This window comes from Cricetulus griseus, chromosome 7 (genome assembly GCF_003668045.3).
Source record: "Cricetulus griseus strain 17A/GY chromosome 7, alternate assembly CriGri-PICRH-1.0, whole genome shotgun sequence".
Classification (NCBI taxonomy): Eukaryota; Metazoa; Chordata; class Mammalia; order Rodentia; family Cricetidae; genus Cricetulus; species Cricetulus griseus.
Window position 1 is genome coordinate 121777270 of NC_048600.1, and position 70584 is coordinate 121847853.

General features: G+C 49.1%; 1 protein-coding gene across 2 annotated transcripts; it reads left to right on the top strand.

The window, feature by feature from the left end:
* The first annotated feature begins 8094 nt into the window (after nt 1-8094).
* Nucleotides 8095-37443, top strand: Axin2 (axin 2). Of its 2 annotated transcripts, none has more exons than XM_027425832.2 (11): nt 8095-8262; nt 10858-11797; nt 19112-19252; nt 26345-26447; nt 28777-28917; nt 29071-29579; nt 29824-30018; nt 30269-30499; nt 31194-31289; nt 32703-32870; nt 35950-37443. In XM_027425832.2, the coding sequence occupies exons 2-11, from the start codon at nt 10983-10985 to the stop codon at nt 36074-36076; spliced, it is 2526 nt and encodes an 841-aa protein (XP_027281633.1). In that variant the 5' UTR covers nt 8095-8262; nt 10858-10982; the 3' UTR covers nt 36077-37443. The 2 variants fall into 2 exon arrangements, with proteins under 2 accessions (XP_027281633.1, XP_027281632.1); XM_027425831.2 differs by lacking the exon at nt 8095-8262 and adding an exon at nt 8458-8894.
* Nucleotides 37444-70584: the final 33141 nt, after the last annotated feature.

The following is a 70584-nucleotide window of genomic DNA, read 5'->3' on the forward strand; positions in this document are numbered from 1 at the left end:
GGTGGGGGGTAGGCAGGAAGCCTGCTTTTGTTAGGATGGAAAGGGGCAAGACTCTAGGGGTAGGGAGTGTCACCTCAGTGAAAGATGAGCCCAGTTTGGGTGAAGCAGGTGCACGACCTACACCAAGTGGGTGGCCGCCAGAGAAAGCGGAAATGGACGAAAGACCTCCAACATCCCACCCAGTTCACACTCCCTCCCACCTTGGGTGGTGGAGGAGGCTTTACTGTGGAGCATCTTCTTCAGTCTTGACCTCTAGAAGCGGTCCAGCACCTGGGGGTGTCCCCAGGGTGCCCTCCAAGTATGCACCACCTGGACACCAGCCTGCCCCTCCCCCACGTCCCGGGCAGGCAGCTGTCTGACACTTGGGCCTCTCACCTCTAAGCCTCAGGAAAGTCCTGTAGACTCCGATCCCGCCCACAGGGAGGAAGCCTTCTCACCACATGCGCACTGCCCCCTGTGACTGTGTTTTCTGGCTCACAGACCCTGATCATCTTCAGAGTTGTTAACTAAACGGAGGAATCCGAGTTTTACCAAGCTAGGCAGAGTTAGCACACTGAGCACATCAATTTCGAAGTCTGCAGAGAGAGAGTCAGCCCTGGGGACAAGGAGCCAGAACCCCCAGCTAAGCTTCGTTCCTGGCCTCACCTTGCTCCAAGGTCAGGCTCCAGAACTCATTTCCTGAAAAGCTGGGCACACTTGTTTATGCCACCTAATTTGCCCCAACCTCCTTTTAATGTTGGGATGACTCGTTGAGCAGGATTTTATAGTTTCAATAATTAGTCTATCTTTTTTTTTAATGCCCTAAAGTTATCTGTAAAAGTATTTTTCGAGGAAGTACAGTACAGGCTGAGCTCAGAGCACACCTTTGATTTTGTTTGTGAAGCTAATGGTTTTATTTTTTTTTAATTTTTTTTTTCCTGCAAAACCCATTATCTTCAACCCCAATGATCGCGGGACAATTTCTCCGTTCAGAGGACAAGGTCTCAGGGAACTTTCTCCTCTAAAAATTCATCGAGGGTTCCTCAGGGTCTCTGGGCCACTCCCCACTCCATTGGTATTTGGCAGTCGGAAGTGCCTTCCCTAAGACCATCATTCCAAGAGCTCGCTACCCCCCAACTCCGGCCGCTGGTTTTAACACTGCATTTAAATCAGAGCTAGTCTCCTTCGCATCTTTTATTCGGGCCCAGGAGCCCTCCAGTGAGAAGAGCAGTTTCCCTCCTTTAAATACGTCAAGATAGCTGACCCACCTTCTGAAACAGTGAATTCTACCTCTTCATTGAGTGTGGTTGAGGGAGCAACTTGGGCAAAGGTGGGGCTTGAATGTGATCCCGCCCACCTCTGTAATCAGTGCCATCTCATAATGACTCGCTTTTCTTCTCATAATCTCTTTGGAGAGTTTTGATATATTTTTATAAAGGTCCAGAAGCCTTTGAAGAGGTTCAGACGCGCTCTAATTGTCGCCAGGTCACGCTGCACCCCCCAAGTACTCTTATCTAATAAAGTACAAGAAAGGTTCACGCCCCCAGTGTGCCTTGCAACCTGGTTCTTAGCTTTTGCAAGATGAGCTGACAGGGCAAAAGTGTTATCTGAGAGATCTGAGTTTGCCGCTCCCCTCCCTGAGGGATGGGTCTTAATCTGTGGCTACAGAATCTGGGCTTGGCCTGCATGCTCAGGGTTTCCTGTGACATTGCAGGTAAACCAGCCCCGGGGCCTCGGGGCCTTCACAAGGTTTAGCTGGGGACTAGCTTCCAGATCCCTCACTCGGTTGGTGTGAAGGTTATTTCATAATCCCAGTGAAAATATTGCAGACAGAAGTTACAGTTTTGAGCACAGTGAGTGTTGCTTTTAATCCCAGCACTTGGGAGACAGCCTCTGGTGAATTTCTGTGAGTTCAAGGCCAGTCTGGTCTCCAGAGTTCTAAGCCAGCCAAGTCTGTACAGTGAGACTGTAAAAAAAAAAAAAAAAAAAAAAAAAAGAAGTCATCATCACAATGTTTTAAAACCTAATGTCAGAAGGGACATCCTATCATCTCTTTTACATTCTATTAATCAGAAGACTGCCAATAAATCCCACCTGATGGCAGAGTTTTAGGATGTGGGGTCAATAGCAAAGGGAGAATTAACAGATTGTCTGAAGGAGAAAAACTAGCCAAGACCTGGACCAGGCTTGAAAGGTAGACAGCGGGGAATGGTGAGGCCATTGCCTTCCAGAAAGATGTCTAGCTCCAGTGGGGGACACAGTGGCACAGTGGCTTTGGGTTTGTTGTTTTTTGTTTGTTATGCTGCCACACTGGGTTATGCAGTGTTAAGTATTGAGTGCCGGTCTCCTGAGTGCTAGGCAAGCAGTATACTAACTAAACTACCCACAGAGACCAGCTCTGGTTTTTTTGTTTGTTTGTTTTTGTTTTTGTTTTTTCAAGACAGGGTTTCTCTGTATTGCTTTAGAGGTTGTCCAGGAACTCGATCTACTGTAGACCAGGCTGGCCTGGAACTCACAGAGATCAGCCTGCCTCTGCCTCCCAAGTGTTGGGATTAAAGGCGTGCACCACCAACGTCCAGCCCACAGCAACTCTTCTAAAGGAAAAACATTTAAATGGGGCTGGCTTGCAGTTTCATTGGTTTAGTCCATCATTGTCATGGCGGGAAGCATGACATCGTGCTGGTAGACATGGCTCTGGAGGACCTGAGAGGTCTACATCTTGATGGGCAGGCAGCAGAAGGAGACTGTACCACACTGGGCACAGCTTGAGCACATAAGACCTCAAAGCCGGCCCCACAGTGACACATTTCCTCTAGCAAAGGCTATACCTCTTAATAGTGCCGCTCCCTATGGGACAAGCATTTAAACAATGAGTTTATAGGGGCTATACCTATTCAAACCACCACATATCCCAACCTCTGTCTTGAGCCTGCTGTGCAAGCCCTGCTGTTAGTGGGTCCCCACTAAGTCTCCCATCCATGATATGGGAGGATCAGGGCTGGGTATCAAGACCTCTAAGGAACTAACATAGCTCTGATGTGGACATGGTGAACCTTGGCAAATCTCTTTACCTTCTCTGTGTGTAATTTGCTTCATCTTTTTTAAGTGAAGGGTAGATCCTCAGTTGTTCTTCATCTTTTTTGAGGCAGGGTTTCTCAGTGAACCTGGAGATCACTAACTGGGCTAGAGTTGACTGGCAAGAATGTTGCTAGTTTTACAGGTGCACTGCCATGGCCAGCCCTTCTGTTCTTTTAAAGTACATGGTGTGTGTGTGTGTGTGTGTGTGTGTGTGTGTGTGTGTGTGTGTGTACATGCTAAGGCACAAGTGTGGAGGACAATTTGTGCAGGATCTCAAGTGGGTACTGAGCATAAAACTCAGGTTGTCAGGCTTCATGACCTTTACCAACTGAGCTGGGTCACCCACCCACATCAGGCTTTTAATGGGTGGTACTAGGTCCTCAAGCTTGTGTGACAACCATGTTTCCAAGCAAAACTCCTCAGCAAATCTCTTCAGCTCTATTTTTGTTGTTGTTATTTTTCTCAGTACTGGATAGGATAGTCTTTGAAAGATGGCAGAAAGGCAAAAACTTCTATTTTAGGTTACTTGTCCATCTGTCTCTGTGACCAGATACCTTTATTTATTTTGGCTCAATGTTGAGAGGAATGAAGTCTCTCCCTAGCAGGGAGGGAATCGCACCAAGTGGCTGGTTACACTGTATCCACAGTCAGGAAATAGAGGCTGATGGCTGTTATTACTCTGCAACCCGTCTCCTTTTATCCTCTTTATTCAGTCTGGGATTCCGGTTCATAGGAGGGTACCACCCACATTCAGGGTGGGTCTTTCCTTTTTAGTGAACGCCTCTGGAAACACCCTCACAGACTCACCCAAAGGTGTGTCTCCTAGGTGACTCTAAATCTAGTTAAGTTGACTATGATGATTAACCATCACAGCCCACTTTGGCTCTTCTTCTACCAGACTTCCTGTGGCCAGCTTCCTGGAGTCACTATTAAACTCCTAATTGGAGAATGACTTTGTTCAGAGGGTGGGTGGTGTGAGGCTTTAAATAAAAAATGTCCCCAAGTGTTTTTGAACACCGATTCCCCAGCTGGTTTCCCATTTTGTGAGGCTATGGCATCTTTGAGAGTGGGGCCTAGCTGGTGGAAGTAGGTCACTGCTAACAGTCCTTTGAAAGTCACACTTGGCTCTTGGATCTTAGCTCTTTCTACTTCCTGGCCTAATGTGGTGTGAACAACACCCACACACTCCCACCACCACACCCAGTGCAACTCCCTCAACTTGGTGACCTGAAATCCTCTGAAACTGTGAGCCAAGATAAATCTTTTATCTCTCAAATTGCTTTTGTCATACATTGCATCACAGAGACACAAAAGAAACCAATATGAGAGTCTCTTCCTAAAGCAGGACAAGTCTGTTGAAAGAACAGGGTAACTGCAAGAATAACCATTAATGGGGCTGGAGAGATGGCTCAGTGGTTAAGAGCTGCTCTTGCAGAGGACCTGAGTTTAGATTCCCAGCACCCACATGGTAGCTCACAACCATTGTGGAACTCCAGTTGCAGGGGAATCTGATGCACACTCACTTTTGGCCTCTGCTGGCACCAGAAATGCATGCAGTCAAACTACACTTATGAATAATATAAAAATAAAATTTTTTAAAAAAGATTTGAATACATACTATGTGTCAACCTTGTGTATGTAGTATGTGCTATTGCTTGCATTCACTATACCCTTCCCATAGAACATCATCTATCTCTTGATGAACAAACAAATGACACCCAGGGTGGTCAGGTGACCTACAGTCTCCTAAATAGTTAGCTGGTCTCCCTCTTCTCCCTCTCGACAAAGAAATGTTGTATAACATGGCATTTTTACCCCAAGAAGGAAAAGTCAGGGTTCCTGAACCTTAGAGACACATCCTGGGTCTCAGCAACTCTGAAGTCCCAGCTGGTGCAACTTCCCCTCCGAAATGGTTTTTGTGGAAGGCTCTAAGATCTAGCTGGATGCCTCCCAAGCCTTTTGTCTTGTTTTCTGGTATTCTAGGATTTTGGCCCAGGAACGAATTCCAGAAAAAGACCCCTCTCTGCTTTATTAAACTTGTCTACACTTAGACAAAGTACACCTTAGGGTTTTACTTTAAAGGCAAGCGGGTGAATGAGCATGTGCAGAAACCCATCACCTTGCTTTCCAGTTTCCAGGCAACCATGCAGGATTACAACAAGTCACATGATAATGCTGCTGCCAGAGAGAAGAGGAAAATGGCAAAATGCTATCTTGAGAAAGGGGTTGGGAATAAACGAAGGCTTTTGGATGCTCCTCTAATAGCATTATCAACAAGTAGTCAAAGAGCCAGTACCAGGGAGGGCTTCCGGCTTCTCAGCACTTGCCCAGCCTCCTGCTGGATGTCAAGTTTTCTTCTGTACATGAAGTTAGGGGAGGAAGGGGACAGGGCAGGGGTGAGACAGTAGAGATGGTGAGTCGTTGGCCTGAGATGACCCTAACACCTGCTGTGGAAGCCCAGCTCCCAGAGGAGTTGTTACTAAGAAGATCCAAACCACAAGGGACTCCCCAGGCTGCACTTCCGCTGCACCAACACTGGGATAATGCAGGAGCAGGAGAACTCCCCGGTTTAAAGGCAGCCTGTGATGATTGTGGGTGGCTGAGGGGCAGTGAGGGGTCAGTGGGGACAACTTGAGGAAAACCACCCATGAAGGCCTGGTTTCCACTTCCTTTTGGAAAGCCTCCTCTTTTCTGAACCTTGTTTTGATTTGGGGTGGCTTGATTTTTCTATGTCCCTTCCCCCATCCCCACAGTGTGTGTGTGTGTGTGTGTGTGTGTGTGTGTGTGTGTGTGTGTGTGTGTGTTACGTGAACATCCATGGCTGTTTGCATTGTAGCTGCTTTTATGGTATTTTTTTGCTTCTCTCTACACTACTCTTTCAGTAGCAACATCTCTGTGGCCTAAGGACCCCCCTGGGAAGCACAGTTTTGTTGGGGTTGATTAAGGAGGAGGTGTGCCTAGAGGTGGGTCCAGGGTTCCATAGACCATCTCAGAGCCAGATGCTGAGAGCAGCCAGGAGTCATCGACTCTCCAGGATTCTGGAAGGCAGAGACTCTACAGCCACCCAGTTTCCTCATGCCTAGTAGCTATCTCAATATGCAGATGCATCATGGGAACATGCTTTCTCTGGTCTTTCTGGGAAGGACCACATTTCACAGTCTGTACTGCTGGCTTGACCAGGTTGGCTCCTGGTTGCAAGGACCATGGACACAGAGGGCCTCATTCCTAGGCTATTGAGTTTAGAGGCTTGAGCTGTGAGGGTTCTCTTGTCCCTTGCCACAGCTCCAGTTCCTTCTCCAGTAGAACATGCCTGACATGCCTCTTTCCCTTTAGACCTGTTTCAAAGTTCCAAAAAGCCGCATGATTGTCCTTCATTCATTTTTAAGTTAAACAAGAAAGAGCAAAAACAGCAGTATAAAAGTCCAGGACTCTGCCTTTCACTTCTTTCCTCTTTTGGGATTACTTTTCTGTGGGTTTTGCTGTTGTCATTGTTATTGTTGTTTTGGGACAGTCTTAGGTAGCCTAGGCTGACTTCAAATTTATTATGTTGGTCTTGGAATTCTCATTCTATTGGTTCTATCTTTGGGGTAACAGTCACTTGTCATCAACTCTGGTTTGTATGGTAGGGGGAGGGGGTGTAAGTGGGGGGGGTGGAACCCAGGACTTTTAGAGCTGTGTGCATTCAAGGTAAGAACTATACCAGGCTACATCCTCAACTCCATTTCCCCCTACAAGAATGAAAAGTAGTGGGGCCTTGGTGGCGCAGGCCTTTAATCCCAGCATTCAGGAGGCAGAGGCAGAGGCAGACGGATCTCTGTGAGTTCAAGGCCAGCCTGGTCTCCAGAGGGAGTGCCAGGATAGACTCCAAAGCTACACAGAGAAACCCTGTCTCGAAAAACCAAAAAAAAAAAAAAAAAAAAAAAAAAAGGAAAAGTTTATTAGCTCATCCATGAGGAAACATTCTGCAATAGATAAATAAATAAATGCTCTGGGCTTATCACATTTTTTTTTTTTTTTTGGAGACAGGGTTTCTCTGTGTAGCTTTGGAGGGCTTATCTCATTTTTAAAAAGTGTTGTGCCTTACAAACGTTTTGGGGAGAAGATGGGAAGGAATTCAAAGATGACAATGGGGTGAATTTCTATACTTTAATACTGCGTGTGTGTGTGTGTGTGTGTGTGTGTGTGTGTGTGTGTGTGTGTGTGATATTCCATGGCTGTTCAATATGTAACTTATGGGATGGTGGCAGGCTTTTGGAAGAGCGTGGTGGGTACGAATTTGTTGAGAGAAGTCCATGTGTGTACAAGGAAGGTTCTGACTGCCACTCAAGTTTGCAAATTGGGGAACTGACTGCAGGTAGGTCTGTGGAGACAACTTCACACCCCCACCTTCACACAAACACGATTGCAAATAGTCCACAAACTATTCCTATATTAATTCAAACAGATACTGGAGCACAAGTGCGTGCACACACACACACACATACACTCACACACACACACACACACACACACACACACACACACACACACACACGTGCCATGTCTTGCAGGTCCCAGTCAGAGTATGTCCGAAGACACTTGGCCAGCGGATCCTAGAGCTATAGCTCCTTCCAGAAGCCCCCACTCCCCCCAATCCAAATTCCCAGGGAAACTTGAATAAAGGTAGGAAAGTATTTGATGATGTTGTGGAGGGGGAGGGGTGACGACACTCTCTGCTTGCTTGCAGTTCTTGAGATGGCCAGAGAGCTACAAGGAACTGGCATTCCATAGCCCGAGAGCAGGGGGAGGAGGCAGGAGCAAAGAGGCCGGAGAACTTGAAAGATGAAATCAGAACTCAGGCCAAGAAAGCCCCGGGGCCGCCGGGAGCCGGCAGGGGACGACCAAGGACTGAGGAAGGGTTAACGCGGGAGCCGAGTGTGCGACGGGGGCCGGGCCGGGGCGGGGCAGAGCGGGCTCACGCTGTCCCTTTAAGGCGGGCGGCGCGGGCCGGCCCAGCGCCGCTGTGATTGGCGCGGCGGGATCACTGGCTCCCTGAGCCCGGCCCGGGGGAGTCGGCTGGAGCCGGCTGTGCTTTGATAAGGTCCTGGCAACTCAGTAACGGCCCGAGAACCGGGAAATAAAAATAAGCCCCCGATCGCGATGGATTCCGGGGCCACCCGGAGGCCGAGGCGACCGCCTCCCCAACGGAGAGCTCTGCTGTAAAAGGTGGGGTCGGAGGCTCTGTCCCGGAGCAACCGCTTCCAAGAAAGCTCGGCGCGGCCGGGGGCTGCTGGCAGCGGGGTACGGGGCTACGGGAGGGGGCGGGAGGGTGCAAGTGGAGGAAAGCAGAGGGGTGCAGGCTGCATGGCCCCCAGAGGGGCGCAGGAGCGCGCTGGGCTGGCCCGGGTGCGGCTCGCGTACCTCCCTTCCAGGACCGTGCGCTCGGCTCGCGCCTTTGAAGTGCACAGTTAAATCCACAGCGCAGTTTTTGTTGGAAGCGCCTGGAGGACATTTGGTGCGCCTAGTGACTGCTGGAAACAGGACCTGGGTTGAAAGCCGGCCGGGCGGGGGCCGGAGGGGCCGCGGCGGGGGCGGAGGCCCACTCGGATCTTTTGCATAAAAGGGGCAGCGGGGCGCACGCTCCCCTCCCCGGCGGCGCGGAGCTTGCTCTCGCCTCGGGATCGTTGTTTTCTGCGCACCCCCTCCTCCGCCTCCGCGAGATTCCCCATGTTCCCCATGCCCGGGCGGGCCCGGGGGGGGCCCGGGGCTGCCTCTGCGAGTCCAGCGGGGGACCCGGGCCGGGGACCTGCCCGCGGCGCCTGCGAGGTCTCGACGAGGAGTGCGCCAGCGGATCAATGGTGAGTGCGGAGGCCGCGGCGGTCCGGCGGCCCGCGCGCTTTGATGTGCGGGGCGGCGCTTTGAAGTTGGCAGGCCGGCTATTTCGGGGCGCGCTCCGGGCCGGCGCGGAGGGGAAGCTGCGGGCTCGGCGCCCAGCGCTCCGGGGGGTTTGGCCGGGCGGCCCTGCGCGCGCGATGCTCCGGAGTCCCCTCCCCAGAGCGGGGCCCGGGGTGTCAGGGGGCCAGTCCGGGAAGACTTCTCCAAGTGGTGTCGGGGTCGGAGGCGGAGACGGGCAGCTCGCCCTCGGGGGTCGAGTCGCCGCGGGTGTGGATGAGTCGGGGTGTGCGTGTGCACGCGAGTGCCTTCGGAAGGTGGGATGAAAGGGTGGTGGCGCCCCCCGGTTGCCCTCCCCACCCCTCCCCCGCCCCTTCCCACTTCTCAACCCTCTAGTCTCCCCCTCCCAACCGCGGGTCCGCGCCTAGGTGCCCGGAGCGCTGGCGGTGGCTCAGTCTGAGCGCCGGACCGGCGGGAGTCCGGGGCACTCGCGTCCCCCGCGTTCCTCCTCGCCGCCCCTTTTGCGGAGAGGCCGAGACTCCGCGCGTCGCCATTTCTGGACTAGGCGGCTGCTTTCCGTGCCTTTCTGCGGGAACCTCTGAGAGGCTTGACGCCTGGGAGTGACCCCCTTCCCGAGCTCCTGGTGGACTGCGCACCGGGACTCTGGAGGCGTTCCTTTGCAGTTGGGCCGGGGAGGGACGGGACCGGAGGGGCTCAGAGGAGATGAGAGCCCGGCCTTGGCGGCCTTCATCTTCCAGGTAACGGCGTCGCACCACCTCCTCGGGGCCCGGGTGTGCGGCATTACCCGCGGCCCCGCCACTTCGCGGGCTTGTGCTCAGCCTGGCGGCTGGAGGTCCAGGACTGGGGCGAGGTGCATCCATCCAGACCCGGGGTCTCGAGCAGCTGGCCTGGCGTTCCTCTCGGTCCCCCCGGCCCGCCCCTGCCCTCCTTAGTTTGATCCTTCCCTGGCTAGGGAGAGCAGCTTGTTTATTGGTTAGATAAGACTTCTTTTCTTTTGGAGAAAGAATGACTTGGGATCAGTGGAGTTTGGGATTCTTGGCACAGGCTGTAGTAGCGTGAGACGCCTTCTGATCCGGTTTTGTTGGGTTCGCGGCTCCAAGAGGTGGATTGGGGGGGCCGGGGGCGGCGGGTCTCGGGGTTTCTCTTCTCTCTTTCAAAGTTTGAAGATCAAAGCCTCTTACATAGTGAACTGGTTTCTGCTTTGGGAAAGCGAAGACAAGAGGTGTAGACTGAGCCGCGTTCTTGGTGGAGAGTCTTGAGTGTAGGCAATATTTTCATCAGGGACCTGGGGATGCATGCTGAATTCAGGGGACCCTGAGCCCCTTCCGGCCGATGCTGGCCGGGCTTTTTTCGGGCGAGGATCTTCTGTAAGAAGTGGGACCAGGGAGCGCAGAAGGAGGGGGTGGAGGGTGTGTGTGGGGGAATGGGAACCAGATGCCGGGGAAGGGCATTTTGAGAGGTTGAGTTATCTGTGCAGAACTGAGTGGGGAAGTTTACAGAAATTGGTTTCACCTGCACTCATCCGCGCGGCTGGCTGGCTGGCTGGCGTGCGAATTCTGGTTGTCGTGGGAGGGGGTCCGGTTGGGCTACCCTGAATGTCCCTGGGACCCGCAGGTGTGGGGAAGGTCTTACACCTCCGGTGTCCCCCCCCCCTCTGCCTCACCTTCTCCCTCCGAATCTTCACCCCTCCCCAGAAAAAAAAAGTGTGTGGGGAGCTCAGATTTCGTCTTTGAAAAAGCTGCGTCGGATACTTGAGATGAGCACTTCGCGGATAGCTGGGTTGCTTGATTTGAATTTGAGGAGTTGAAAAGCCTGTTTACTTTCTTGCTTTGATGTTGGGTAGATCTGGTTTTGATTAGATCAATACCCTTTTCTCTCTCCCACCTCCCCCCCTCCTTTTCTTTCCAGAGGAGGCTCAGATGAGCCCCTGCTGACTTGAGAGAGACCAAGCCGATTGCTGAGAGGAACTGGAAGAAAAAGGAGGAGGAAAAAAACAAAACAAATCCAAACTCAGTTAGACGCTCTCTCTCACCATGAGTAGCGCTGTGTTAGTGACTCTCCTTCCAGATCCCAGCAGCAGCTTCCGCGAGGATGCTCCGAGGCCCCCGGTTCCGGGGGAAGAAGGGGAGACCCCACCGTGTCAGCCCAGTGTGGGCAAGGGCCAGTCCACCAAACCTATGCCTGTCTCCTCCAATGCTAGGCGGAATGAAGATGGGCTGGGGGAGCCCGAGGGGCGGGCCTCCCCTGATTCCCCTCTGACCAGGTGGACCAAGTCTTTGCACTCCTTATTGGGCGACCAGGATGGTGCTTACCTCTTCCGGACTTTCCTGGAGAGGGAGAAATGTGTGGATACCCTGGACTTCTGGTTTGCCTGTAATGGATTCAGGCAGATGAACTTGAAGGATACCAAAACTCTGCGAGTAGCCAAAGCAATCTATAAGAGGTACATTGAAAACAACAGCATTGTCTCCAAGCAGCTGAAACCGGCCACCAAGACCTACATCCGAGATGGCATCAAGAAGCAACAGATCGACTCCATCATGTTTGACCAGGCGCAAACTGAGGTCCAAGCAGTGATGGAGGAAAATGCCTACCAGATGTTTTTGACTTCGGACATATACCTCGAATATGTGAGGAGTGGGGGAGAAAACACAGCTTACATGAGTACTGGGGGATTGGGGAGCCTAAAGGTCCTGTGTGGCTACCTCCCCACCTTGAATGAAGAAGAGGAGTGGACTTGCGCCGATCTGAAGTGCAAACTTTCACCCACTGTGGTTGGCTTGTCCAGTAAAACTCTGAGGGCCACAGCAAGTGTGAGATCCACGGAAACGGTTGAAAATGGATTCAGGTAAGGCTTTGGCTGAGGTCAAGAGGTGGGGGTGGGGTGGGGTGGGGTGGGGCAGGACTTGGAGGATGAGTTAGCCTTGCAAATGTTTTCAGTTAAGGTAGGTGGGCGGATAGGCTTCGGAAGCTGATGAAGGTTGGTTGAGAGCTAGGACTTCTTCTGGCTAGTAGAAACCCTTTGATCTTGTGTTTTGTGGGGGGGGGGTGGAATGTACTCACAGCTGAATACTTGCAGCCTTCCAATGCTAACTTCAAACAGTGGCAAGCAGTATTTATTAATGTGGTTACTTATTATCCTGGGCTGCTGGGAGGGAGAGAGAGGAAAGGAGAAAAAGAACACGAATGTAGTAGCTTTTGATGCCCCTGAGTCACCAGACCCACTAAGCACCCATTTGGGGAGGGGTCATTTAACCACTAATCATCAAAGGAGAGTTAACTGTGGCTGGGGGCGGGGCAGTTGGCTTGTGGAGACACAGGAAATAACATGTGCATCCTCGAATGGGGTAGGTGGGATCTTTTGAACTTTTATATCAAGATAAGAGCTGGCGATTGGCTTAGCAACCGAGTTTGTGGTTCTCTTTGTAGAATTAGGTAGACTTACTAACTAACTAACTAACTAACTAACTAACGGGGAAAGCCCTGTGGCTTCCTCATATGAAGGAACCTTCCCTTTAGAGTCCACTGGGCTATTCACTCAGCTTAAAGATGCTTTGAGCCCCAGGGTCAGACCTCAGTTGATGGCTTGTTGTTTAGTGCTGATGGAGAAGTGTGGGAGGACCAGGCCCTCCGGAGCACTTTCTCTTTTTAAAGCTTCAAAGACAGACAGTCCATTATAGATTGGCCAAGTCTCAAGATTCTTGGCCTTTGCAGGCAACTTCGAACCTCCTGTTAGAATGAGTTTTTCTGTCCCTTCGCCTCTCCAGAGAGTCCCAAAGAGAATGCACTCTTAATTCTAGGCTGTTGCTTGTGACGTGCAGGGCAGGAGGTGGGGTAACATTGGATTGCTGTCTGCATGTATGGCTTTTTTCTGTCCCCGTGCGTTTCTCTGTGTCAGGGACTCAGAATGTGTTCTACACATGGTTTCTGGAGATCTCGCTATCTTTGTGGGGCGTGGTCTCCAGTGTCCCGCAGTAGCGGGAGGGGGCATGTCCCTGATTGCTGCCCTGGTGCCTCTTGGGTTTCCATAGCTAGGTCTGCGTCCTGCGTGATGTAGGTTTTAACTGCTACTAAGTAGGGGAAGGGCCTGCTCTCCGGTCACCAGAGGGCGCTCTTGCAGCTTTGGGAGTGAACTTAACACTTCAGTTCTCTGGTCTACACCTAAAGGGAACTGGCTTGGTTTTTGCAGGCCAAGTGTAGGATCTCAGGAGGGAGTTGTTGCGGTGCCCCTGAGCTTGTAGAGAGCCAAGCTGTTTGCATGAAGCTGTTGGGGCCGCTGGAGGGGTGCATCCAGGCACCTGCATCTGTTGCCCTGCTCCATTGGAGGGGCGTGTAGGTAAACCTTGCTACTGGCCTTCTTACCCTCCAGCATTGGCAGCCAGTGAGGAGACTCCTTACGGCCTGCGGTAAGGCTGCTTCTCCAGTGGCCTTCTGACAGAGGATCTTCTGTGTCTTCAGTGTCAGCCCCAGAGTGTCACCTTTGTAAATAGCACAGTGTGGTTTTGGATGCTGGCTGTAAGAAAGCACCCTCCAGGCAAGGCTCTGCCCTGGCTTCTCCTTGTGGGTGGGCAGCCTAGGCGAAGCTTTGGCTCACCTCTTCCCAGAGGCGTCATTTCGGATCTAACCAGTGTTCAGTTTGCAAAGCACTTGAGATCTGGGGGCACCGTGGAAGTCACTAAAGCATGCAGCACAGCCCTTCAGGGACCTCCTGAGTGTCCACACTGCAGCAAGTGTGTTCTCTCCCACCGTCAAGTCCGAATGAAACATGGACTCCATGAAGCCCATGTGTCTCAACGAGGGCATCCTAAAATATAGTCTAAGACACATCCAGATGGCCTTACTTCTTTTTAGCTTGTGTGTCTCCTGGTCTGTGTACGGTATCTCTGAAAGGCGAGTTCCAGCCCTAGCCCTTAGCATTGGTTGGTTCGAAACTTTTCAAAACTTCATGTTGCCATCTGTGGGATAGGTGGGCACCGTCTCTCCTGCCTTATGTCCCGAGGTTGTGCTTAGGATCAAAATAAACATGAAAGCCTTTTGTAAAGGGAAACATTTTGAAAAGATGTTAAGTGTTATAATTAGTGTAATTACCGATAATAATTGGGTCTCTGAAAAGGGCAGCAAAGTTAACACATAGCCCTTTTAAATAGCAACTCTGGGGGTTTAGCCCGTTGTTCAGTGTAATGTTTTAGAGGTGTTCTCCTTCCCAGGCCTCTCTACTTTTGCTACTCTTGGAACTTTTTCCAGTGTGCCTTGGAGTTGAGTCTCCCTCACTTCCTCATCTGCTAGCCACTCACCCTGCTGTGGGATGAGCCGAGGAAGTGACCCAGGAGAGTGAATGAAACAGCTTGAACCTGCAGAGGGCCTGTCTGCCTCAGCTGCCCAGAGTCTTCTTGGCCACCGGGTGCCCAAGGCCCTGGCTAGCCTTGCAAGCCCCGTGTTTATGTGGGCACTCAGAGGAACCTAGTTTTTAACGACTTGTTTGTAGCCTTACCGATTTGGTGTCGGGTTTAATATAAATAGTTGAGGCGGAAGAGCAGAAATTACCCTTGGAGGGGAAGGGCTCTGGTTTGTGCCTGGTTGAGTGGGATGCTTGGGCTTTTGATGGTCTCTATAAATAACTAGGGGTATAAGTGACCTGGTGGTGGGAGCAGCGTGTGTCCTAACCCCTCACACAAACAACCCCCACCCCAACCGCTGCCCAGTATGGGGTGTGTTAAGTGTGGAGCCAGGGGCTGTGATCTCAGGTGCTAGGCCCACACTTATTTTAAGAAGGAGGAGGCAGTGTTGGCATACAAAAAGATCCCTCCCTGTGTGTAACTCTTTCTGCCCTGACTCTGGGCAGGGGGTTCATCTGCCTCCCCTTAGTCCCTCTGCTCTTGCCTGACTTAAAATCCCAGGAGCCCAGCAGATGGCCCTGTGCTGGCTGCAAGTGTTTCCTGTTCTCTGAAAGAACTCGCTGATGAGGCCCATTTTTTTCGAGAAGCCGTTGGAATCAAGTTTGGCTTCAATTATCAAAGAAAATGATGCCATAGGAAAGATATGCTGAGAGCATTGGTCAGTAATTAGAGGACAAAACGCCAGTGAACCCATCTGGCTCAGTCAGCCACACTTGTCAAACTTCCCCTGGTTACAGAAGACACTGACCCCTCACTGCCCGCCCAGCCCTTGATCTTGCCTCCCAAAATGCTAGTCGAAGAGGGTGTTGACCTTACGGTAAAATGTCAAAGGCTCACGGAAGGCCCTAGGTCAGCTTCAAAATGGGTTCCTTTTGTTGAACTGTTGGGAGAAGTCCTTGGATGGATTCTCTTGGCTCTCCACAGCTGGGGTGGAGCAGAGGTGGCCCCAACATCTCCTAGAGATAAAGAGGTAGACACTTCCCTTCCCTCAAGGACCCAGGAGGCTCGGTTACCTCTCAACTAAAAGCCCTATGCCTGCTCAGTGGCAGAGTGGCCCGTGGGTACACACCTCGCACTCACACTGAACGTACCACACTCCCCAGGAGTACAGCCCTCCTGAAGAAGTTATCATCTGGGTTCAATTAAGGTAGCATGTTCCCAGTACTCCCCCTCCCCCCGTTTTAAGTTATCACAAAAAGACAGCTCTGATCCATTTTCTTAAAATTACGTGGCACTTTGGAGAAAGTTCTAAGCACGTAAAAACTAATTTCTGTGTCTCCCTACCACCCTGTCCCTGCCTTGTTATGGTTGTAGGAAAATTCAAGCGGTTTATTGCAGTCAGCTGATTTTAAGAGTAGTGTATTCCATTTCTAATTAGTGATCACACAGCAGCCTTCTATTTTGGAAGTGAAGGGAGGTAAGTTTATTTTGGGAGCCATGTGCAAAAGGAGTGTGAATGTGTATGTGCACACACACACACACACACACACACGGTTTTACTTAGGTATCCTTTTTTGTTGCAGTGGTGAGGAAGGAATTTCTATTGAGTCATTTTCTCCCTGTGGAGGCTGAAGTCTAAGTCTTAGATCTTAGACATAGCTCATGTGTTAATACCAACAAGATAGCAAGGCCGAGGGGAGGGAAGGTGTTTGGATGCTATTTAAGGCCTGCTTTGGCTGTTTTGATCTTGTGCCATGCCTCTTCAAAACCTTTTCAGCAACCCATTTGATGGATGTGGGTCTTTGAAGGAGGCTCAGCCAAGTTTGGAGCTCCTGCCATGGGCCACCCCCCTGCTTTTGGTGTTAGGGATTCACTTGTGAAGATGGGTTGTACCCCTACAGAGCACACAGTCTGGGACTCAGAACAGGCTTTCAGCTGTGATACCATGCTAAATACTACAGGAGAAGGTAGAAGAGGTTTTGGGAACACAGCCTCTCTCCATACCGAGAGTGCTACTGGGGTACCCCCTCCCCCATTCCAGTGCCTTGCCCGGGCCTTTAGAAGCTGTGAGCTGTGAGGCAGGCGGCCATGTTTGAATTACTTGTTTTTCAGGGAGCGCCCCACACCTAGGGGAGCTGTGTCTTGCCTAGTAGGTCCATCAGCAAAGTCAACACAAGCCTCTGACTTTTGTCTCTATCATGAGCATAGGGACCATACATACCGCTGAATTCCCAAGGACAGGAGAGGACCCTGGAGAAGTTACCAGACAGTCCTCTCCGAGGCAACGGGGACTCCAGGCTGTTTTAAAGACCTGGTCTGTCTGTCCCCTCCATGCTCCTTATTGGTCTTGTCTTCATTCTGATTTGTGTTGCCTGTTGCCTCTGGCTCAGCCTCTAGGGGCGATGGTGAGCAGATAGCGGTTCTCTTCCTGTGAGTCCCTCATTCATTGGCCAGGGTGCCAGGGCAACTGGTCACCCCTCAGTGTTCTCTGCCTCCCAAAGCTCTCAGTCTCTGCCACCGTCTTGGTGCCTGGGAACCCCAAATGGAGCGCATACGATGAAGAACAGGCGAGGATGGCCTTGGCAGTCACTTCTCATTCAAAAGTATTGGGAGGCAGCGATAGGGCAGGGCCAGTGGCCTAGGGGTAGTTTAGAGGAGCTTGTCAAAAGTGTACAGCCAGTTCACACACAGCGCCCCTGGTTTGCACTCCTAGACATTTCTGTTTGTGAGCCAGAACCATGGTCCCAGCTGGTGTCTGTCCACTCCTACCGAGTCTCCAGTCTTGATGCTTAGGCTCCACAGGTCCCTCAGGATGACTGTGGAGATTCAAGATGATGGGCAGCAGCTGTCACATGACCATGGTGTGCCAGCCCTGTTCTGGGTGCCGGGGGAGCAGGGAGGTCCCCCACCCCTGGTCGCTGGGTTTGTATCAGCTTTTCAGGGTAGGGGAGATTGGGTGAGACACTCAGGGCTCCCAGCCAGAGCGGAAGCTTACAGTGGGGCTTCACTCCCATGTTCTTTTCCAGCTCTACTGCCCCCCTTGAGACCCTCACCAGAATGGACAACCGGTCCCTAATGGGCCTCTGTCTGCACTTGCCCCTCCCCTCAGCTCAACCTTGTGGTCCCCTTGGGCCCCATGTGCTGCTAGTAACTACTGTGCATAATGCTGTCTCCCTCTCTGACCTGTTTGGATCGACTCTGGCCCTACAGGGAAGTGCTTGGCCCTTGGACCGATCTTAGTATAACTAGTCTTAGTCCATCTGGTTAGAATCCACCCTCTCCTTACCCAGAAGAGAGCTTTTGGCAGTCGTTTCTGCCCACTGTATTCTCTTAAGTGTCCTGAGTCTCTTCAAATTCCTGCTCATCTGACATGAAACGCCTGGTTCCCTCTGTCACTGAGCTAGCCTCGCTAGAAGACTCTCCATCATATCCTGCCTCTGATTCTAGAACTTTCTAAAGTATCTTGTGATTGATAGGAGGCAGAAAGAGATTGATAGCAAGATTCACCCATGCCACGACCACCAGTTCAGCTACTGTATGCTTGGGACCACCAAGAGCCTTAACCAGAAAATGGGCGTGGCACCCCCTTGCCTAAGACAGCACCTGTGATTTGGCAGGCTTTCAGTGGTACCCAAATACTTCCCTTATGCCCTTACATTACCGTGATGTGTCCTGACCAGAACCTGGGTGCCAGAAGACCAGAGCCCAGCATAGCGCAAGGACAGGAGCTTGGTGAACAAGAGCAGATGGTTGACCATGACCTTTCTTAGGTCTCTCTCCTCTGCCAGTCCCACAGCTATCTTTACAGAGCAGCTGCTGTGGGCTGATGGAGTGTGGCTCCTCTCCGAGCTCTTTCCCCTCCAGGTTCCGCCAGTTGCCAGCTGAGCCCCAGGAAGGACTATGCCAGGGGCTTGGTAAACGAAGCTTCCTGTGACTTGAGGCTGACTGACCCCTGGAAGAGACCCTTCCTGCGGCCTGCTGACCTGTCTCCCCTCCCCCTAACAGAAGTCCTTGGCTGGTGACACAAGTGGAATGCAGCCCAGCAGGAGACAGGCACACTGGTTGTTCTAGGAGGAGATCAAGAGAGGGAAATGGGGGACCTACAGGCCACTAAGACAAAGGGGCTGGAGACCCTTGGAGGAGGGGCCAGGCCTGCCTTGACACAGCTGCTCATTTCAGTCCTGGTGCCTTAACCAGCCCTGAGGGAAGGAAAGCCATGGTGGGGGGAAGGGCACTGCAGGCAGGCACAGTCCCATCTGCCTGGCTTACCGTAGGCCTAGGTCAAAGTGGGAAGGTCACCCCTGGCCTCTATATGTTAGTGTCTATGGACTAGGCTGACAGACCTCAGATACAGGAGTTAGGATACCTTACATGTTCTTGGTCTGGGGAATTGGCTTCTTGAGTCAGGCTTGGATGCAATGACCAGGATGAAAAAGACATCCATCTACCAGCTGCTTTTAGCTCTTACCCCAGTCTCCAGCCTTAGAACGCAGTCCTGGTCTCCAGCCCCAGAGCAGTCAGTTCCTGCCATTCCGTATGTGTTTTGAGTTGGTAGTGTTCCCTGGCAGTCCCTGCATCATTCTTCTGGTGGACCCCTCATCTTCTAAGGGTTTGGGAACCCAGCCTGCCTTCCCTCCAAGGGGAGCCCTTGATAAACAAGCTTCAGTTTGTGGCCGTCTGCCCAGGTTTGCAGCTGGACCTGGGCAGCAAGTTGGCATAGACTGGATGTGGGATTGATTGGTCACTGTATTATTCTGGGGTCACCTGATGGCCCGGGTTTCCTGGTGGGGATCAGTGACCATGCTCCTCTTGTACTCTTCCCATAGGTCATTCAAGAGAAGCGAGCCGGTTAATCCTTATCATGTAGGTTCTGGCTATGTCTTTGCACCGGCCACCAGTGCCAATGACAGCGAGATATCCAGCGACGCGTTGACTGATGACTCCATGTCCATGACAGACAGTAGCGTGTAAGTATCCTGTCTCCCTCCTACACATGGGGTTGGGGGTCTGCCTCTCATGCTCTCCCAGCTTTGGGAAACCCATCTCTGTGAGTGGACATTGGTTTTTTGGGAAGGGGATGGGATGGGCGTGACACAGGTGAAGGAGAGTGGTGTGGTGGTCAGGGTCAGAGAGCCTTGAAGGGGAAGCTGGGGTGTTGCCTTCACACAAGGAAAACCAGAGTATACGGTGGGAGGGTAAGATGGGTGTCTGTGGGTTTCTTACCTTTAAAAACCATATCCTGGTTGTGCTTATGGGAGGATCACTTGGCTGGTCCCCAAGCCAAGTGCAACTGCTGAGAAACCAGCAGCTGGAACACAGGACCTTACTAGAAAGGTTGTTTTTGTTTTGCTCTTGCTTTCTGAGAAAAGGCCAGTAAAGGCAGGGGACATAAAGCTAAGCCTCTCTGAAGGGCCAGCACTTGCAGTCTGCCTACATGCCTGTGTTTCAGTGGGCATCACTCAGGCCATTAATGTTGGTGGAGTCCCAAGTCTGTGCCAGATGCTGGGGACACTAGGCAGGGGCCTTCCATAGTCCTGTCTGATCTCAGGCCTTTGGCTGACAGATGACTTTGATAGATTTTTTAAAAAAGCAACCCAAGTCATTGAAGTGGTCGGTAAGGTTAGTAGACTGTCAGGCAAGGTTATGCATTGAGTTTCAGGTCATTTGAAGTGAAGTTAGAGGGATCTCTGGACAGCCAGTGTCAGTTCTCCAAGAGTGTCACAGTGGGGGGTGGGATATAGTAGCGACCTAGAGTCTCTGATTCCAGCCAGTCTTTGGGGTCAGGAAAGTTGGGGTAGAATTCAGGTCTGGGTGAAAATCCCCAAAGTGTTTTCTCACCCAGCACCCATATGAGGATCTGTTTCAGGAAGGCATTTGAAGCCTTTCTTCCAGCAAGCATTTTAGTGTCAGGATTTCTCCTGCTGAGGGAGGGAGTGATCTTGAAAGACAACCCATTAAACTTGTGGTGTTAAGTTCTGGGACACTTGCTTAAACTTTGTTCCTTTTAGCTTCTTAAAACCGGACTGTCTATTCTTCACGTGTTTGAAACTGGCTTCTGTTGGCCGATGTCCTGTAGCCTGGCTGGCCACACAGAACCCTTTGGAAGGAAAGTGGGTGAGGTCAGTTTGGGGCTCTACCGCCATTTTTTTTTTCCCCTGACAGCTTTTATTGTCTTACCTCAGTTTCCCCTGTTAGCAAAGTGACATTCACCAGGGAAAAAGTTGAATTTTAAAGAAAGAACATCATAGCCGGGTGTGGTGGCCATGCGTTTAATCCCAGCAGGATTAATTCCTCAGGAGGCAGAGGCAGGCAGATCTCTGTGAGTTCGAGGCCAGCTTGGTCTACAGAGTGAGTTCCAGGACAGCTAGGGCTACACAGAGAAACCCTGTCTCAAAAAACAATACCACACCAAAAAACTCCACAGAAAAAAAAATCAACATCATTTTACATTAGGGAGGGTAGGGTGTATACCGTTTATCTATCAGGAGTGAAAGGTTTCAGAGAACTGATTCCCCGTTTTCATAATTGGCTGAGCATACCGGGTGGGAAGGGATCTGTCTTTCTTATTTATTTTATGTGTATGAGTGTTTTGTATGGATGTATATATGTATACTGCATGTGTGCCTAGTGCCACCCCCAAAGAACTCCCCAAAACTCACATTATTCTTTTATAGGACCTAGTGTTTTGTTTTGTTGAAACTGGAGCTCACTATGTAGGCCTGGCTGGTCTGGAACTCACTATGTAGACCAGGCTGTCCCAGACTCACTATGTAGACCAGGCTGTCCCAGACTCACTATGTAGACCAGTCTGGCCCTCTGCCTCCAAAGTGCTGAGATTAGAGGCATATGCTACCATATTTGGCCCTAGTTTGTTTCTCAGTAGTCCCAAAACTTAACACCAAGGTGAGTTTTTATGGTGTGTTGCAGGCCTCAGGCTGTGAGGTTGTGTAGAACTTCTGTCCTCCTGTCTTCCACCCCCGTCATATAGTTGGTTGTGTTTCTCTCTCTGTACCTGCTGTCCTGTTTTACTCTCATGCCTGGGCTTGGTATCTCAGAAGCTTTACTCCTTCTGGACGCAGTAATTATAGATTGTGTAGGAGCCTCATTGCTGTGTGTGAAATAAGAGCAAGCTGGATCTGAATGAAGGCATTGACTGGATCTCCGAAGTCCGGTGCCCTTTACGGAAGACTTCTGTGAGGCTTCTGTTTAGATTTCTTAGAGACTATTTTTGGCTTGCTTCCTGGCACTTGGCTGAGTTTCAGTCCCCATCACTGAGGTGTTATTCTGGGTTCATGATGAGATAACTTGGGTGTGGTCCCATGCTTGTTTCTATTTGTCCTCACAGGACCCAATCAGCAAGGTAGGCAATGCCTGGGGACTGCCTTAACAAATCAGAAGTAGCCTCATGTGTCCCTAGCCATTCATGGCAGAGGCAGAACTCAGACCCAGGCCAGACATGGCGCCTGCCCTCCCGCATCTTCTGTGTTCACCATGGGATGTTAATGGAACCAGTTGTCCTAGAGGTCTCTGAGCTTCTTCGGGTTCTCCTTTTTGTTTACTACTGATCATAGCTTTTTCCTGAATCATCCTCATTTAGTCCCCTTTTAATCTCTTCCTAGAACAAAAAGGTCTCACATAGCCCAGGCTGGTCCTCACATATAGCCCAGGCTGGTCTTGAATTCATTCTGTAGCCAGAAATGCCCATGTATCTGGACCACCTGCCTCCATCTCCTGAGTGCTGGCTCATAGTTAGGTGTCATCACACCTGATGTACTGGAATCCACATCCAGGACTTCCTGCATGCTAGGCTGTGATCGATCGATTCCCAGCCCTCAGTTTCATCTAAAAGTGACTCACACTTAAAGAACTCGTGGACTTAAATATGGGGTCCAGGAAGACCCTCAGTAGCATGGGAGCCAATAAGGGCTACTTTTAAGAATGGGTCAACAACTCATCCCTTGGCAGTTTTTTTTGTTGTTGTTGTTGTTGTTGTTTTTTGCAGGTTCCTGAGAAAAGGTACCTGTGAGACTTACAGTTTGGAAGTTCAGGGTGTTAGCTGAGAGCCTCCCAGTCAGTGGGCAATCCACTGGATTCCTCCTCAGATGTACCCACAAGCATGGTTAGACTAAGAGGGCTGCTGGCATCAGGTTCTCCCAAGGGCTCTTGGGGATTATCTTTGGTGGGGGATAGAAGGGTCTCCAGGAACAAGAGCCCACTTGCTCATGCTTAGAGACTCCTGTGGATGTCCACCTACCATCAGCTGCCAGGCATAGGGTATTCCCCTGGGTGGGGGGTGATTCCTAGTCTCCTGCTTGAAAAGAGGAGCTTTTGGCTTGAACTAAAAGCTCCGGGCAGTGTGAGGTACTTTCTGGCCAGCTAGCCCTGAGTGTGTGTGATCTACCCTGTGTTGGGCGGTCACCCGGGATTCCCAGGGCTGGGATTAGACCCCCTCTTCAGAGCTCTGCCAATTGTGGGCCTCATGCAGATGAGAGCACCATGTGAGAAATAAAGTGTGTGTGTGTGTGTGTGTGTGTGTGTGTGTGTGTGTGTTGGGGGGGGGATGAAAAGAGAAGCTGAATCCCTTTCAGCCCATTGTTCATCTAGGGGAGCTTAGAGGGGATAAGAGGGTAGCAGGCCCCTTTGAAATGTGCTTGAACAAGTGAATAGGAGCGTCCCATAAAGCATGAAAAGAACCCTGGCTGCTTCTCCTCCTCACAATAGCCTGCGTGGGCTGCTGCTGGGGGCTGAGGGGCTGGGACACTGGGGAACAGGGCCGGCTGCCCTGCTGGGAGCTGGGAGGGGACAGGGATGAGGAGGGAGCTGGGGGGGGTGTCATAGGCAGCTTTCATAGACTCTAGAAGGTTGGAGTTCATTAGACACAAGCCCAGGGAAGCAATCATCTCATTTGCGACAGAACCAATTAAGTCCCCTGGGCCTTTGCAAGAAGCCTAGGCAGAAGATGGGCAGGGCTGGGCCAGGCCTGGTTCTTCCTGGGACCCGAATGTAGTGGCCTGGGTGTGGGGGGCAGACAGGTCACATAGACCTCCTCCCAGAGCCCAGTGATAGTGCCAACTTCTGTTTTGCTACTGAGGAAAAATCCCTCCTAAAGATGGCTGAGGTATTTGAGTCTCCATTTTCAGACCCCGAGAAAGTCGTTTTATGAGCTTGTTATTCTGAGACCTGCATTCTTGGAAGAAATGGCTCTAATTTTTCTGCCCTCCTTTGAAAGTTAACTGCCAGACTTGCAGCAAAATCCTAAACTCAAATCCTGGAGGGTTGGGAACAAGAGGGGCATGGGGCTAAGATCCGAGCAAAAAGGGTTCAGGGTAGCAAGTTTAGGAAGGCAGAGCCTGGGAGCAGCTGGTGCTTGCTCAAGGACCCTCGGGTAAGGGTACCAGGGTTCTCTGTCTTTTCCTTTTGTAGGAGCTGTTCCTGTCACCAGGATTAGCTGCGTTTGACTGTAGCTTGCTTCTGCTCTCTGTCTCCACATCAACACAAGATGACCTTTCTCCATCCCACAGAGTGGGTGGTGGGAGTCATTTTACTTATTTTTATTTCCTTATATCTTACACACGGTGGGAGGGGGGCTGGTCTGGACACTGGGGAGTGCCTCTGAGTGAACTTCAAATATTACCTTATCTTACAAACCAAGCTTTTGATGTTGGCTGTGATCGGAGGCGGCTTCAGAGTGGCTGCCAAATGTGGGCACGTGCGCGCTTACGCCTGCTATTTCAAAGCCACCGGAAAAAGTGACATTCAGGTTAGGTCAGGCCCAGTGGAGTCAAAGGGCTAAGCTAATTGGCTCGGCTTAAATGGCAGCTAAGTGGAGTCTACACTTCAAAATCCATGTGCCCCAGAAACAGCTGGGCCCGGCAGCAGGCTCGTTAGCTAAAACGTGTATAATTAAAGGAGACTATAGAGGGACCAAACTCTGGTTATGAGCAGCCAGGATACTGGTCATAAACTTCTGCAGCCGGAGTAGAGGGAAGGAGAGGCCCCCTTTTGGAATGAGGGCTGTTTTGGAAGACGATTCCCTCCCGGCTGGGGGGAATTAAAGCCATATTTCCAGAAAGGGGCCTCTAAGCCTCTTGGACTTCTCCAAGCTAAAATTCTGCCTTTGGCTCTGGGCACATGTTGCCTTTCCTATGGTTGTATCCTTCACCTGCCCTGGATATTGTGAGAGGTACCTAGGAAATCATTTATTCCTCTTGCCCATTGCTCTGGCTGTCCCCCTGCCTCCCTCCACCCCCATTTCCTTACCCCTCTTCGCCCCCCTACCTTGGGTGGAGAGAGCATACAAGTTACAAAAGCTTTGCCATTGATTTCTGTCTGAGAGAAAAGGATGAATCAGGCCAGCTTGTGGAGACACAGGGGGTCTTGAAAAGGGGTGTATGGGGAGACTCTCCTAGGACTGGACTGCTCTGTGCCTCAGCAATGCCTAGCAGTCAGAGCACAGCCTTCTCCTTAGCTTTGTGTGAGTTCTGGGATCAAACTCAGCTCACCAGGTCGTATACCTACTAAGTCATCTCAAGGGCTGGCTGTCCTAGGACTCTTGAAGCCTGGTGCAACTTGTTGCAAGGTAGGGGTGTATGGCTAACCACCTCTCACCATTAAGACCCCAGAGGAAGAGCTTGTCAGGAGGGGAGTGTGGTCATTTCCACAGACTTCTTTAGACACTGACTCACAACTTTGATGAGATGAAAGTTTGTGTGTTCCCTGAGATTTGAACTAAACACTGGAGATAAAGAAACAGTCAGACACCTAATTTCAGTGTCACAGCCTGGGAGTGCAACTCATCGGTGAAGCATGTGACCCCTGAGGTATCTGAAAGGGACATGTACAGAAGTCATACCTTGGCAGGGTCTCACTGAAGAGTTGACCTGGAACTCACAGAGATCTGTCTGCCTGGGATTAAAGGCTGGTGCCTCCATACCTGCCCCCCCCCCTTTTTTTTTCTTTAATAGATTGAAAGATAGAGGCCTGGAAAACTCACCAGACCTCATTGGCCACACCCCAGTTGTAAATTGCAACTCCTCCCTCCATCCCCATTGGTCCTTCTCCCTTCTTGCTTGTCACAGTGCTTGCCACATTGTTTTTGTTTTTTGAGACAAGGTATCTCTTTGCTGTCCTGGAACTCCAGGCTGGCCTCGAGCTCCCAGAGATCTGCCTGCCTCTGCCTCCAAGTGCTGGGATATGCCACCACCTGTCAGTGCTTACCACTTTTTTTAGATTTTTTTTTATTTATTAATTGCTTCCATGTATATCTGCACACCAGAAGATGGCACCAGATCACATAACAGATGGTTGTGAGCCACCATGTGGTTGCTGGGAATTGACCTCAGGACCTCTGGAAGAGCAATCAGTCAGTGCGCTTAACCTCTGAGCCATCTCTCCAGCCCACTTACCACTTTTGAACATTTGTTTTGCCTTAATTTTGCACACTCCCTGAGACACTCTATTTGGTTATCAACTTCCTAAGAGGAGTGGAACTTTCTGTCCATTGAGCTCTTGCATGGAGGGAAGGTACCCAGGTAAGGTCTGGCACGTTGTAGATGAGTGAGTTCATAGTGATGCCCAGGAGCACTTTGCTCTTACGGGCTCATCCCTTCTATGTCTTTGAGTCACTGTTGCCTGGAGGAGGTCACGACAAGGTACTTTATATAAAAGCAGTGACAGAGAGAAGAAAGCTGGACATGACTGACTGTTGGAACCTAGGTGCATTTCAGAAAGAGGTGGCTGAGCCCTTGGGTTTGCTTCCTAGCATGACCCTGCTGCCAGAGGACCAAAGGAGTCCAAGACTCTCATACTTGGGGACACACAAGCTCCCCTCAAGCTGATGTTCCCGTGGCTGAGAGTTGCCACAGGTAACAACAGGCAGGATCTGAAGTTTGGCCTTGGATGGGTCCTTCTTCCTGGGGATGCGGTTGCACTGAAGATGTGTGGCTCGTTCTCATGGCAGCCCATGGCTGATCCTGTTGGCAGAATTTCCCAATGAATATGGGAGTGATGTCACGTGCTGAGATCACTTTGGTGAGCGCGGATTTTGTCTTTTCCCTTAGAGATGGAATCCCTCCTTATCGCATGGGGAGTAAGAAACAGCTCCAGAGAGAGATGCACCGCAGTGTGAAGGCCAATGGCCAAGTGTCTCTACCTCATTTTCCGGTGAGTATGGACGGCATAGATAGATGGTGGTGTTTCCTAAGGTCCTGAGCCATGGAAAGAGCTGGGAGGTGGAGACAAGTGCACCCGAGACCTGCAGGAGAGTAAAGGGAGAGAAAGGAATTGCCGGACTGGAGAAGTGATTCTTTGGGGGGTGTGGTGTCAACAGAGTGACACTTTGTATTTTCTGAATTGAAGAATGGAAAGTTGTCTGTGCAAAGAAACCAAGTGTCACTAGATGATGAAGTGATAGAATCACTGCATTCCTGTTACACTGCAAGTCCCCCGAAGGCAGGGAGCCTCAAGAGAATCAGTTAGTTTGTATGTATGGTGTATGTGCATGGGTGTTTGCTTGCCTGTTCGTGTACCATGTGAATGCAGTACTCACAGAGGTCAGAAGAGGGCATCAGATCCTCTGGAACTGGAGTTGTGGATGGTTGTGAGCTGTCATGTGGATGCTGGGAATTGAGCCAGGGTCCTCTGAAAGAGCAACCAGGGCTCTTAACCTCTGACCCCTCTCTGCAGCCCCAGTTTTATCTGTTATGTGTGTGGATCTGATACTATTCTTGCCATAGATGGCTGCTCACTAAATACCAAGTGGATGAGGCTAAGAGAACCTCTGTGTGTTGTGCCCCTCAGAAGGCAACAGTACAGTCTTCATTTTCTTCATGTTCCAAAGCTAGGCTCTCATGAGTCTGTGTCTGATGAATGCTGATGGCTGGGGTATCTGGAAGTGAGACTTGCTGGGGAAACTTCTCCCTTGACTGAGGGAGGGTAGCAGGTTTCTCTGGGACCTTCCCTCGTACACATCCCTGAAGGTAGCCAGCACGCAGTTCACTGGGCTCAAGCCTGTCTCCAGGCCATGCTCTTTCTATAGTAGCCTGCTATATAGGGTCCAGGGAGAAAGCAGAGCATCTAGTTAGAGCAGGCATCTGTTCAGTTGTCTTTCGTAGCAGCTTCGGAGAATCCAGCTTGTTCATTTGGTTGTATTATATTCAGAAAATTAACACCTGGGACTGCTAATCCCAGGTCACCTGAGTAGGGTTACATGTTTGTAGCTCTCCCAGAAACTCCTGGCACAGGTTACACAGTCACCTTGTCTTGCAATGAATAGATTAAGATTGCTTTGGGGAGTGACTCCTGTGATGCCCCCCCCCCCATACAATATAGATGACAAAGATGCTTGAGTGGGAGTTGGGGTGAGAATGTGTCCACCAGAATTCTATTCCCCAAACCTGTAAATCATCTGAGTTTTGTCCTGGGGTGTGCAGATCGACTTTGGGGCGCAGGTTCATGGAGGCAACCTCTGTAAGAACAGCCATCCAGGCAGGGGCCTTTCCTTCCCCTGCTCACGGTTCTGCAGCTAAGTGGTTACTGTGGGGAGGCTAGCTCTCCAGCTAGGAAGAGCAAGTTGGCTTTCTGCTCTCCCCACCCCAAAAGAAAAAAGGCAAAGTAAGAAAGAGGAGGAGGAGGAAGAGGAAGGAGGTGGGACAAGTGGAGAGGTGGGGAGGGCAGAGTGGGGGAGCGAGATGACAGAGAAAGGACAGAAAGCCAGGCGGCGGGGGTTCTCGCCGTTTGCTGCTCTTGGCAGGCTTTCTCGATGCCTCTTTTTATATTCCGTCCTGGGTTTGGAGATGTTCCGTTTTCCCTTGATAGATCAGCTTCAGGCAGCCAAGCTCAGCAGTGTTCTGCTACTAGCCCGCAGCAGCTTTCTTCATTTTCTGTACAAAGAGAGGAGGAGGAGGGGAGGAGAAAAACGAGGGAGATGGAAGACAGTGTTGAGACAACACTACCTCAAAGGTGCGCAGTGTGCGGCCAGGAAATAAATTACCACTTCTTCTCTGATCTGGGGCCGGTGACTTCTCTCCCCCCCTCCCTCCCCCCTGCCTCTTTTCCAATCTTATTTTTTTTAATTTCCAACTCCCTTTCTGTTTAGACCCTACTTTTTATTCCTTGAGTTGGTTTCTCTCCCCTCCCCATCTCAGAGGGCTGCCTCTTTTTGATGTTTGACAACAGTCTTTGAAGATTTTCTACTTCAGAGTAGCTACTGATGGGCTGGTTGTACTACAGAGAGAACAAGCAGGGCCTCTCGGAGTGCGACCAACTGCTCCTGCCCAAGGCAAATGCTGGTGGGGACCATGGCTCTCCATGAGGCCACAGAACCCGTGCATAAAAGTCCTGAGCAGTGCAGGCCGCCTCGCCATCCACTTTCCACCCAAACGCGGGGACTCAGCACACATCAGTGGGCCCCACGAGCTCCATCCAAGCTGGTGTAGCCAGTGCCTGCTTGGCCTGCTAATGGTGCCTGGTTCCTTCCTTCCCACGCCCTCAGAGAACCCACCGTCTGCCCAAGGAGATGGCACCTGTGGAACCCGCCGCCTTCGCCGCGGAGCTCATCTCCAGGCTGGAGAAGCTCAAACTGGAGCTGGAGAGCCGCCACAGCCTGGAGAAGCGGCTGCAGCAGATCCGGGAGGTAGGGCCAGCCGCAGCATCCTCTCCACCCCATGCATGTCCGTGTGCAGACGTGTGCATGTGTACATGTGTGTGCTAACCCATGGGTGCATGGACCCAGGGTGCAGAAGGGTTGCTTCCTTGTTCACTTCCCCTCTGGGGTCTTTGTTTCCAGGATGAAGAAAAGGAAGGGTCTGAGCAAGCACTGAGCTCCCGGGATGGAGCGCCGGTCCAGCACCCCCTGGCCCTCCTACCCTCGGGCAGCTATGAAGAGGACCCGCAGACTATCCTGGACGACCACCTGTCTAGGGTCCTTAAGACCCCTGGTTGCCAGTCGCCTGGTGTGGGCCGCTACAGCCCACGTTCCCGCTCCCCTGACCACCACCACCACCATCAGCACCATCAGCAGTACCACTCCCTCCTCCCGATCGGGGGCAAGCTGTCCCCAGTGGCTGCTTGCCCACTCCTTGGAGGCAAGAGCTTCCTGAGCAAGCAGACAACGACGAAGCACGTTCACCACCACTACATCCATCACCATGCTGTCCCCAAGACCAAGGAGGAGATTGAGGCAGAAGCCACGCAGAGAGTGCGCTGCCTGTGTCCTGGGGGCCCCGAGTATTATTGCTACTCCAAATGCAAGAGCCACCCCAAGGCTCCAGAGCCCCTGCCTGGGGAGCAGTTTTGGTAAGTGACTAGCACCCCCAGGGTAGGGCTTTTCTCCCAGCCCGTGTCCTGAACAAGTGTGGAGTAGATCCGGGCTAAGGGTTTAGCTTCCTAGAGGGGCGTGAGAATGGGTTGCAGCATGGGCAGCCACAGATACGGCGGGTCTGTCCTCCCTTGTGGGATTGCCATATTCCAGGGGTCTTGGAGTTTTGGGTCTTGGAGTTTTAATGGGATGTCTGGATTGGGTATTCTTGGTTCCCTACAGTGGCAGCAAAGGCAGCACCTTGCCCAAACGAAATCCAAAAGGCACAGAACCGGGTCTGGCACTGCCGGCCAGGGAAGGAGGGGTGTCGAGTGGATCCGGAGCCCCTCAGCTTCCAGGGGAGGAAGGAGACCGTTCGCAGGATGTCTGGCAGTGGATGCTGGAGAGTGAGTGGCAGAGCAAGTCCAAGCCCCATAGGTAAATACCACACCCAGAGACTGTGTGGGGATGGCTATTTCTGCAGCCCGTGGAAAGCAAACGAGACTGCCGTCTTAGTATTAGACACTGGGCTGAGGAGACCACAAAAATGTCATGTTTTGGCAGTGACCCCTGCTCATGTTATGGTAGAGTTATTTTCTTCTCTCTCAGAATAGACAAGTTTCTATTGAAGTCACATTTTCCAGTTTTTCTAACCCAGTTTCTCTCCTTCTCCTCATGTCCTGTTCAGTGCCCAAAGCATAAGAAAGAGCTACCCATTGGAGTCTGCCCGCACATCCCCAGGCGAACGAGTCAGCCAGCACCATCTGTTGGGGGCCAACGGACACCCCCGCTCAGTGACCCGGGCTCACCCATTTACCCAGGATCCTGCAATGCCTCCCCTCACCCCACCCAACACTTTGGCACAGCTGAAGGAAGCCTGCCGCAGGCTGGCAGAGGTGTCAAAACCCCCAAAGCAGCGGTGAGTAGACGTGGGGAAGGCATTCAGAAGGAGAGGTGGGTTGGAGATGGAGAGGCAAAGACTCTCCCAGGAGGAGCCATCTCTGGCTCCGGAAGTCATTCTCTTTGATTCTGTTCAAGCAGGGTCTTTGAGGCAACTTATTCCTACAAGTGGGATGATTCTGTGTAAATCCTTACTAGTGTCCTCACTTCAGGTGAGGCAGGCTAGATGAGCATATGAGTAGAATCAAGGGGAGAATCAAGAGTCTTGAGCCCTATGCGGCACTAAGATAGCCCTGTTGTGGGCTGTTCCAGAATGTCTGTGAACACAAGGCCTTGGTTGTGAGTCTGCAGGGAGGGAGGGAGGTTGGGTTGGGTCTACATCTCTTTAGAAGGCCTTTAGAAGGTTTTTTTCTGCTTCCCAATTGCCATGGGGATGGGAGTTTGCCTCTATCCTCTAAGCCAGTGGTCCTCAACCCGTGGGTCATGACCCCATTGGGAAGTCAAATGACCCTTTCACAGGGGTCGCCTAAGACCATTGGAGAACACAGATGTTTCCATTATGATTCACAACGGTAGCAAAATTAGTTATGAAATAGCAACAAAAGGAATTTTATGTGGGGGGTCATCACAGCATGAGGAACTGCGTTTAAGCATCTTGGCATTAGAAGGTTGAAAACCACTGCTCTAAATCCTTCACTCCGCTACGTCCTCAGGTGCTGTGTGACCAGTCAGCAGAGGGACAGGAACCACTCGGCCACTGGTCAGGCAGGAGCCACAACCTTCTCTAACCCAAGCCTGGCTCCAGCAGAGTGAGTATCCCCCTCTCCGGCATTGCTGGGGTATTTGGGATGGTTTACATTGTGGGGTGCGTCATTGTCTGGAGCGATGTGTATGTGGAACTCCATATTTGAAGTGATCTTTGTTTCCATGCTTCCGTGATGAGCAGCACTAAAAGCAGGTGTTGCCATCAGTGAAGATCATGGGAAATCTGCCTAATGAGAACACTAAATCACAACACAGGGTTTCCAGGACCATTGTCAGAGGGTAGAGGGGATTGAATCTTGTAGGGCCTGGAAGTTAGTGGGCTTGGACACAGCTTTGAGTCACCCCTGAGCATGTTCTGCTTGGAGAAGATAAAAATCTTGTCCCCAGCTGGGTGGCAGTGGCACAAGCCTTTAATCCCAGCACTCAGGAGGCAGAGACAGGCGGATCTCTGTGAGTTCAAGGCCAGCCTGGTCTACAGAGAGTTCCAGGTCAGGCTCTAAAGCTACTCAGAGAAACCCTGTCTCAAAAAAAAACAAGAAAAAAAATCTTGTCCCAAACTGGCCACATGATCCTTGTTGAAAATTTGCGCGTGGAGATGGGACTTTGAACCCTTTCTCCAGAACACCAATGAGTTATAGAATGATCTAGATAACATTTTCTTAGCATCTTCATCCTGAGCAGTGACTGATGTTTGAGGTTCTGAATAAGCTACCTTCCTAAATCCTTTCCTTGTTTTGATTGGTAAACCTCAAGTCTACCAGCTGTCTACAGTGGCTTTTATAAAAGCCACTCTAAAAACAGAATTAAATGGGACAGCTAAAATGACAGCGGAGCCGGGGATGTAACTCAGTTGGTAGAGTGTTTGCCTAGCATGCAGGAGCCCTGGCCTGGCTCCTCAGTACTGCAGAAATGGAGGTGGGATGAGTAAACCCCCACAATCTCCAGCTCTCTGGAGCTGCAGGAAGAAGGTCAGAAGTTCAAGGTCATCTTTGGCTGTCCAGCAAGTTTGGGGCCAGCCCGGCATATATGAGACAGTGGGCCATTCCCTTGTGAATGTGTTTCTGTGGGCGTTATGGGCAGGCCTCCTCAGGCATTGGAGCTCACAGTGACCATGCAGGAGCCCTGGCCTGTGGTTGCCTCCCTGGTATTCCCTGGTCACCGTGAGCCCCATGCAGGCAGTTCCTCAATACCCTCTCTTCTCTAGTCTTCATTGGGGGGCACCCTCTTGTACTAGCCAAAAGGAGGCCTCTGAGAGCCCCAGTTTGAAGGCATTTGAGGGATGTGGTATCCATTTACAATCAGGACAACCACCCTCCCCTCATGCTGTGCAGATCTCTTTAGAGGTTACTACCTTATAATGTGAGGGTCAGCCATCCTTTGTAGACCCCATACTGTACGGGTATAAGTGTGTATCTGCTTTGAGATGCTGAATTTGTGACATCCTGTCTTCTTTTCAGTCACAAAGAGCCAAAGAAGCTGGCAAGTGTCCACACGCTCCAGGCCAGTGAGTTGGTTGTCACTTACTTTTTCTGCGGAGAAGAAATCCCATACAGGAGGGTGCTGAAGGCCCAGAGCTTGACCCTGGGCCACTTTAAGGAGCAGCTCAGCAAAAAGGGAAATTATAGGTAAGGTCTGGAGTTTGCTCAGAACTCAGAGTGACCCACCCCAGAGCGCCTTGGTCTTTTCAGGCCGTGGGTGGATTTGGGAAGTGCTGCTGGGTATCTAGGGTCTTTCTGTTGCCTTTCCCCCCTCACCTCTAACAAGAGCAGCCATAGTGGGAAGCTGCTGAGAGGGGTAGATCGAGCCAAGTGAGCAAGACTGAGAACAAAAAGTTATAGCCATTTGTTTAACCAGAAGAGCGGGGCTCTGCTATGTGGTGGAGGCTCTGTCTGAAATTGGAGGTCCACTTATCTGTTTGGGGTGGGGACTAATAGGGAGAGGTCAGAACCATCCCAGAGGCTGCCATGTTGGAGGCTTAGAAAAGCAGAGACCAGGGCTCAGGAGCCACCAGCCTCCTCTTTGGTGAGCACCATCCCTGGCTTTGACAGACCACCTGTAGCAGCAGTGTTTGTCTAATTAGGAAGGAGCCGGGCCTATCTATCACAGTCAAGAGGGTGAATAAGATGGCTAGTCTCCTACTTGGCCCTGGGCTTCACTGCCCTCTTCCTGCCACCTGGCCCCTTTGCCTCCCTGGTAGAGTGGGGGGAACCTTTAACAAGGCGCACAGTGGCCTTGCCAGGTCCTTGAGCAGACCCAGGAGCTAAGGGTGAAGTCCAGCTCACAAACATCTTAGCTACCTATGGAAAGGCAGGGAATGACCATGTCAGTTCATTTGGAATTTGACCTTCTGGCCTCCCTCTGGAGGGAGTGTAATGTATGTTCTGCCCATTTATGTCCCAGGTGTGGAACACCAAGCCTGGACAAAGTGAGGCAGACAAGGCACTCAAAGTGGTCCCCACTCTTGAGGTTTGCACCTGCGGAGTGTCCCCTCCCCAATTGAGTATCCTGAGGCCCTATATGTAGAGGTGCAGCCCACATGTACCTCCAGAGCCCAGATGTGAGGGGAGAGCCTGAAGGATACTCAGCCTCTTGGGTGGGCCCTGGGTCCTGGCCCCTGGGTGAGCAAGCCTGTTGCAGGATGCTGAGTGGCCCCACCTTCCCTCTTAGATCTTGCATGACTGCACCAGCCATTCTGTCATAGAGTTCCTTTGGTGGTGCTAACAGTGACCTTTTGCAGGGAGAAGGACCAAGACCCCGAAGGTAACAGCTTACTGGGGTGGTGGGTGGGTAGCTGAGCCCAGGTCATCCAGTCAGACCCGAGAAGAGACCATTCTGAAAGTTATCAAAGGGTCTGGGGTATAGGCCCGGCTGCCGCCTTTAATCTCCACAGAGACACAGGTGAAGCTAATTACACAGTGTGCCCCTCCAGGGATTCATTTTGATCTTGGCTTTGACTCTGCTGGACTTTGAGAAGTGTGGGTGACCTTCGGGGAGCGAAAGTGTCACAGCACATTGTGAAGAGGCCTACAGGGAAGGGCCTCGTTCAGCCACTCCGGCCACATCTGGCTCTGATTTTTTCCCCCTAAGGCACATTTAATAAGCCTGGCTTTGAAGCTCTGGCCTCCCCTTTAATGCACAAAGACTTGCACAAATGGTCCCCTTCAAATTCTTTGCTGATTGGATCAGGCTGTGGGAAGTCCCTCCCACCCACCCGCCTTATCTCTGTTGTTGGGCTTGGTGTCCTCCTGGAGGTGGGGGTTGGGGCAAGAGAGTACCATGCCCTCCTCCCCAAACCAGGGCCTTGACCCCCAACATTTCAGTTTGTACCCCTATCCCCCACTCTAATGAAAAAGAGCCCAGTGAGGCCAGGGTTGTGGAGCTGGGACCTGGGCTGTGTTGAGTAATCTCACCATGGCAGGAGTTCAGAAAGCAAACAGCCTCTCCAGACATGCCAGACACCATTGGTGCCAGATGTCGGGAGAAGGCAGAGTTTGCCACATGAAGCCTGGTACAGTGGAAAACCCAGTTCTCGGTGAAAACGAGGGCGAGGCAGCATGTTTGAAGTTGGGGGGGGGTCACTCAGGAATGTGGCTTCTCTCCCTGCTGGAAGAGGTTGCAATTATGGAAAAGGTCAATGTATGTTTGCCCAGAGATGCCATGAAAGCCCAGCATGGTAAATGTCAGAAGGTCAGAGCTGGGGGCCGAGCAGTATTGGTGTTCGGGCCCTCTCATTTAGGAAAAGGGTTCCCCCTTGCTCTCCTGCCCCCTCCCTGTTTTCTCTCCCCTCAGCCTCCCCTAAGCATTTTGACCCATGTACAGTGCTGCACCCCATAAATGGCTGTGCCCCTAGGCAGCTAGCTCAGCCACAAGCACCCTGGCTAGATAGACCCCCAGCTTCCTTGGACTTAGTTCACCTGCTCTAAAAACGGAGTGACACAATTATCTGAGGATGGTACCTCAGCCCTAAACACGAGACAGAATTTTATGTCTTAGTGGCTCCATGGTTCTTCTCTCTGAGAGTGGCCTTTATGGGCTAGAAGGGACAGTTCACAGGGAAAGCTTAATCCCCCTGAGGGGGTCCCCAAAGGAAAAGGCAGTGTTTAGGATCATCTGCAAGGCTTGGGCTAGGCCTGGCCCAGGATGGTATACAGAGTATGGGGACTCGTGAGAGGCTGTCATTGGCATCTGTACAATTAAACAGTTCCGAGAAGGAGGGCTGTTGGAGAGGGAGAAGAGGAACCTTTGAGGCAGGAGGGGAAGGCCAGGGACTTTACAACGGGTTCCCTGCCCAGGGCTGGCCTATCTCGTGGGGCTGGGAGAGACTGTTGGCACTCGGGTAGGTGGCCTCTGGACTGTTCTAGACTGAGCTGAGTCCCCAGTCCTTGGAGGATCTCCTTGCCCTGCCTGCCATCACAAATGAAGCTCCAGCAAATGCTCTTCCCATTCTCCTCCCTCAGAAAGAGAGAGGGAAGGGGAGTGTCCATGTTAGGCAGATAGGTGGCAGCTGTCCTGGCTAGCAGCTGAAAAGAGCCCGGCCTTCCTACCCCCACAGTGCATCTGCCCTGCCCATCTGGCAAGGTGGCCTGTCCTCATCCAGTGTGGACCACTGTTTGAGATGCGCCAGGCAGTCAGTGCAGATGGCCAGCTTGGTTCTCTGTTGGCAAGAAGATGCCGTCTCAACAAGCTTTCCCGTCTTCTTTTAAGGTATTACTTCAAAAAAGCGAGTGATGAGTTTGCCTGTGGAGCAGTGTTCGAGGAGGTCTGGGACGACGAGACGGTGCTCCCCATGTATGAAGGCAGGATCCTGGGGAAAGTGGAGCGGATCGACTGAGCCTCCACCTCCGTGTGCGCCATGGACCGAAAGCTCAGAGACCTGTCTCAGACCTACGAGACAGCCACAAAGTATTTCGAAGGAAAATGAAACCAATTAAGAAGACAAAGTCTAGGGAGGAACCAGCCCCTGGGTCTTCAGGAAGGGCGGGTGGTTGCTCTTCAGTGCCAGTGAGCTGGGTACCGAGATCAGAAAAACCTGAACTATTTATTCAAAACGTGACCACTCTGGGCTATTGAGGAGGCTGACTGTGTTTGAGAGACTGCCATACATAATATATGACTTCCTAGGGATCTGAAATTCATAGACTAAGAGAAAACTGTGTATAGCTTGCCCAAACAGGAGTCCTTATTGATATTTATTGAACAGTCGATTCCCCCACCCTCACCCCCCACCCCCCAGTTTATGCTGCTTTAAACACGGAAGTGGGAGAGAAGTTTGGATCGCTGTCTACACTGAGGAGCCAAGCTGGGAGTGCATTAACCATTTCTGTGTTAACAGAGGCCTCTGCTCTGCACGACATCTCTCCAAGTGAAGACAGGCTTCTTTTGAAAAAAGAAAAAAAAATGGCGCCCCACCTACAGAAATTGGTGCCAGCCCCCCACCCCTCCCAGCCATGCTGCTTTGCCTGTCACAGAAGTCTTGAGGGTTGATTGTGACAGCATCTTCACCACTTTGGGAATGTCATGTTGGGTGGGGGCCATCCAGAGTGGAGGTTCGGGGAGCCTTCACCCCAGGGCCAGAGGTGCACCTTCCCCTTACTGAGTCCTGGAAGCCCCGTGGCTGAGCCTGCTAACCTTCGAGGCCTTGTGGTTCCAGCATGTGATTTTTTTTATTTTATTTTAGAAAGGGAGAGTTCCTTTTCTTTTTAAGTCAGTCTCTGGACCACGGCCACCAGGAATCCACCCTTACCCACCCAACCCTGAGAGGACACGGGCACTTAGCAGCACCTCTCCTCCATTCCCTTCCCCTTGGCGCTCGGGTTTGTGTTAAGTTAACCTGTATGTCCTGTTTGCCATCCTTACTGTACTATAGGCCTGTGTATAGTGTAGGGCAGAGTGTTAACCAACTGGCTAGTGCTTGACTTGGGAAATCGGTACAGTACCTGTACAGGCACGGGGACCCACTCCGTGCACCGCCCTATATTCAGGGCTCAAGCTCTCCCTTGGTTTTTGAAAGGGGTTTATGTATAAATATATTTTATGCCTTTTTATTACAAGTCTTGTTACTCAGTGACTTTTGTCATGGCATTTTGTTCTACTTAGACTGTAAATTATGCATTATAAAGAGTTCATTTAAAGAAAATTACTTGGTACAATAATTATTGTAATTAAGAGATGTAGCCTTTATTAAAATTTTATATTTTTCAAAATGTTGGCCTCATCTTTGGATTCCCCCAGGGTGGGAGTGGGATCAGGGAACTCCTTTTATATAGGAATGTCTAGATGTGGCTTCCCCTTGCTTAAGCCCTATTCTGCCTGTAACAAAGCATGGTTATATAGCCTGTAAGTTGACCCCAGGTACTGGCTGAAGTTGTTCTCTCATGGGCAACTGTATTGGAGAGTTTGTCCCACCCCCTGCACTCAGGCTTCCAGGCACATGTCTCCCACCTGACTGAGTGGTCTTCTTGGTCTTGGGTGAAAAGCTTCTGGAAGTGGGTATGTAGCCAAGGCATGGCCAGCTGAGGCAGTGGGTTTTGAGGCTGATGCCATCCACCCTTTTTGTCCTGGTATCTGACCTTAGATCATCGACATCCATCATCCATGCTCCAGGGAGGTCAAGTGTCAGGAACAAATCTTCGGTCCTCAGTGGGAGTCAGAAGAGCAACTTGCCCTTTGGTGGTATGTGTTACATGACCTTAGACATCAGCTAGCTGTTGCTCACTCAGACATGTGTTCTCCACATGTGGCTCAGGAAGCCAGGCTGATACATTGACAGGAATGTCCACTTGAAGTCCTATGAAGTGAACCTTGTAGAAGTCTGGTGATGGGCTGAGGTGTAGCTCAGTGGTAGAGCTGTGTTGGTCATGAATAGGTCCTGGGTTCCATCGCCAGCACCAGATGGGAGATGACTCTCAGAGGCACTTGGTCTGTCTTGGCTTCCTGTTGCTGAGTTTTTGTGACATTGGGCTCAGTGGAGGATCACATTTGACTTTGGTCCTTGTTGACATCTGGTGTTGGGCTGAATGGATAAAGCAAGAACCCTTGCTGTGTGGGATGTAGGATCCACAGATGTAATGCTTGCCCCCAGTGGAGGCTGGGGAGTTAGGGATCCTTCCAGATCCTTCTAAGGTGAGGAAGGCTCAGCAGTTCAGAGTCAGGGAAACCTGCTGTACTTGGGTAGGTGTGGAGGGTTATGGGTGGTTGTTTCTCTTCACCTTCAAGCCTTTTGATTCAGCTACTGAAGAGAAGGAGGCAAGGAGGGTTTAAGACCCAGGGTTGAAGCTGGGTGGTTAATCCCAGCACTTGGCAGGCAGATCTCTGTGAATTCGAGGCCAGCCTGGTCTACAGAATGAGTTCCAGGATAGCCAGGGCTACAGAGAAACCCTGTCTTGAAAGACAAAACAAGCACACAAAAAGGCCCAGGTTTGTTGTTGGTTATTTTGTTGTTGTTTTGTTTTATTTATTTATTTTTGCTCCTGGTTCTTTTGACTTTGCTCTTTAGGGGGCCCCATTACTCAGCTCCCAAATAAATAGGGAATCTTAATTCTTTCTTATGAATGGGCAGCCTCGGCTTGTCTTATTTCTAGCCAGCTTCTCTTAAATTATCCCATCTACCTCTTGCTTCTGAGCTTTTACCTTTGTCTATTTCTGTGTATCTTTCTTTACTTCTTAACCCATGACTTGCTGTGTAGCTGTGTGGCTGGGCGGCTGGGCGGCTGGCCCTTTCTTTTCTCACTCATTGACTCTGGCTCCCCAGATTTCTCATATTCACTCTCTCTGCCTGCCAGCACTGCCTGTTACTCTCTCCTGCCTGGTTATTGGCCATTCAGCTCTTCATGAGACCAATTGGGTGTTTTAGGCAAGCAAAGTATCACAGCTTCACAGAGTTAAACAAATGCAATGTAAACGAATACAGCACATCTTTGCATCATTAAATATTCCACAGCATAAATGAATGTAACACATCTTAAAATGATATTCCACAACACAGGTTTGAATTCCAGCCCTTACCACCTTCTGTGTGCCTACCTGGCCTGCCCCTCCCCACCCCCACCTCCCGCTATATGTAAGGGATATAGCTGGAGTAGTTGATCACTCAGATTTAATTTATTGTGGTGAGACATTAACATGATACAGCCTCCACTTTTCTAAAGTACACAAGGTTATTAACTACAATAGCGACAACATTGTACAACGAGAACTTCTCTGTGTGTCTGTGTGTTACATCTGCACTTGCATGTATGGAGGTGTACCTGCCTGTGGAGACCAGAAGTCAGGTGTCTTGCTCCATCACTCTGTCTTCTCTTGAGATAGTCTCTTAGAGAACTCGGAGCTCTACTGGCTGCCCGCAAGCCCCAGTTACCCACCTGTCTCATTCCTCGAAGCATAGGGTTATAGGCATGTGTGCAATCATGTATTCATGCTGTACTGCAAGAGGGTTTGCCCACTGAGCTATCTCCCGAGCCCTGGGATTCCTCAGTCTGCATAATTAAGGCTTTATGTTTACTGGATGACAAATCCTTTAGCCTCCTCTCTGACCACAGCAACTACCGTGTTACTCTCTGACTATTTTTAAGATTATTTTATGTGTGTATGAGTGTTTTTGCCTGCATGTGTTTATGTGTACTGCATGCATGCCTGGTGCCTAGAGGTCAGAAGAGAGCATCAATCAGATCCCCTGGGACTGGAGTTAGAGATGCTTGTGAACCACTATATGGATGAGGGATACCAATCCTGGGTCTTTTGTAAAAGCAGCAAATGCCCTTAACTACTGGGCTATGATCTCTCCAGCTCTATGACTATTCTAAATACTTTAAAATTTTTCTATTTAACTTACTGTTTTATGAGCATTAGTGTTTTCCCTGGGTATCACATCCCCTGGAACTGGAGTTACAGACAGTTGTGAGCTGCCCTATGGGTGCTGGGAATTGAATGCAGGTCATCTAGAGGAGCAGCTGGTGCTCTTAACCTCTGAGCCATCTCTCCAGTCCCTATTTTAAATTCTTCTAAGTGGAGTCATGCAAATTCTATTTATCCTTCTGTGACTAAAACTGCTAAGCATGTAGTCCCCAGGGTCTATCCATGTCACACTCACAGACTTCCATTTTCAAGGTTGAGCAGTATTCTACTGTATATGCATACCACATTTCTTTAGCTCTTCATCCAAAGCAAGCATTCAGGTTAATTCCATATCATGGCTCTTATAAACAGTTTAGTAGTAAACTCGGGAATGCAGTTAATTCATTGAGATCTTGATTTTAGTATTTTTGATAAATATCCAGAAGTGAAAGTGCTTTTTTTTTTTCTTTTTTTTTTTTAAAGGAATCTCCACTGTTTTGCAAAGTGATTCCACCATTTTCTTTCCTGTGAAAAGTATACTGAACTTTCAAATTCCTCATGCATTTATCAACACTTGCCTTTTATTTATTTATTTATTTATTTATTTATTTATTTATTTATTTGTGCACTCGTGTGTGTGTGTGTGTGTGTGTGTGTGTGTGTGTGTGTGTGTGTGTGTGAGAGAGAGAGAGAGAGAGAGAGAGAGAGAGAGAGAGAGGTGGGTGGCACTTGTGCTGTATATGAGTATCTTAGTCTGGGTTTTGATTGTTGTGAAAAGATACCATGACCACAGCAACTCTTTGTTTGTTTGTTTGTTTGTCTGTTTGTTTTTAAGACAGGGTTTCTCTGTGCAGCCTTGGCTGTCCTGGAACTCACTCTGTAGACCAGTCTAGCTTCACACTCACAGAGTTCCACCTCTCTTTGCCTCCTGAGTGCTGGGATTAAAGGTTGCACCACCCCTGCCAGGCTCACTGCAACTCCTAAGGAAAATATTTAATTGGGGTGGCTCACTTACAGTTTCAGAGATTCAGTCCGTTGTCATCATGACGGAGAGCATAGTGGCAGGCAGGAAAGTGTATTGCTGGAGCTGAGAGTGCTACGTACATCTTGCAGGCAGCAGGAAGTCAACTGTCACACTGAGGGAAGCTTGAGCATAAGAGACCTCAAAGCCCACCCCCACAGTGACCTACTTCCTTCAACAAGGCAACACCTCCTAATAGTACCACTCCATTTGGGAACCATTTTCTTTCAAACCACCACAATGAATGAGAAGACAACTTTTGGGAGTCAAGTCTCCTTCCACTTTGTTAGGAGACAGGGTCTCTCTTGTTTCCGAGCAGCTGTCTGACCTTCAAGCTAACAGGCAACTCTTTAGTGGCCACCTCCTCTCTCTCCTCAAGAGTGCTGCCACTACAGACACTCCACTGCACCCAGTTTGTTTGTTGTTTGTTGAGACAGGACCTCATTTTGTAGCTCTGGCTATCCTGGAACTCACTATGTAGACTGGGCTGGCCTCGAACTCACAGAGATTCGTCTGCTTCTGCCTCCCTAGTGTGGGGATTAAACATGTCTGGCACGTCCAGCCCTTTTATGCTGGTTCTAGGGACTGAGCTCAGGTCATCACGTTTGCCCACTGAGCATCTCACTGGCCTTTTTTGTTGTCTTTTCTAGCAGGCACCCTCACAGGCATGGGAAGGACAGCCTTGCTTGCATGTCTCTGAAGATTGGTGGTATTAATCTGCCCTATGCCTGCTGGTTATTTGTATGTCTTTGGAGAACTTTGTCTTTAGTACAATTTTATTTTTAATTTTTTTCTATTATTATATATATGGGTGTTTTGCCTGCACATATGAATGTGCACCATGTGTGTGCCTTTGCCTGTAGAAGAGGCATTGGATTCCCTGGAATTGGAGTTACAGACAGTTGTGAGTCACCATGTTATGGGGGTTTTGGGGAGAAGGCTTTCAGGTCAGTTCCAGTTTGATTCTTCCAAGCCCTGTGTTCAAAGTATGTGGGATCTTTAGCACTGTGATTTTACCTTCAAGTTATGGGAGGCAGCCAAGGGCAATGACTATAGCCTGCATGGTTTTGGGGGTCTCTTGTACCTCTCCACCCCGACTGACAACTGAAAGGGAGGCTTTCTGTGTCTGCCACTGGGGGTTTTGTGAGTCTGTGGCTCTTGTGGGGAGTTTTGTCACTCTGTGCTGTAACTCTTCACACTGTGTGTGTGTGTGTGTGTGTGTGTGTCTGTGTGTGTGTGTGTGTGTGTGTGTGTAATACATGCTTATATTTCTAAGAGCAAGCTTATAAAGGGATGTTTCCCTATAGCCTTCTCAAACAACCATAATGTCATCTCTTCCAAAAATTCTGCCAGAAAACTTACAGAGATGATCACACTTTCAGCAGAGTTGCAAAAGACAATGGCAACCCCAATCAAAATCTTTAAGATGCTTTCCAGAGAAATAGAAAAAGCTGTCCTAAAGTTCATATGGAAGCACAGACAGCCAAAACAATCCTGAGCAAAAAGAACAATGCTGGAGGAATTACGACATCAGATTTCAAGCTGTATTAATGAGCTGTAGTAACAAAACATGGTGGTATTGGCACAGAACAGATGTATAGATCAGTGCTCAAAGTAGAAGGCTCAGATACGAATGCAGGAAATTACAGCCATCAGATATTTGACAAAGACACCAAAACTTCAAAATGGAGGACAGACAGCATCTTCAACAAATGGTGCTGGGAAAACTGGGTGTAAATGTGTAGAAAAATGAAATTAGACCCACATTTTAAGCAAGGTGGGTTGCATAAAAACCAATTTCACATGGGCCAAAGACCTCGTTCTGAAACCTGGAACAATGAAAATGCTGGCAAAAAATCATAGGCAGCAGCTACATGACACAGCGTGGACATCACTTTCTGAACAGGGTTCCATCTCCTTAGGAACTAAGGCCAACAGCTGTCAGGTGGGCTACACAAAACTGAAAAGTCTCTGTACAGTAGAGGGAACAGTCGAATGAAGTGGAGGCCCACAGAATGGGAAAGAATCTTTTCCAGCTATGTATCCAGTGAAGGATACATAATAGACAACGAAAATAAATATATAAATAAAATCAGGGGTGGGGGAGGACTCAATTTGAAAATGGGCTACAGATCTGAACAGAGAGTTCACCAAAGAAGCAGCAAAAAGGACTACAAAAACAAAACAAAACAACAACAACAAAAAAAACAACTTAAAAGTACCCAAATCCTTAGCAATTAGGCAAATGCAAATCAAAACAACTGAGTTTTTATCTTACCCTAGACAGAATGGCAAAGATCAACAAAACTGTGGAAGCACAAGCTGGCGGAGACAAGGTAAGTCTTGTTTGCCCGTGGTGGGATTGCAAGCCTGTGCAGCCACTTTGGATATCAGTGTGGAGAACACTCAAAAAGTCAAAGCTTTGAGACCTACCCATCACCCAGCTATATCACTCCTTGGCACATGCCCAAAGGCCTGGAAATCCTCCTCCATAGATGCTTGCTCAGCCATGGCCGTTGCTGCTCCTTTCACAATAGCTGGGAAATAGAAACAACCGAGTCCTTTAACCGAGTGCAAATGTGGTTCACATACATTATGGAATACAGAAATAAAATATAGAAAAACTTTCAGGCTGGGCAATGGTGCCATGCGCCTTTAAACCCAGCCCTTGAGGGGCAGAGACCTGAAGATCTCTGTGAGTTCAAGGCCAGCCTGGTCTACAGAGTGAGTTTCAGGACAACCAGAACAGTTACATAGAGAAACCCTGTCCGGAAAAACTAAAATAAAGAGGAAAAAAAAAAGGGGGAGAGAAAAAAAATTGCAGATAAATGGATACAACTAGAAAGTATTATACTGACCCAGACCCAGAAAAACAAATGCCACATGGCCTCTCGTTTGTGGATCCTGGTTCTGAACCATTGTATGTATGACCTGGAGTAACTATAAAAGCTAGGTAATAGAAAAGGACCACGAGGGGCAGCTAGAAGGGACTGTGAAGAGAGGGTGGTAGGGCATGGTGCCATGAAGTAAGAGAGAGGGGGAGGGGAGCAGAGCTTTCTTAATTTCCACCTTGCGTATTTTAGCATGTAACTCAGTTGTAATTACTTAATTACTTAGTAGTGCATCCACATAGCCGGGAATAAATTTGTCCTGTTCTCTTGTATATAGAACACCTAGCATGGCCCATGCCACCTCATAGGCACTCACTTAGTTAATACTGATGAAATAGAAGCCAAGCAAATTGTCTATGGCCACAGCACCTGGCATCATCCTTTTAGATTAAATATATATCATATGTTTGTATTATTTTGTAACATGGTGCTTTCATTCAATAAAGTCATTGAGCACACTTCCATAGCAAGAGAATTTTTTTCTGGATCCTTCACAGGAAAAATTAAATGTATTTATTTAATCATTTCTGACTGGAAATTCGTGCAGTTTCTAGTCCCCGTCTGTGCCCCCGCCCCAACTATAAGTAAATTGCCAAGGCTAGGTATTCACCATGACTCCTGCCATACTCAGGCTAAGCAGTCTCTAACTGCTGGCATGAAGATTTTCCACACAGAATTGTCAAATCAGAGGTCTTTTGAGGACCTTGGTCACATCCTGCCAGGCTGTCTAAGGTGGCAACTTTTTGAATCTCCGGTGCCTTACACATAGTTGACACTTGACCTAGTCTCTGCCATCCATTGGAGTGTCCAGCCTGATATTCCGGGCTCCGCAGTCTGGGTGTGAAGCTCCTCTCTGGGGACATAGACTGGCAGTAGATTTCTATTCTAGAGGTCTTCCCATACCCTTAAGATGGTGTCAGTCAAGAGTGCATCAAAGGCTCCTCATCTACTGAGTGTGTGCCCTGCAGGAATCCCACGCTTCCTCTGTCCTGTGTTGTGAATTGTGAGTGTGTCTCACTAGCCCAAAAAAACACAAGTCAGAAATAATGAAGTAGTTTTACTGAGTGCAAACCATACCCATGCTCTTGAATCACAAAAGAAAAAAAATTGTATTATGGGGAGGCTGAGACGGGAAGATCAGCAAACTGAAGGCCACCTGGGCTATATATATATATAGCAAGACCTTTGTCAGGAAAGGAAGAGAGAGAGAGAGAGACAGAGACAGAGACAGAGACGCAGAGAGAGAAAAGAGAAGAGAAAAGAGAGACTAAGTTGAACCAAGGTCAAGGTGAACAGGACCATGTTTCCAGAAAGGTGCAGAGGAAGGACCTTCTGCAAGGACTCTCTTTGCATCCTCTAGCTTCTCACAGCACCTTGATTTGTGACGGTGCTGTTTACCCTCACGTGACCTCCCCATGTTTCCTCCTATCATGCCATCCTCCCTCTATACGTTCTGTCTCTGTGTCCAGCTTTCCTCTCTTTAAAATATTTGCTTTATGTGTAAGTGTGTATGCCTGAGAGTATGTCTGTGCACAATGTGTGTGCAGGAGCCCTTTGAAGTCAGAGGAGAAAGTCAGAACCTCTTAGAACTGGAGTCCCTGAGGTTTGCAAGCCCATGTAGGCCCTGGGAACTGAGCCCAGGTCCTCGGAAAGACAAGCCAGTGCTCCTAGGCACTGAACTGGCTCTGAAGCCCAGCAGTTTCTCTTGTAGAAGAACACACGGCATTGAACCACTATTCATCCTGAAGCCCATCTCAACCTGAGTGTATAAAGACTACTTCCAAATGACGTTACGTTCTCACTGCATCCTTTTGATAATTCCACTGTGACAAGTAGCTGTAGGGGAAGCTGTGGCCACGCCTATTGTTTATGGTTGGGATTGGAAGGAGCTGTTCAGGCTTGGACACCTCTTTCAGATGACTTTAGGGTTTAGTTAAAACAGTTAGGATGTGACATGAGCAGATTGTTGTATCTTCTTATATTTCACCTTTATGATTGTTAATTTTGGATACTTTACACTGTTAAGTTTTAATCCTCTTTTAGACTAAAAGGGGAATTGTAGGGGAAGCTGTAGCCACGCCTGCTTAGGGGCTGGCTAAAGGTGTGCCTGACCACGCCTTCGAGGGCGTGGTCAGGGTGATGTAGAATGAGAGTTGGTCAGGTGGCTGGTTTCTGGTTTCGGTTTCCCTTTCGGCTTGCTGTACAGACTACTGCCCTCCGGCTGGCTAGGTCACTCTGTAAGGAAGGTTTTTTTTCCCTATTAAAATCCCTTGTATTTCTACCTGGCTCCGTATTGATAATTTTCCATCATAAGTAGCCACAGTGTTGTCTCTCCTCTTGCTGTTTTGTCCTGGGGGCGGGAGAATAGTACAAAAGTCAGTGTGGTCCCACATATCTGTCATTCTGTAATCACACTCACAAGGCTGAGGCAGAAGGATTGCTGTGAGTTCAGGGTCAGCATTGGATGTCCACACATACAGTAGGAGAAAGACTCTCCTCCCACTCATCCTTCCATCCTCCCCACTTCCCAATACCAATCAGAGTCCAGGAAGCCATCTTTCTTGGGCATCTCTATCCTGAGCAGTAGATGGACTCCACTTTTCATTTCCATCCAGCCAAGTCAAATTGAAAAATAGAAGATGAAATTGGGCCCTTCCATTCTGTGTCCATGAAGGCTAAATATGATAGAAATAGGGGGACACAATTACCCCTCCACAAACCATCTCACTGACCAAGATAGAAAACTCTGGAAAAGACTCTTGAAGAAGCATGGGCTCCCCAGTCGGAAGCTGAGGGTCTCTTTTGCCATCTAGAACCTTCCTGGCCCAGAGTTACATCCTCTCCTGCTGAGCTGTCCCTTAGGGGGTTCTGAATTTGGCACAGGCCTGGGAGTATGATCCCCAAATCCTGTCTTACTGAGGGAAGGGATCCGTTTCCTGGCTCCTGAAGTGTCCTTGTGTCAGGAGAGGGAGGATTTCTATTGGGACCTTTCTTGGTCAATGGCGTCTCAGCTCCCTCCAGCCAGGCAATGGGTGTGTGGCATTGTTTCCACTAGTGTCAAATCTTTTGTGAGAGTCCATGGTGGAGATATGTTGTGAACCCTTCCTGAGCACTTGGCAGCTGCAGACAGTGAGAAGCAATTAGTCTTCCCATAAACGTAGTTTGCCAACATGAAAGGTTGGGGGATGGGGAGCTGGCAGAGCCTCCAGATAACACCCATTTCTTGGCATGGCTGAGATGGCCACAAGGCCTTTGTTGTTCATTTATTGAGCCTGCAATGCCCAGGAGGTGAGGGAAGGGGAGGGGTCTGGGTTGGGGAAGGGCACAGCTGCCACGCATCTGAGCCCTGGCCAGGCCCAGTGGGATGCAAAGCCTTGCCCAACCTGTCTGTGGTGGCAGTGCTGCACCAGCCACCTGCTTCCATCCAGCCCAGAGGCTAGTTGTCTGGACTGAGGCACAGCCGGGTCCTCCCCACCAACAGCCAAACAAATGGTGAATCACCAAAATAAATGGAAAACCAGGTTATATTAGAAAGTTTGTTTGTAGTGTGTTTTACACAGGTCATTTGGGGATTCTTTTTTTAAAATATTTCTTTTTATTTAGAAACAATCTTATTTTACATATCCATCCATTTGGGGATTCTGATCCTGTAGTTTTTCTTTTCCTTGACTCCCCCAATGATCATGGTAGACAATTTGAAAAAAAACACACAGAATTAGCTTTTTATTTTTAAATGTCAAAGAAGTCTACCTGTGACCAAATGGTGACGCTGTTCACATTTCCTCCCAGTGTGTGTCTTACTTGATTGCTTAGAAAAGTCTTTTCAGATGGTCACAAATTTTTGGGATGACTCCGTCCCGTGTGGGAAGATTCTGCTTTGGATAAGTGGACATTGTGGTCATTGCAGTACCCTTTTAACAGTTGTTGGTCTTTTGTGATACCCCCACCACAACTCCAGAACTGGGACTAAATACAGAGCCATGTACACACCAGACAAGTGCTTTACCACTAAGCTAAGTTCCCAACCCTCCTTGTGGTCACTTATGGGCACAGTCTTCATCATGGTCCAGACCTGCCTGGATTCCTCCCTCCTTTTCAAGTAAGAGGCAGAACAAAGCCCCTCCTCCTTGGAGGCAGAAGGCCAGCTTAGGCCACAGTGCACTCGGGGTTCTGTAGTGGCCGTAGACCAAACCCCTGGTTGGGGAAGGAAGCAGCTTGGAGTTCTGCCTGCTTCTTCTGGATGGGACATCCCACTCCCTGGTTACCCTTTGGCTCATCTGCTACTTTCCTGCCATTCTAGCCTCCTTTCTGTTGCTGTGGCAAACACTATAGCTAACAGCAACTTGGGGAGGAAAGGGTCCACCCTTGAGAGAAGTCAAGGCGAGAACTTGAAGTAGAATCCACAGAGGAACAATGTTTGCTGGCTAAGCCCGAGCCTCGTGTTCAGCTAGCTTCCTTGTACATCCCAGGGCCACCTACCCAGGGAATGGTGTCCCCCCTCTACAACATGGGTCAATCAACACTCAAGACAACCCCCCACAGACATGCCCACTGGCCAATCCAATCTGGGAAGTCCTTCCATTGAGATTCCCCTCTCAGGTGACTCTAGGCTGTGTCAAGTTGACAGGTAACGTTAACTAGTACATTTGGCTCTCTGAGCCATGCCTCCCAGCTGTGTACAAAACTGGATGAGGTCTTGTTTCTGGTTCCTGCTTCATCTCCATCAGCAGCAGCCGGAAGAGTCTTCCCAGCCACTTTCTTCTGAGAGACTTCATAAGTGACACTATTGTCACCCAGGGTTTCAGAACTCCACCATGCATGTTCTCGTTTTGGGGGATAACAGCTTCTCTGTTTTCCTTCAGAGACTACTTCTCAACTACAAAGACAGGTACATGACCAGTTAGTGTAGACCACCATTTTGTCTACTGCTACTGGCTCATAGATGGATGCGTGACTTAAGCTGGTCCAATGAGAGTCAGCCTTGGGACTTTTGTAAGAATTCCAAGAATGAAGTCATAAAGTTTTATTGTTATATTTATTTATCTGTGCATGTGGAGGTGTGTGTGTGTGTGTGCGTGTGTCTGTGGGTGGGTGTGCCCTGTGGAGACCAGAGGACAATCTGTAGAACCTTTTCTCTCATTCCACTGTTGAGTCTCAGGGACCAAATTCAAGTCATCAGCCTTGGCAGCAAGCACCTTTACCCAATGAGCCAGCCCCCCTGTTTTTCTTTTTGAGACAGATTCTTACTTTGTATCCTAGGTTGGTCTCAAATTCATTATGTAACCAAGGTTGGCCTCAAACTCATGGCAATCCTCCTGCCTCAGCTTCCAAAATGCTATTTTACAGGGGGTGCACCACAGTGCCTAGCTCCTGAAGTGGTCTTTTCTCCTGGGGTTCCTAAAGTGTAGAATAAATTCTGGGGTTCTTGGGGCTTGTGAAGAGCAGCTCCTTGAGGTTCACTGAACAGAGGCCCACAAAGAGGGTAGATGGCGCAGAAGAAAAGAATGACCCATTCCTGCTAGCATTTCAAGTCTTTGTTTCAACTGTTCTGGGAGACCAGTCTTGTGAGTTAATGAACCTTATCTTCTTCTAAGTCAACTGGATGTGAATTTGCTGTTGGTCTGTGTCTTAGTCAGTGTTCTATTGCTGTGAAGGGACACCATGGCCACAGCAAAGCAACTCTTATAATAAAACAAAGCATTTATTTGGGATTTGCTTACAGTTTCAGAGGCTTAGTTCCTTTTTCATCACGGCAGGAAGCATGATGGGACAAAGGCAGACAGGATGCTGGAGAAGTAGCTGAAGGTTCTGTATACAGATCCATAGGCAATAGGGAGAGAGAGACACTGAGCCTGACACTTTGAACCCTCAAAGCGCCCTCCCCCCCCACCAGGCACACTTCCTCCAGTAAGGCCACACCTCCTAATCCTTCTCAAGTAGTGCCCCTCCCTGATGACTAAGCATTCAAATATAGGAGCCTGTGGGGCCATTCTTATTCAAACCACAACATTCTTTTATCATACCCAGACAAAATAATTCTAACAATATGGCTCCAGTCGCTAAGTTGGGATCTGTTCTCAAGGCTGCTTTGAATATCACAGAGTCCTATCCCTGGGGGTTCAGGTGTGCTTATTGTGTGATTCAAAAGTGGAGAGGAAGAGGGGACACAGACCACTTTGGAAAACAAGATTTGCATCACAAAGGGTACCATGGTTACTGGGAGGTGAACAACCAAAACCTAGGATGCATCGTACACTTTGTATAAAGATTCTTGGGAGCTGGGCTGGAGAGACTGTTCTTCTAAGAGACCCAGGTTCAATTCCCAGTACCCACATGGCAGCTCATAACTGTTTGTAATTCAAGTTCCAGTGGATCCAATACCATCTTACAGATATACATGTAGGCAAAATACCAATGCACACACATATATATCCCAAGCATGGTTCTCTGGGTACCACACTCTGGCTAGCATCAATCTCATCTTCCGAGAGCTACTGTGTGTCTGGATGGTAGGATGGGGACACAGGTATTAAAGATACAGTCCCTGACTAGTGGGGAACCCAATGAGAGATCCTGATCGTGTGGGCAGAGCTACATGATGGAGCCTGTTGGAGCCTCTGCCTGGCTCCCCAGGAGAAGGGACATTTGAGTCTTGAAGCATTCTGGGAATGGTCAGGAGAAGCTTGCCTGGACAAAGCCACAAGAGTGGGAAAGACCAGTGGTCACCAAAGCTCTAACTCCCGGGCTCTACCAGGCTAGTACCCCTCGCCCAGCCCCTGACAGAATCTCGGCCTCTCAGCTTTGTTTTGGAGGTGCTCAGTCCTGGAGAAGGCTTGGCAGAGAGAGAGATCTGAGAAACCAGCGGCTGCCAACTGCCCCTCAGCAGTCTTCCATTCTCCCTGACTCCTCCTCCTTTCTTTTGGTTCCCCACATTTTCCCCTTCCCCCTGCCCTCCCCGTCTTCCTCTGCTTTTCTTGTTTACCACTCTCACTTCCTTTCAATTCTGCCGTCTCCACGTCCTTCTCCTCTTCATTTCTTCTTCCCCCCTTTCCTTGTCTCTCCTTCACCCATTCTCCCCACCTGTTCCCCCATTTCCCCCTCTTCCCTTCCTCTTCCCTCCCCATTTGTACTCCACTTTTCCTTAGGCCTTGCTCCAGGTGCATAGCCCCGGCCCCTGTCTTCTAGTTTATTTGGCCAAGAGGTACCTGAGCCACACAACCTCATCCACCTCACAGCCCCAGAAGGAACCTCATGCCTGAGAGGCCTCCGCTGCAGCCCAAGGTGGGGACCCTGAGACCCTGGAGGGAGCCCAGAGTGAAGGGAAGCCGCACATCAGAACTAGACTGCAGGTCCAGCTGACTTTCTTGTTATTATTTTTCTCCATCGGGGGCCACAAGCAAAGACTTCTGGGCTTGGAGCCTTATAGATTCTCACTCCCCTGGCAACCCAGTGCTCCCGTCCAACCTGGAGTGATTAATTACCAAGGAAAAGAATGATTTTTTTTTTTCTCTGAGAATCCATTTAATTATTTGATTGCACAGTAACCAGAGAGTGTGAGAGGCCTGTAGCCAGAAGGGACTTCAAAGCAATACCTTGATGTTGCTGAGTGGGGCATTAATGGGTTCTGAAGGCAGGAGGGCTGCTAAACAGCCGGGAAGTATTCAAAGCCTCCGATCCTGCCAGCAATCTCGAAAAATGCATAAACACAGGAATGCCTTGCCGGAGAGGGAAGGAGAGTTCAAAGGGACTGCTAGAGTTTTCATGTAAAGTTTAGAGTTTAAGGCGTGACTGTTGGCTACGGAGACTCAGCGTTTGAACTCTTGTTTATTAAAAACAGTTTCCCAGCCATTCAGTGGCTTCCCAGAGACGAAAAGCCTTTCAGGGGGGAAGGTTTAAAGGCAGCATTGATTTCTACCTGGGGTTTGCCCCTCCTGTTCTTTTGTGTCTTCTTCCTTTCTTTCTCTTTTTCTTTTTGGATCAAGTTTTTAGAAATCCCACTAGCAGAGGGAGCCAGCAGAGGAAGGGAGGAGGGGAAGGGGGAGGGAGAGAGATATGACAGGTCTCCCTGCCCTTCTTTTCTGGGGTGATCAGGCTATGCTAATGGCCATCCTCCCTCCCCTTGGTCCCACAGGAGTTCTAGGGGCCCAGAGGTTCTTTGAAGGGCCAGAACCTGAAGTCTGGATCGCAGGCCTTGCTCTGGCTGGCCCAGTGGGGCTGCTGGCTGAGGGCCTCTGTAGCTGTCTGTTCTTCCTTGCTTCCTGGGGTTCATGCAGAAGGCTCAAAATGGCCTGTTCGGCTACCTAGATGTTTTCAAGCACATGGGGCAGTCTTTTGTGGTGATCCAACCCCAGCACTGTCTTTGTTTGTTTGTTTGTTTTTGTTTGAGACAGGTTCTTCCTATGTATCCCAGGCTAGCTTTGAACTCACTGTCTAGCCCAGGCTGGAATCCTCTTGTGCTAGGTACAAGTATTAGTTCCCAGATACTAAGATTATAGATGTATACCACCACCACACTCAGTTCAACACTGTCTTAATGAAGGGGGAAAGATCACATTTTAAAGATGAGTTAGATCATTCTAGAAGAGCCCTTAAGCCCTAGAATGCGCTATGACTCCCATCTTTACCTAAAGGCTCAGTTTTGCTGGTATTGATCGAGCCATACTTGGTGTATTCAGTCTTAGTCCCACGGTAGGAGTACATTTGCCCTGTGGGCTAGGCTGGTCCCCAGAAAACAAGAGATGGCCCAGGGTAGAGCCAGTACTCAAAGAGAACCCCGAGCCCCCGTGCTTTGGTCCCTTAAAAACAAAGTCAGAGAATATGCTGCAACAAGTCAGGGTAGGGAGTGGGGGCTTGAGCTATGCTGCCACTGCCATGGAGGTCTTTAGGAAAGAGCCTGAGACTTCACTGCACGTCCCACAGAAGCTGTGCCAGGATAGCTATACATCAGGTCTTGCCTCCTTCCTTCAAGAACATGGCTGAGATCAAATCCAGGGTCTCATGTAGTGCTGGCTACCCCTAATTTGTAGCTAAGGATGACCTCGTGCATTCGAGGATTCTAGGTCTGAGCCACCAATCCCAGTTTGCGTTGGAGAGCCACCCAGGGCTGTCTGTGTGCAAGCACTCAGCATCTGAGCTGCATCACCAACCAAAGAACGTGTTTCTAAATGGATCAATCCATTGATTAAGTGGAACCCCAGTGCATGGGTGGGAGCCGGTTCCGGCCTCTGCCATGCTGATTCAGGGTCTCCCTGGCTGCTGTACACTGTGTACTCCATAGGCTAGCTGACCTCCAGGCTTCTGGGTGGTTGCCCAGTCTCTGCCTGTCTCCCACTAGGAGTGATGAGATTACAAGTGCATACAACAGTCTCGGGCTTTTTACATGGGTTTCGGGGATCAAACTCAGATCTTCGAGTTTTTCTGACTTCTTTCAGGGCTCTCTCCCTTAACCATATCTCCCTTCCTCTGAGAGCAGGTTTCTAAAGTTGACATTTTTGTTTTATTGAAACTGAAGCCCAGTATTGCCATTTACTATTTTCCTTTAAACTACTCTATAGCATCCTGCCCGGCTACCACCCCCTTCCTGCTCCCTGTCTCCCTAGCCCCCTGCCCTGTTTCCTTTTTTTTCAATAGGAAGATGGATCTTCAGGGTGGTGGCAACTTTCTTTATGACCTAAGAGAAAAACTCATAAATTCCAAGCCACACTGTCTCTGTTCACACCCATGCCTGTTCTCTCTGGGGTATGAGTTTCATTTCCCTCTGAGTCAGAGTGGCTGGATGCTGGTGACCTTGACCAAGCTGGTCTCCAAGGAACTCTTCTGTCTTTGGGAGCTTCTTCTGATTTCCATGGTATAAACATTCCCACCATTATCAATTTCAGGCTACCAACCTCAGGCAACTCAGATGAGATTTTTCACTGAGACCTTCCCTCCAGGGTGACTTGTTCCAGCAAAAGAGGGAATGGGATTATAAAACTCTCAGTCCTGTCTTCTCAATATCACTGTCCCCAAAGTTTGCTGTGTCCTTGGGAAGGCAAAGAGTCTCTGGGGTCTGCTAAAGGACCAGTGAATGAAAATACAAAGGCAGCGGACGTGTAGGGCTGGTCAATGGTTATTTCTTTACACAGGCGTTTTCTTGGCTCCATGTCAATGACATCAAATCACTGTGCTCACACATGTACATGTGTATGATAGCAGGATACTAAAGTGCTATTGCTTGACCAGGAGTGTTTGCTTCTTGCTTCTAGTTCCATCCTCTTCTGATTCTAATTAGGAAACATGGATTCGATTTTCTGTGATGTGTAGGCTTTCCCACTCTAACCGTGTTCCCACCCAATGAAAGACACAACTTTACTACTTAGAATTCCACTTAAAGGGTTCAGGGACATGCCTCAGTTGATAGAATGTTTGCCTTGCATGCACAAAGCCCTGGGTTCAATCCCCACTATTGCATGAACCTGCTATGGTGGTGATCCTAGCACTTGAAAAGTAGAGGTAGGAGGGTCAGAAATTCAGGGTTAACGCAGACTATATAACCTGGGATCCCTGAGACCCTGTTTAAAAATAGACTTTACCTTAAGGTAATTTATAATCATGATCTTTTTGTTACCAGCTGGGCGGGTGGGAGTAGCAAAGACTGTATTTTAAATTAGAATCTAGAGTTATTTTCTAAACATTGGTTTATTGAGATATAGTTTGCATGAACTATGATGCTTCCTCTAAGGGTGGGGAAATGGCTCAGTGGGTAAAAGCATTAGCCATGCAGCCTGTGCAAGCCTGACAGCCCGGCTTCTGTCCTTGGTGGTGTGTCTATAATCCTAGATAGGAGGTGGTGACAGGAGAATTGCTTAGAAGCACTCAGGGGTAGCAGCCACAGAAGCAAGAGAGACCCTGCCTCAACACACGAGAACCAACTGAGTCCTGAGAGTTATCCTCCAAACTCCACATACCCTGTAGCTGTGGCACATGGGCACCTGCCAGCACACACACTCTCAAAATATTAAGTGCATTTTAAAATGGTGTTTCCTTTAACCACAGTCCTGGCATAAAAATTCCCTTTCACTCATGTTCTGTTGCAATCAACCCTCACTTTCCCACCTGAAGCCAGAAGCGATCACCAAGTTGCACTGTGATTAGAGTCATTTATCAGCGGATTTCCAGTCTTATTCTTGACTCCTTGCTGTGGGGTCTGCCTTGTGTAGTCAATCAGTAGCAGCCTCCCTGGCTCCCTTCACCCAATGCCAGTAACCTATCCCTACTTGTGTCAACTGAAAACTGTTCCAGACATTTCCAAATACTATCCCTGAGGAGGGACAAAACCATCCGCTGATGAGAATTATAGAATTTCCTCTAAATGAATCATACAGTACATAGTCTTTCGTGGCCAGCTTGCATTGTGGGTCTCATCTAGGTCTTTCCATATGCATATTTTCCCTTTTGATTACTGCTTATTAGTCCATTGTATGGATATACCGTGATTTATCTACTTGTTCCTTTATTGACGGACGGGTCAACTTTTGGGAGTTGGTTCCTTCCTTCTACTACAGGTTCTGCAGTGTGAATTCAGGTCATTAGACCGGTTTGTCAAATACTCTGACCCCCTGAGCTATCTCACTGGGCCCCATGAAAATTTCCTTTGAATAAAATAATTATTTGCATTTTTCTTGACTGGGAGCTGCTATAAGATGCTAAACAATAGCTGCAAGCTTAGATTTCATTGCTCATTCCCAATCTTTGGTTTTAAAAAAAAAAAGGTTCCTTATTTTGTCATAAATTTTGTTGCTTCAGGTAAGAAGACTAGATAGCAAATCGGTAGTGGTGCAGCTTTTAATCACAGTAGTAGGGAGGCAGAGGCAGGTGGATCTCTATGAGTTCAAGGCCAGCCTGGTCTACAGAGTGAGTTCCAGGACAGCCAGGACTGTAACATAGAGAAAACTGGTCTCAGAAAAAAAAAAAAAAAGCGTGCATCATTGTGCCTTTGGTGGTTAATTACTTTAGTAGTCCTTTCTGTCTTGATATATTATCTATTTAAATTATTATGAGCTTCAATTGCTAAGATTTTGATATGGAAATTTTCAGGCTTTTGAAAGATCTGTTCAGAAGTCAGGATGGGACTCAGGGTGATGGCAGGTAGCTACAGGGGCATGTGTCCTGACATACAGGGTTGCTCAACAAAAGCTAACTCTGCTCTCCTTAGGTTTGGTTTGTTTAATTTAAAATTTATTTTTATCGGTACTGCCTGCTTGTACATCTGGGCACCACATGCATGCAGCGCCCATAGAAGGTGAAGGACTCACCCTGGAACTGGAGTTTAAGACAGTTGAGTTGCCCTGTGGGTGCTGAAAACCAAACCCAGGACTTCTGGAAGAGCACACAGTGCTCTTAACTGCTGAGCCGTCTGTCCAGCTCCCTAACCACCTGGAAAGGCTTTGAGGACAAAACGAGGTCCCAGATGGAAAGCTGTGGTTCAAATCCGAGCCCCACACACCCTGATGTAGGTCATGTAAGTTTTTGTTCTCCCTGGTTCCTGTTACTAGCTTTACCCCAATACCACCAACACCTCCACCTACCACACCCACAGCTAACCAATCCCATCAGTTGCACCCGTGATTGATGTGTTGCTCTTTCCTGGGCCCCTCCCCTGGGAAACATCCTGCCTCCTCCAGGTGACTCCTATGTAGTCATGAGCCCTCCCTCTCCTGCCAGAGTGGGCAAAAGGTCAAGGCGGTGAGCTCATGTACAGTATGGCTCTCCCCATGTATTTGGCTCCAGAGCCCACACAGTTTGCCAAGCTTCTTTAGCTTTGTTTACATAGTTTAAAACAAGTGAATTTCCAACGCATCAGAGAGTTGTGTTTTATTTTATTTCTCTCACTCAATATTAAAAGGTGAGCATTTCTTCCTGTTATACATTCTTTGAAATGATCATTTTTTATTGGCTATAGAGTATTGCATCCAATGTATTCTTGCCAAACTATATGAAATTGATTTCCTATTTTCCAAATGTTTGCGTTGTGCTTAATTTAAAAATCATTATGAAAAACTCAGTGATTAATGTCTTTATATCTAAATATTTGTGTACAGTTTCAATTATTTTCTGAACTGATGTTCCCTAAACAGGACCTTCACACCCACTGAATCATCTCCCTAGCCCTCACTTTATATTTTCACAAGTTTCAAGTCAGAGGTTTGGGTTCTCCCAAATCTTAACAACATTCTAGCATTTTTTCAATTATTTAAAATTTTGAAAATATTTAAATTAGCCCAGAGGTTAAGAGCACTGGCTGCTCTTTCAGGGGACGTGGATTCCATTCCCGGCACCCACATGGCAGCTCCCAGCCATCTGCAACTCCAGTTCCAGGGGCTACTATGTCCTTTTCTGACTCTGCAGGCACCGCACAGACATGGTACCCAGACATCTCTGCAAGCAACCCCCACCCCCCACACACAATAAAAATGAATAAGTCTCAAAAAAGTCTTTAAAAATAAAAATATTATATATATAATATATATATAGTGTGTGTGTGCCTGTGTGTGTGTGTGTGTGTGTGTGTGTGTAAACACATGCTATGGCACATATGTGGAGACCAGAGGACAACATGTGGGAGTCAATTCTTGCTCCTCCAATGAGGGAATCAGTCTTAGGTAAATGATTACCGTAATTGACAGCAAGCACTTTCATCTGCTGAGCAATACCATCCCCATTTTAAAATTAATTATTATTATTACTGAGTGCGTTATTATTACTGAGTGTGTGCATGTGTGGTGTACAGGTTCATGTGTGGCATGGAGAGTAGAGAGACACTTTCAGGTTTTGCTTTCCGGTGATTACCAGTCTCCATCTCACAATAGGAATTGCTGGGATTGCAGATAATTTTTAACGTGAGTTCTGGGGGTGGATCTTGGGTTGTCAGGCTTGAACTATGAATTTAGCCATTGCTCTCTTCTTTCGTATGCATTTATATCGGCGGCTATCTGCCTGTAAGACTGTGTGTATGTTCTCAAAACTTAAATAATAGTTGGGTATCTGGAGAGATGGCTCAGTGATTAAGGAGCTTGTTGCTCCTTCGAGAGATGGGAGTTCAAATCCAAGCACCATGACGTGGCTCACAACTGCCTGAAACTAGCTCTGGGGGATCTGATACCCTCTCCTAGGCATGTGAGGGCACTGTGCTTACGTGTACATACCAACCCCCACCCCTACCCCACATACATACACATTAAAAAATGATAAAGTCTTAGCTGGGTGGTAGTGGCACATACCTTTAATCCAAGTACTTGTGCAGGGGGGTGGGTGGGCAAAGGCAAGCGGATCTCTGTGAGTTCAAGGCCATCCTGGTCTACAAAACAAGTTCCAAGAAAGACAGGACAGTTACACAGAAAAACCCTGCTTTCAAAACAAAGTCTTGAAATAACAGTTGGGTAGAAGCTTCTTTGCAAATTAAACCAAACCCTTTAAAAGACGAAGGAAGGGCTTTCTGCTCTTTAGCACAGGGGAAGGTATTACAGGTTACTTCTGCCTGAGCCACACATGCCCACTCCTGGTCATTTTCTCATGGAAAGCTAAAGAAGGAGAAAACCTCACCATCTCTCCCCACCTAAGAAATGGTAATCCTCAAGGAGGGCAGTTTAAGAATCTCAGAGAATGCCACCTCTGCCAGACCCCAATCCAGACCCTTCACTCCCTCCCTCAAGAACCCAGTCACTGATAAAACTCTGCTGAGTGAGGCTCTGAGGTTCACTGGACACTAGTCTTTCTGGAGTGGCAACAGGTGTGGGAGGAAGAGAACTAACACGTATCAGACCCGTGTCCAGCTCCTCACTCATATATAATCATTTCAACCCCACTGCCTCACTGCAGCCGCCGTGGGACCGTGGCCAGCCATATCCAAGTCTGCTGAGATGCTGGGTGAGAGGTGGGAATCAGGACAGCACCAGCCACAGCCACCCTCAGAGAAGGAGTGACTATGAGCAACTGGGGACCTGTAAAGAAGAAGTGAGGTAGGAGAAGGCGTCGGGTTCAGGTGGGCAAAGTGAATGCCTGGAACTGATTGCTGAAGACCAGGCAGGAGTGTGACGCTTCCTAAGCTATGGTTTGGAGAAGTTAACCAAACTTCCCTCTTGCCCCTGCCTCTCTCCTTTCTTTCCCTTCTTCTCTTTCTTGTTTTGCTCTTTTTAAGATGAGGTCTAATACTGTAGCCTGGAATTCACTATGCAGCTCAGGCTAATCTCGAACTCACTCTCCTGAATGTTCAGATGACAGGCATGAGCTACCTCACTCAAGTCGTCTCTCCTCCCTTTCCCTCCCCTCTCCTCCTCCTCCCCACTCCCCTCTTCCTCCCCTCCTTTCCCCTCTCCAGCGAACCGAGTGCAGCCACTAAGCTTTATCTCCAGCCCCACTCCCTTTTAAACTTTTTATTTTGTTTTTATTTTTTTATTTGCTTGGTTTGAGACAGGGTTTCTCTGTGTAGCTCTGGTAGTCCTGGGACTCCCTCTGTAGACCAGGCTGGTTTTGAACTCACAGAGCTCCACCTGCCTCTGCCTCTGCCTCTGCCTCTTAAGTACTAGGAAAAAGGCATGCACCACCACACCCCATCTCTTTTGAACCTTTAAAACAGTGTTTTATACTTTTGAGACTAGATTTCTACCTAAGTTACCTAGGCTGAGACTGAACACACTCTGTAACCCCAGCTAGCCCTGAACTTACAATTCTCCAGCCTCAACCTCCCTAGTAACAGAATTACAGGCTGTACAGGCAGGCTTGGCAATGTTTTCTTGACTGCCATCCCATCATCTACCTGTGAGGCAGGAGAGCCCAAAGTCTCCCTTCCACCTTCACTATTTGTGAAGGCTGAGTGTGCTTCATTCACACTGAGCTTCTGTCTCCTCGGAGGAGTACTCCCCAAGCAACCAGATTAGGAAGCAGGAGGCCAGGGTACCTGTGGGGTCCTACTCACCCATCGAACTTAAGCTGGCTCCCCTCCAGCAGAAGGGGCCACAGACAGTGCTGGGCCACCTGGGCGAGCCTCTGGCTTTCATTCTCTGTTGCTATCTCACTGTGTGAGCTGCAGTCCAGCCCACCCCAAGACTCCCTTTGTGCTGGGTGGGGTGTCTAGGCCTTCCCTGGAGATCTTAGCAGTCCAGGACCAGAGAGCCTTGCCACCTCAAAGCATTCTTTGTTCCACAGCTGAGGACCCAACCTTTGGCTGGTTGCTTGGAGGTTGCTGGGAGATTCCCTCAGCGAGAGAAAATCAGGTTTAGATGGAGATCGCAAAGAGAAGTCAGTTCTTTTCTGCTCTCAGTACCTCTGCTGGAGAGAGGCTCTGGTCACTTCCTTTCTGCTGCCTCTGTTGTTCTTGGAAGTGCAGAAGCCAGACAAGCCTGCTTTTATGTAAGCCAGCACAGTAGCCCAGGGGAGCCTTGAACTCGATGACACCTGGGAAGGCTCCACAGAGGCTGACAGGGGTTCCCAGGGGTTCCAATGTGTCATCATGTTTGAGGCTTTTATATACCTGGTGACATTTTCCCACAGTGGCAGGGAGTGCAACACTTTCCTCCCTGGCAGGGGAACTCAACAAGAATCTTTAGTTAGTGTGAGGCCTCACTGTTGCTGGAGTTGCCTCTGAGCCTTCATTTCCTCATTTGGAACTCAGGGTCAATATTTGTAGTTGGACTTTTTAGTCCTGCCAGCCAGCTCCCAAATACCCACACAGAGACTTATTATTGATTATGAATGCTCGGCTGGTAGCTTAGGCTTGCTTCTAACTGGCTCTTATAGCTTAAACTAACCCATTTCTATTAATTTACTTTCTGCCTCGTGGCTTTCTCACCTTTATCCCATTTTGTATGTCTGACTCTGGCTGGCTTCTCCCCTGCCCCCTCCTGGCAACTCCGCCATTCTTCATCCCCCATGCTCTCTTCCTGTCTGCAAGTCCTGCCTAACCTCTTTCTGCCTGGCTATTGGCTATTTAGCCCTTTATTAAATCAATGAGAACAACACATATTCACAGTGTACAAAAAGGATTATTCCATAACAAATATTCTTTCCAAAGAGATCTTCTGTTCGGAGCTGCTGTGGAAGGACTTTGTCTGAATTAAGCCACTGGGTCCTAACAGTCCCTAGGAGACAGGGACTAGTACTGCCCCCACAGGCCAGCCAGGGAGTAAGAACACAGAGGAACAGGTGGGGGTCGGGGTGGGGGTGGGGGGCAGCCCAGGATCCTGGCATCGAGCCTGGCGGGGGAGACTCAGCACCTGCCCTGATGTTTCCTGTCTGCTGACGGACTGCATGGAACCCAGCCCCGTGCCCTCAGGAGAGTTTCCTCCTCCTCTCTTGCTAACATCATTGATGTGAGCTCCCCACTCTGTCCTTTGACCCCAGCCTCTACCCTCCTCCTTTCTTTCCCCAAACAGCACTGCTTCCGACAGAGGAGGGTGACAGATAAGTGGGGGTGGGAGGAGCTCTGTAAATTCAAAGTCAGACATGACTCCTTCAGTTATAGTTCCCCTCACAGGGTTAGGTCTCCTCCTACACCTATCGAGGCCGTCTTCCCTCCCATCCATGCCCTCCTGGATAAAGTCCCACAGGCCTTGCTTTCTTCTCACTGGCATCTCTAGGTGTGTTTCTCAGAATTTCATCTGACACGAAAAATGCCCCAAGCTGGAGTGCAATTAGAAAGGAGGGTGGGAAACCTTGATGTTGGGGACACTGACCATCTAGAAAGGCTCACAGCCTAATCCCCACTGTTGGCCACAGCCAGGCTGGTTAGTGAATACAGGTGTTTGCCAATGGTGGTAGTTATAAACCAGGCATCCAGAAAGACTTCGGGAGCAGAGGAAGGGGCATCCAGGCTGAGGGAGGAGTTTGGTGAAGGCTGGGGGAGGAACTAAGATGTCCAAAAGCTCGGGATGCTTGCTGGAGAATGGAGCTTGATCAGGGAGCAGAGCTGATGGGGTGACAAAGTCTGGGTTAGGATCTCACATGGCTTGAGGACTTGGTGCCTCCAACTCAGGGACCGGGGTTTCAAAATGGAGCTGGATCCTCCTTAGTGAGTCTTGAAACGAGATCCAAACATGTGACCTGGTTTTAAATAGAGTAGAAAAAAGGCTCGGAAGATGGCTCAGTGGGAAATGTGTTTGCATGCAAGTGCAAGGACCCAAATTCAATCCCTAGAATAGACATAAAGAGAAGCAGGACTCAGTTGCAGGAGCTTGTAATCCCAGTACTGGGGAGGTGAAGACAGGTAGACTCAGAGGCCGGCCAGTGAGAGACACTGTCTTTAAAAGGTGGATGCACCGATGACACTTGGAGATTGTCCCCTACCTATCACATGTGTTTATGCGGACACCGCCTGCACACATACATAGTAAACACGGACCCACTGCACGTGATGGTGGAAGAATAGTTTTGTGAGATTTGATTATCATTCTCTGGTACTGATGTTTTCAGTGCTAGGCCAAGGGTCCCTGCGTGGAGGAGGTCCAGGACACGCTCTGAGGATCCCCCCTGGGCACCTCAGGATGGTCTGCCTGGCTACAGAGTGGGAGGGGCTGGAGCTTGCACCTGTGGGCTGCTGGCATTTCCCAGAGGCTGCCTGTCCTTTGAAGGCTTAACTGTGACCTGCTGAGGTAGCTCTTGCTGAGTTGCAAAGCGTTTGAGGGGGTGGGTGTGGGGGTGCAGACTCTCTGCTTAATTAAAACAGGGAGAAGTTGACTTGAGGGACCTTTAGTGGTTTTTGATCTCGGCTCCTGCTCTCTCTGCCGGCTTCTAACTTGACGGGGGAAGAAAGCTTTTTCCTGCTCTTTCTTCTTCAGCCCTTTCCATCTTTCACAGCCCTGGCAGGTGCTGCTGGGCGTTCTGCCCGCCCTGAGGTCCCTCCTCCTCTATCTCAAAAGGGCTGGACTCAGGGTCAGTTTACACACAGGGTGCCATTCGTTGGAAGGTGAAGATCATCTGGTCATTCACTTCAATGACCTTGGTCTTGACCCCTTCAAGGATTTTTCAAACCATAACTAGTATCCCTATAGAATGACATGGCAGGCTGTCATGGCAAGTCCAGAAAATCTCTGTGTTTCTTGGTTAAAATGAGAGACACATAGGTGTTGGGACGAAAGTACCAAGGTCCAACTTGGCACAGTTCATTATTGGTAGTGGCTTGTGAATAGGTTCCCTAGAACCTTGTATCTCACCTATAAAACAAGAGGTTGAGGGGAAGCAGGAGAGGACTCCCACGAAGGGCTGGGCTCTCTGACGAGGGCAATTTGGCTGACCAGATAGATGATCTGGGTTTTTAGACATGGCTAAATCTCTCAAATATAATACAGTCACAGAAAGTCGGAGTCAAAGTCATGCGGTGACTTACTGTACGGGAAACATTGAGTGATTCGCTTCCATCCCATGACAAATAGATTAATGCTTTATTTGAGCTGAGCTGCCTGGCTGGATTCATAGCTGAGTTCTCCACGAAGGAGGTTTCAGAATAGCTGAAGGGTGGGTTCTTCCCTGCCCTTCAGCCCACAGAACATGGAGTGTGTTCACAGTAAGCTGTGTGCAATCGGCTGCCCTATGGATGAGGGCTTAGGCAGAGCAGAGCCCTTTCTCAAGTGTTTCTGTGTTTACCCCTCCAGCTTTACTCCAGTGACAAACAGGGCAGCCTACATCAGTTTCGTTCCTATTTTTCAGGACGGGAAACTGAGGTTCAGAGTATTGAGAGCACCATACTGCAAGTTGGTGGAACTAACAAACTAGGGTTCCACTTCCACACCTGCCAATGATGACTGCTGACACGGCCGGCCGGTATCTACTACTGTTAAACAAGGGACAGGAAACTGTCAGTTAAACCAGGGACATAGCTGCAGTTGGTGGGAAGGCAGCAGCCTTATGCCGAACACTTTAGTAACAGGAGGGGGTGTCAAGCCAGGGAGCTGCTGGCATCCAACAAAAAGCAAGCTTTGTTGATAAAACAAACAAACTTCTAAACCTCAACTTGAGCCACCCAAAGGAGAGTTCGCTGTGGGGCACCAATCTGGATGTAGTAAGACCAGCAGACTCACCTGACATTTGGCTGCACCCCTGTCAGTGAGGCAGGGCATTGGGATAAACTTACCCATCACCCCTCTAAGCAGTGTGACTAGGGAATGCCTAACTCAGGCTGCTATGCTGATCCCCTTGGTCCTGAGATGTTGCCCTATTTTGGAAGGTCCTGATAACTTTAGGAGGTGGGGCCCAATTAAAGAAAGTGGGTCACTGGGGCAGTGTCCTTGGGACTATATCTTGCTCTCTTTTCCCCTCCCCTATATGTTTCTTGTCCATTTCCAGGTAAGTACTCTCTGTTGTCCTAATGGTTTACCCTCTTTCAGCCCTCAAATGAATGGAGCTGAGGACTGTGGACTGGAACCTTTAAACCGTGAGCCAAATAAACTTTTCCTCTTTTCCAGCTATTCTTTCATGGCAACCAAACATATATAATCCAGGGAGACACTGGCTAGCTCCTCTGTAATTGCTGCCCTCAGTGTGACCAGGACTGACTTTCTCACAGACTTTGTGAGTTCCTTTCTCTGGGGTCATTCCACCATGGCTGTGTGAGCCATGAGTCCTAGGAAGGACAACCCCAGTGCAGATCTGACCCAAGTGCTCTGGGCTTGCCTATGTTCAGGACTTCAAGACTGGTTTTCATGTAGACCTACAGTTGTCTACACGCCAAGCTTGGTTTCTCAGAATCTTCAAGTGGCTAAATCTGCTGCTCACTGAAAATCCCTTGGGGCCAGGCACATTGTTTGGGGAACCATGAGCAAATTCATTCCTTCTCACAATGTCAGGTCCCATCTTCCACAAGGGTCTCCGAGGCTCAGAAATGGGAAGTCAGTCACCTAAGGTTCACACAGCTGACAAGTGAGTGATGCAAGCAAGACTAAAGGAGCAACATGGGGCAAAGGTCATGAGAAAGCATCCCCTAGTTTCTGATTGGCTGCTGACAGTAACTAGGTCTGTTGGGAGGGTCTACAGGTCCATTGGGAGTGATGGTCCATTTAAGCTGGTGGCCCCCTCAGAGATTAAGTGGTCAAGTCCAGGGAAGATGAAGAAGGCTTGGTTCCTGCCAGGTCGGGCATATGAGGAGTATATTAGTGATTTCTTTTATTGACATAACCAAATACTTGAGAAGAAAACAATAGTTTTGAGGGGATCATGGTATAAGGGTGAGAGGAAGAAATGGTGTCAGGAACAGGAAGCTAGCAGGGCACATAGCATTAGCATTCAGGAAGCAGAAAGTGAACAGGAAGTGAGGTTGGGTCATGAAACCACAAGAACCATCCCCAGCAACTTCTTCCTCCAGTAAGGCTCCACCTCCTAAAGTTCTATAACCTCAAACAGTGTCATCTATCTGAGGACCAAACATTTGGATACATGAGCCTACATGGGACATTGCACACCCAAACGGTGACAGGGAGCAATAGGAGAAACCTGCGAATAGGAAGGGGAATATAAACAAGGTCAAGATGTAGGCTTGTACCCATCTGGAGAGCAGGTGGGGGGTGGCTATGCAAAGCCCATGACATTACAGTTAGGAAGACTTGAGTTACAGTCTCAGCACAGCCTCTGATTGGCTGTGTTTGTTTGGACAAATTCTACACGTTTCTGAGCTTTGGGATGTGGGAAAGGATGGAGGTCACCTTGTATGTAGATTACACTCAGTAAATGTTACTCACTCCTGTCTCCATCTGCTCCCAAAGTGACCCCACATTTAATGAGTTATGTGTATGGAAGCTGTGAGGTTCATTTATGTATAGATATACGTGTATGTGTGTATGTATGTGTGTATAGGCCAAAGGACAGGACAACCACCATTGTGGTGGCTAGTTCCTTTTTTATTATAATTTATCTATTTTTTTTATTTCATGTACATAGGTGTTTTGCTTGCTGGTATGTCTATATGAGGTCATTGGATCACCTGGCACAGGAGTTACAGACAGTTGTGAAATGCCATGTGGGTGCTGGGAATTGAACCTGGGACCTCTGGAAGAGCAGCCAGTGCTGAGCCATCTCTCCAGTCATCTTATTTTTAGATGTATTTATGTGTATGAATATTTTGTCTGCCTGTGCACCATGTTCATAGTACCCATGGAGGTCAGAAGAAGGCATCAAAGCCTGTGGAACTGGAGTTATATATGCTTGTGAGTCACCATGTGGGTCCTGGGAATCCAGTCACGACCCCTGACTGATACACTTCCTTGATGCCTTGCATTAAGGCATAGGGCATTTGGGGGTATGGCTGTGCTCACGGCGACTATTCTTGGTTATCACTTTCACTACATCTGGAATGAACTAAAACCCAAGTGCCCTGGTACACATGTGAGAGATTTTTTTCTTAATTAAATCATTTGCTGTGGGAAGACCCACTTTTAATTCTCTGAGATCTTTTGAGATGGGAAGAGTCTTAATCTGGGTCACACCTTCTGCTGGAAGTCCTATATAAAGGACCTGGAAGAAGGAAGCTTTTGCTCTTTGCCTGCTTACTCTCACTCTCCTGTCAGGTTCATTCCGTCACTGGCATTAAAGCCGCCTACTTTGGGATTCCAGCATATTCTGGAAACCAGCTGAGACATCCAGCCTTGTGGGCGAACAACTACTGGATTCTTGGGCTTTCCATTGGTAGATAGCCATTGTTGGACTAGCTGGACCACAGCCTATAAGCCACTCTAATAAACTACACACCACACACACACACACACACACACACACACACACACACACACACACACACACACTCACACACACACACTCTGGGCCTAAAAAGGCCCAGATGCAAGGCCTATTCCTGGGCCTGGCTAGACTTTGGTGACCTGTCTTTGGCCTATCACTTCTGTGTAGGAGTGACCCAGAAAAACTGCCTCTGCCCAGCTACTGCTAACGTGTGAAATATTATTGGCCCTTACACCTCACCCCATCCTAGGTCCCCACCCACTTCTTCAACCCTATATAAGTAACTGTCTGATGCAATAAAACGAGATCCTGCTTTGACAAGTCTCCCGACTCAGTGTGGTTCTCTCCAGTTACTAGGATAGGGGTCTGGGTCATCGACACTCTCCATTCTGCTCAGTCCCAGGAAGAGACCAGCTGGACCAGCCCTTCCCCACCCCTACCTGCCCGAGGACCTCACACACACCTCACACACACACACACACACACACACACACACACACACACACACATTCATTCTATAAGTTCCATTCCTCTAGAGAGCCCTGACTAGTACAGTTACCTTTGTAGCAGAGACTTGATGGAGACCTAGCCACTTCTTCCATGAGATGATAAAGTAACAGGTGGTCAATTTGGAGAAACAACAAGCTTTCATTGTTCATTTCTTCTGAACATGCTGGCAGCAGGGTCTCAGAATCTCTGACCCCTAGAACTATAGGCGAGAGATTCTTGTTTCTAGATCAACCCAGTTTAATTCTAGTAGACAGAACAGACCAGGACAGTCACCAGAACAAATAAGGTAGGTGTAGATGTCTCCTGGCTACTGCTTGAGGGGTGGGGAAGATGGCCCAGTGGCTGAGGTACTTGTTCTACAAGAATGAAGAACTGACATTGAATCCCTGGCTCCCACAGAAAAGTCAGGCAAAGTGGCATGTCTCCGTGTGCCTGTCATCCCAGCACTGGGCATGCAGAGATGGATGCATTCCCTGATATCTAATGGCTAGCCAGTCTAGGTTCAGGGAGAGACCCTGTCTCAAAAATGAGGTGGGGACACACACACACACACACACACACACACACACACACACACACACACACACACACACGCCCCTCCCCATAATGAATATGTATATAAAATAAATAAATGAATGCATAAATAAACTTGAGCAAGATGAGGGTTGTGGTCAGATGGATGTCTGGTGGAAGGACATACTACGTAGATGGAACAGCCAAGGTGAAGGCCCCAGGGACAGATTGCGGGCTATCTGAGAGTGGGGAATTTGTTTTTTCCCCAAGCCTGGTATCATGCTTGGCATAGGGGTCGGGGAGGGTGCTTAAGTGTTGCAGAAAGGTCCCTTTAATCTCCTGGTGCTGAAGTCCAGAGGAACCACCGTGGAGGACTGTGTTGCTGGAAGTGGTTTCTAACCCTGGCTCCCATGGGAAATAGGTCCTGGACTCAGGCACTATATTTTTTTTCTGCATCTCTGATCCCACATCTCACTCCTCCTGCGTCCCATCTGTGCCTTTCCCTGCATCCCCAGGCAGCCCACGCGCCACATGTGGCCATCCTCCGTCTTGGAGTCCTTATCATATCCCCCTTTCAAGTTGGTGCCAAGCTAAACATACTTGGGGACTGCTATGCTTCTTTTTTGTTTTTTTTCATATTTCCTCATGAGTCAGTCTCTCTGGCTTTTTAATCATCCCTCCCCTGTGAATGGTTGGCAAGAAGCAGGGGCCCCCGTTCTCAGCTTGGAGACACAAATACTCTTGGCACTCAGGCGAGGGCTGCGGCTCGATGGCCTCCCACCCACTCTCCTAGAGCTTGGGCCCTGCCTGGGGACATCAGGCTCAGGGCCACCTGCTGGGTCTCCCCACTTTGGTAAGAGCTTCTGCTCCTGGCTTGTGCAGCTTTTCTGGAGGGTTCTCCCCGCTGACTTAAAAATAAACTACAATGTGTCCTATCCTTCAAAATAGCTAGCAGAGAGGACATGGGACGTTCTCTTTGTGAAGAACTGTAAATGTCAGAGGTGACAGAGTGATTATTCAGATGCAACCATTGTATGCTGCATGCATCGATCAAAGGATTGCTCTGCATGACTATGGGTTAATTAAAAATAACATGTCCGTACCTTCTCTCCGATGATTCGCTCAGCAGATGTCCTCAAGCCCATCTTGGTGCCAGTCTGCTCACACTAAGGCTGCAGAAATGACCAAGAGACACCCTTATACTCAAGTGTAACTTACATCATCTGTGGAAGTCCCCATCACTACGATCCTTGTTGCCAGGATGACAAGACTTGGTAACCACCCTGGCCACAGAAATGTCTTGGTGCCAGCCAGTGCAGCGGGTTGCTACTTTATGAATGGACCTAGTTGGGCTTTTCCCATACATTTTTAATAAACCTTTCTAACCCTGCTGGAAAGAAAGCAATAAAAACATGGAGGAAAGGAAAGAAAACTCAGTTCCAGACTGGTCAGAGAGATGGCCCAGCTCTGTGGGGCAGGAGCGAAACTCAGTCACTCCAGCACTTGCTGAGAATCTACTATGTTCCAGGCATGGGTCTGAGAGCTGGGGCTCAAGGGATGAAAACAAAGAAATGATGGCTGAACTGGCCAGGTGCTTTGAAAGGCATTCTTGGCATGGGCAGTCAGGAAGGAGACAGTCTAAGGAGTGAGAGGGAGGGAAGGGTTTGTGGGACATTTTACTGCAAAGAGCAAGAATGTCAGGGATAGGGCTGTGGCAGGCTTTCTTGGACCACCAGTCCCCAGATCATGACACAGGGTTATTATTAGTTATGAATGTCTGGCCTTATCTTGTGCTTGTCCCACTAGCTCATATAACTTAAACTAACCTGTTTCTCTTTATGTTTTGCCTCGGGGCTTTTAACCTTTCATTCTATATGTCCAATTTCATGTCTGACTGTCTGGCCCTGGACATCTCCCTCCCTTTCTCCCTCATTCTCTCCCTCTGAGCCTGGATTCCTCCTCCTACTTATTCTCTTTGCCTGCCAGCCCCGCCTAATCTTCTACTGTCTAGCTATTGGCTGTTCAGGTCTTTATTAGACTATTCAGGTGCCTTAGGCAGGCAAAGTAAAACAAATGCAACACAAACAAATACAATACACCTTTACGTAGTTGAAGTACTATTCTGCAACATAAACTAATGTAACACATATTTACATAGTAAAAGTAACAACATCCCACAACACAGGGCTGGGGGGATGCTCAGTGAGTAGACTGCTTACTTAGCTGGAACTTCAGTGCTGTGTAAAGCAAGCACAGTGGTACAGATTTGTGATCCTAACACTTGGGAGATGGAGGAGCAGAAGTTTAAGATCATCCTGGCTGCACAGTGAGTTCAAGGCTAGCCTGGGCTACCTTCGATCCTACTTAAAAATGGTAAGTGACAGATATGACTTCAAATCTTGGCTCATCGTCTCCTCACCCAAACTACAGCATTGGCTAATTAATTACCCTGGCTCAGCTTTAGGCTTTTTACTTATAAAATGGAACTGATAATGTCAACCTCATCTGTTGCTTGCTAGAAGGAGTTATGACTGTGCATATTCTCTACTATTCCAAGAGTGATCCAACAGACTGACAGCATCTACCTCACCTTAGTTGTGTGAAGTGCAGAGTCCTAGGCCAGTGCCAACCCCTCTGAAACACTGAAGATTCCTGGAGGGACTGGAGGTCTGAGGAGTCTATTTAGGGAATTGTGGTATTTTATTTTTATTTTTGCTTTTTTGAGACAGGGTTTTCTCTGGGTAGCTTGGGTGGTCCTGGAACTTGCTCTGTAGATCAGGCTGGCCTTGAATTCAGAGATCTGCCTGCCTCTGCCTCAGGAATACTGGGATTAAAGGTGTGTACCACCATGGATCGGCTGGATTATGGCAAGTTACG

What these genes read in the sequence shown, in the direction of transcription:
- Axin2 (XM_027425832.2), top strand. Translation starts at nt 10,983, where the DNA reads ATGAGTAGCGCTGTGTTAGTGACTCTCCTTCCAGATCCCAGCAGCAGC. An exon ending in TCCATGACAGACAGTAGCGT is followed by an intron (nt 19,253 to 26,344) that starts GTAAGTATCCTG and finishes CTTTTCCCTTAG; the next exon opens with AGATGGAATCCCTCCTTATC. An exon ending in CTGCCTGGGGAGCAGTTTTG is followed by an intron (nt 29,580 to 29,823) that starts GTAAGTGACTAG and finishes GGTTCCCTACAG; the next exon opens with TGGCAGCAAAGGCAGCACCT.